A 70,347-nucleotide genomic window follows, 5' to 3' on the forward strand; every position below is an offset into this window, starting at 1 on the left:
CTTCCCTCCCGACCCGCTCCAGGCTGCAAGCCAGGCTGGCGCCCCACTTCACAAGGGTGCGGCCTCCGAAGTCTGAATGGGCGAGGCTGCTTCTGCCTGACCCCAGAGCAGAGCTGGTGACTCATGGTCGAGGCCTCCTGGGAGGGCTGACAGGAGGCGGGAAGGGCATCTGGCCACAAATAGTTGCGCACGTGCTAAGCTCGCAGCCCCTACAATGCAGAGGGAGGGGGAGGCCCCGGGGTGGGTGCCCCCACCCTGGAACCAGTGGGGGGCCCTGGCTGGACAGGGGGTACCCGGGCGGCTGTGGAAAGGCAGGCTGTGGCGCCCACTGCCCAGGAGGGGCCCCGACGTGGCCCTCTCTCCCTCCCTCCCCTAAGGCAATATGAGACATGAGCAGGACAGACAGGGCTGTCCTTGGGGACAGACGGACACACGCTCACCACAGGCCTCTGGGAGTCTGGGGAGCAGGTCTCAGCAAGAAGAGCCCCCAGGCTCCCCTAGGAGAGGCAGAGGGAAACCAGAGCAGAGACCTGAGTCTCCAGCGTGGAGAGGGGTAGCCCTTCCTCCCCCAAAGGCCACGTTTCTGATCACTGGTGGTGGTGGGGGGGTGACGTGGCCTCCTGGGCAGTGGTCTAGGGCTCAGCAGGTTGCCATGCAGGGAAGGGCCTGGTGGCCGCTGTGACCCCCAACACACTCTGACCTTGCCCGGACTCAGGGCTCCCAGTGGGACAGAAGTCCTTCTCTGCCTGTAGCTCTGGGACACGCGGGGCCGCGGGGCCCGGGTGGTTCGGTGGTGAGTGGTTCTGTGTCGTCTGCCTGCTGCTGGCTGAGTGCTAAGACGGCTTCTCCCCAGGAGAACCCCCAGGTTGGGGGCCCGGGGCCTACTCGGGCGGCAGGCTCTCTCAGGCTGAGAAGCGGCAGACTCGGCTTCGGCGGCTCCACCCCGGCCACAGGCCTCCTCTGCAGACTATCCCCAGGTCCCCCCACTCAGGACCCTGTCCCAGGGACAACTCCGGATGAAGCCCCAGCTCTCAGGGTCGCATTCCTCTGGTGGAAGGAGCCGGAGAAGCTCTGCACCCGTGGGGCTGGGTGGGGAGGCAGGTGGGGGCCGCAGAGGACAGGCCCGTCACTCATGGGAGTGGCAGGCAGGCCCGCTCCACAGCACAGAGGGCCCCGCAACCAGCGGCTCTGTGTGGGAGGGGTCCCCGCGGCCTCGGCAGCTCCCTCAGATGCTGCCCTTCGCCTGGAGCCTGCTCCTGCCTCACTTAGCCCGTGGGTACGCCGTCCAGCGCCACGGAGCGGGAGGCCCTCCCACAGGGACACCTGGTGACCAGGCCTCTGCCCCATGGCTGACCTGCCCTTTGCACTTTGCGAGGGCTTGGAAGTGGGGGAAGAGTAGGCCTCCAGACCAGTCCCAACCCCATGGCGTGAGGGTGGCCCCGAATCTGTCGTGGGGTTGTGAACTTCTCCGTAAGGACACACAGGTGCCCGCCCCTACCACGGGCTCTGCACTCCACCTGCCGTTCGACTCTGGGCATTTGTCCTTGTGTCCACCACCCTGTACTCCAGGTGAGGAGTACCCCACGCCCATGACAGTGGGACAAGTCCCCGTGCCCTGCCCCCCAGGCTCTCCTGTCTGCTAGCATGCAGGCCCTGTGCTCGCTGCCCTGAGGCTGAAGCTTGCGGGGGTTCATTTGTCAGCTTCCGTGGAGGCCAGCAAGACTCAGATCTTCCCTCCAGCGTAGGCTTGCCCAGGCCCAGGGAGGGGCGGCTGGGGCCCGCTCGTGGGTCTGGTCCCACCCTCTTGGCTAGGGTCAGAGAGCCTTGGGCTGGGAGCTGGCCCAACCCCAACAGTGGGAGGACAAGGAAGGCTTTCAGGGACACCTGGGTCCACTGCAGGGACGTCGGCTTGCAGACCTGGACCCTCCCAGTGTCCCTGTGTGTGGACCCCAGGCCTGGCTCTCAGCTATTGTGCTCCATTTTGGGGTGTGGATGATGTTGTGGGTTGAATTGTATCCCCCAAAGAGATAGGTCCACATCCTAACCCCCGCTGCTCTGAAAGGGACCTTATTTGGAAACAGGGTCTCTGCAGATGTCCTTGAGTTGAGATGAGTGCAGGCTGGAGCAGGGTGGGCCCTAAATCCATGGAGAGTGTCCTGAGCAGAGACAGAAGAGGACACACAGACACAGAGGAAGCCATGTGAGGATGGAGGCGGAGACTGGGAACCCCAAGAATGGCCAGCAGCACCAGGAGCTGGGAGAGGGCCGTGGGATGGTCCCTCCTGGAGATCCTCCAGGGGGAACACGGCCCTGCCAACGCCTTGGTTCTAGACGGCCAGGTTAGTGTTATTTACGCCTCGGTGTGTGGTGCTCTGGGTGGTGGCCCCAGGACACTGGTAGAGATGGGGAGATACCCAGAAGCAGCTGTCTCCACCTGGGGATCACCCCCTTCCTGGTCAGGGGGTGCCTGGTGGGGCTGAGGAGGGCCCCGCTCAGGGTCCAGCCGCACACCAACCACCAGCCCGGCCTGCTGGCCCTGACCACCCCTGGCACCGTCCCTCCACCCTCCCCTACTCCAGAGAGGCCCTCTCTGGTTTCCTTTCCTCTGCCCCTGTGGCCACCCCTCCACTCCAGCTGCCCCCAGTGACCCCCGCCCAGCACCCTGCCACCCTCCCTACTGTCCCTGCTTCCAAACCCTTCCACATCCTGCTCTTGAATGGATAAAGACAATGTGGGATGTAGAGACAATGGAATATCACGCAGCCATCAAAAACAAGGAAATCTCGTCATTCACAACGATGTGGATGGAACTGGAGGGTATTATGCTAAGTGAAATAAGTCAATCAGAGAAAGACAATTATCATATGATCTCACTCATATGTGGAATTTAAGAAACAGCACAGAGGCTCATAGGGGAAGGGAGGGAAAATAAAACAAGAAGAAATCAGAGAAGGAGACAAACCATGAGAGACTCTTAATCATAGGAAACAAACTGAGGGTTGCTGGGGGAGGGGGGTGGGGGGATGGTGTAACCGGGTGATGGGCGTGAAGGAGGGCACAGGATGTAATGAGCACTGGGTGTTACATAAGACTGATGAATCACTGACCTCTACCTCTGAAACTAATAAAAAAAATAAAAAAATAAGGAAATCAAAATTAAAAAAAAGAAAGAAAGAAAAAAGAAAACCCTCATCTTTGCAGGTTCCCCTGGCTACTCCTGGGCTCCTTGCAGAGGATCTGATCCGACCACCCCCCACGTGCAGCTCTGGGCCGGACAGGATCCAACCCATTTGAGCCCAGGTGCAGGTGGCCCTGGTTCAACCATACGCCACGCCCTCAGTCATCTTGGAGGGACACGCTCTCTTTTCCAGGCTCCCCAGCCCATCCCCTCTGCCTCCCCCCTGCCCATCCCCTCTGCCTCCCCCCTGCCCATCCCACAGGCTCCCCGTCCCCCCTTGCCCCAGCAACAAGCCCTACTCCACACGAGTGGACGAACCAGGGTGTGGGGCCCATGCCATGGGGAGGAAGGAGGTGGCCTGACCATGGGGACACCCTCCTACTGTGTGCAGCCGCGGCATTAAGTGTCCCGCGTGCACGGTCCCAGACCCTCCTGGAGGGGGGCTATTGTCCTTAAGATTCAGATGGGGAACCCCAGGCTCAGCCAGGGGGTAACTGCCTCATGGTGACTTGCCGCTGTGGAGGGCAGAATCCGATTCCCGCGTGGTTCCTGTCGCTGGGGTGACAAATGACCACTCACTCGGTGGCCTCGCACACACAGATTTCTCCTCTTACAGTCTCCTGGGTCCAAGGTCCTGCAGGGTCTCACAGGGCTAAAAGCAAGGTGTGGTGGGGCTGGTTGCTTCTGGAGGCTCCAGGGGAGAATCTGTTTTCCACCTTCTAAAGGCATCTGCACCCCTCGGCTCGTGGCCGTCCCCCCATTCACAGCCAGCATCTCTCTGACCTTGATGCTCCTTCCTGCCTCTTCCAGTTAAGGGACCCTGGCAGCCTGGGGCCCGCCCAGAGGATCTAGGACACCTTCCCACCTTCGGGTCGGGGAATCAGCGACCTGAAGTCCCCTTTGCCATGGAAGGTAACACATTCCCAGTTTCCAGAATGAGGATGTGGACAGTTTTGGGGCCCACTCTGCCCGCACTGTCTCAGCTGACCCATAGGCACGCACGAGCATCTGGCCTTGCCAAGGACACAAAGGTTCCTCCCTGCCCGTCCCCACCCCCCGCTTGCCTTGTCCACGGCGCCAGGCCCGGGGTGGCCCCAGGAGGATGGCTAGGGCACAAGCTGCCCATTGTGATTCCATGGGTGGATCCCACAGGGCCTGGCAGGCCTGCGGCTGGCGTCCTCCTGGCCGGGTAAACAGGCCTTTTTTCGGGCAGCCAGGTCCCCACCCTGCCCTGGGCTGGCCAAGACCAGACTCTGGGTCTGGCTCCCCTGCCTGCCTGCTGGGCGATGTGCTATCACTTGGTCACCGTGACACGGGTGCCCCGAGCCATCACCAGATGCGGCACGATGCTCGGGGCTGGAGGCTCTGGGGAGGGGTCAGCAGGGCCTCCGCGGGCATTCATTACAAAGCATCGATTGGCAAGGAGGAGCGTGCCATATGTGAATGAATTTTGTTTTAAATGAAAACACGAGATTCTGAAGACGTGATTTTGTCATGGGTACTTGAGACCTCTCCCAGATCCGTGGGGCCCAGCCCATGGCTTCCACGGTGAGGGGTGTGCTCAAGGAAAGGGAGCCGCCCTCAAATGCTGCATGGGTCTGGTGGCCAGCAGGTGCTGGGGCTTTCGGTTGTTGATGTCACTATTGTCACCCGAGTGGGGGGGGGGACAGAAGGAGGGAGAGAGGGAGGAGGGGGAGGGCAGGCTTGAGGGCAGGGGCCCTGTGGGGAATAACGTGACTATCACTGTGGTCACACTGAGGGTCGGATCTGGAAGGAAGCGAATGGTGCCAGGTGGGCTGCGGAAGAAGCCTGGAGCCCAGAGGAAGGGAAGCAGAGCCCTGACCCCTGGGCCAGCCCCCCTCCCAGCTGCATGGGCTCTGCAGCATCACCTGTCCACTGGGGCCAACTCTCAGCCTGTCCTGAGACTTCACCCCCTCCAGGAGCCAGAGGTCCCACTCTGATAAGTCCTTTGTCCCCAAGGCTCAGGAATAAGGACACTTTGCAAAGGAGCCAGGCTCAGATAGATGACAAAGTCCCACACGTGGAAATGGCATGTCCTGCTTCTGCAGATCCTCCAGATGGGCTGGGCTGGACAGGCCCCGCAGGGCTCCCATCCAGAGTCCAAGGGACAGGAGAGGCTGAGGACGGGCCTAGCGACCCTGTGCCAAGGGCTTGTTCTCTTTGGAAGGTCATGACCGGCTGACAGCAGAGCCCTGGTGGGGAAGGGGAAAGGGGAAAGCAGGGTGGGGGCAGGGGGAGCAAAGGGGGAAGCCAGGCAGGAAGGGAAGTCAGCAGAGAGAGCAGCTTTAGCGCAGAAGAAAGAGGAGAAGCTTTGTGCTTCCCCCCACCCCCGCAGTGCTGTTTGGAGAGCGCATGGTATTCCCCATGAAGAGGGGTCTGTCTTTCCCAGTCTCCCCCACCCAGCAGAGCCTCCCAGCACCCCGGGGGGAACCAGGGCAGGTTCCAGGGGCCCCTTTGGATCTCCCCTCCAGTCATGGGCAAATCCCCATTGCACCCAGGCCTGAGTCCAACAGGCTCCCTCCTACCTGCTCACCACCCCAGCTCCTGGAGCTGGACTCTTGTCAGGCTGGGGACCTTGCTGTCTTGTAGGCCCTCCAGGGCTCCTCGGGGCAGGCTGTGTCCCTGGCCTCAGCCCAGATGCCCCGGGCACAGGTGCTGCCAGCCGCTTTAATGGGGGTTTTGTGCAGGTGCTGCTGGGACTCTCCAGGATGTGCGTGCTGTGCCTGGCATGCCACGAGACTGGCATCTCTCAGAATAGGACAGGAAACAGATGGCCCACTTATGGGGGGGCAACGAGATTTGTTAATGAAAAGAGCATTTTCAGAGGTGTTGGCAGGATTGAGGGAACCACCAGAGCGGCTGAGGCATCAAGGGACCTGTGACCACCCCCAGGCCGAAGGAGTGTGGGAAGGCGGTGGTTACCAGAGCCAGGGCCAGGGCCTCAGGAAGGGCCACCTGGTGGGATCTGTGCTCCTACAGCCCGGTGAAGAAGAACGAGTGTCCCTCCCTTCTGCTCTCCTCCATCTGACGTCCTGCCGCACCCTTTAATCAGCAGGAAGCCCCTGCTGGAAGCCAGAGGGTGAGGGAGTCAGCTGGGCAGAGTCACCTAGCAGGTGGGCAGCCTCCCGGGGCACAGTGTAGGCAGGGCAGGGAGGGGTGGTAAAGTCTGGGATGAGAAAATTTATGGAGTGAACAAGTATCTGGTCATTACCCCCCAAATAGTAACAATTAGACAGTGATCATAATGGTGGTGGTGGTGGTGGTGGAGGTGATGATGTTGGAGGTGGTGGAGGTGGAGGTGGCGGAGGTGGAGGAGGTGATGGTGATGGTGGAGGTGATGGTGATAGTGGAGGAGATGGTGGAGGTTATGGTGAAGGTAGAGGTGATGGTGATGGTGGAGGCGGTGGTAGAAGTGGTGGTGGTTATGATGATAGAGGTGGTGGAGGTGGCAGAGGTGGAGGAGGTGATGGTGGAGGTGATGGTGATGGTGGAGGTGGTGGTGGAGGTGGTGGTGGAGGTGACGGTGAAGGTGAAGGTAGAGGTGGTGGTGGAGATGATGGTGGAGGTGATGGTGATGGTGGAGGTGGTGGTGGAGGTGGAGGTGGTGGTGGAAGTGATGGTGGAGGTGAAGGTAGAGGTGATGGTGATGGTGGAGGTGATGGTGGTGGAGGAGGTGATGGTGGTGGAGGTGATGGTAATGGTGGAGGTGATGATGGAGGTGGTGGAGGTGGAGGTGATGGTGGTGGAGGTGATGGTGATGGTGGAGGTGGAGGTGATGATGATGGAAGTGGTGGAGGTGGAGGTGGCAGAGGTGGAGGAGGTGATGGTGATGGTGGAGGTGATGGTGATAGTGGAGGAGATGGTGGAGGTTATGGTGAAGGTAGAGGTGATGGTGGTGGTGGAGGTGGTGGTAGAAGTGGTGATGGAGGTTATGATGATAGAGGTGGTGGAGGTGGCAGAGGTGGAGGAGGTGATGGTGGAGGTGATGGTGATGGTGGAAGTGCTGATGGAGGTGGAGGTGGTGGTGGAGGTGATGGTGAAGGTGAAGGTAGAGGTGGTGGTGGAGATGATGGTGGAGGTGATGGTGATGGTGGAGGTGGTGGTGGAGGTGGAGGTGGTGGTGGAAGTGATGGTGGAGGTGAAGGTAGAGGTGATTGTGATGGTGGAGGTGGTGGTGGTGGAGGAGGTGATGGTGGTGGAGGTGATGGTAATGGTGGAGGTGATGATGATGGAGGTGGTAGAGGTGGAAGTGATGGTGGTGGAGGTGATGGTGATGGTGGAGGTGGAGGTGATGATGATGGAGGTGGTGGAGGTGATGGTGGTGGAGGTGATGGTGAAGGTGATGGAGGTGGTGGAGGTGGAGGTGGCGGAGGTGATAGGGGAGGTGAAGATGGAGGTAGAGACGAAGTGGAGGTGGTGCTGATGGCAGTGATAATGAAGTTCCCAGCGCTGGAAATGAGGGAAGCCCTTCCCTGGAGCGTCTGGAGCTATCTGCCGGTGTGTTGCTACCTGCTGTCAGGTCAACATGCTATTAAGCTCTGATTTTCCTTTTGAAACTCTACACAAATGATCGGCCGTCCTCCCCGCCGCCGTCGGGCTGGCTGCCTACACAGAGCGAGGCTGCCTGACCACAGGAGATCGCTGCTGGCCAGGACAGTCCTGCTAGCTGGGAACCCGCCACCTAGCCACTGTTCCCACTGAGTGGCACTGCCCCCTTGAGCCACCCTCAACCACTGAGCACAGGTCACTCTCCTGGGGAGGCTCCAGTGCCCACAGCTCACCCCCTCTTATTTGGGTTACTTATTCTCCAGGGTCCCACCAGGCTGTTCAGAGGAAGTGGCCTCCCCACAGGGTCCCTCCTGCCCCCGATGCCCCCCCACCCAGACAACATGTACTTCCTCTTCTCGCCCTCCAACCCCTTCAGGTCTCCCTTCTCTGCCCTGGTCCCGGTCAGTGAGTAGCTTCTCTGCCCACTGCAGAGCCGTGGGGCCGGGAGCCCAGGGCGGGGGTGAGGGGACAGGCCAGCTCCCGCTGTGTGTCCATGCCCAGCCTGCTGCAGCCTGCACTCTGCTCCCTTCCTTCCGAGGACCTGGGTTCACACATTCCGAGTCCACACGGCAGAGCCCTTCCTGACCTTGGGTTCTTTCTGCATGAGTTCACTTGGTCACTTTTTAAACCAGTACAAACGTGCACACACACACAGATACACACAGACGCACACACACCTGCAACGCTCCCACGCGAATACGGAAGACGTGTGTAACACGCTCATGGCACATGCACCCACACACCCATATGACACGCTCACACACACACATTCACACATACTCGCACCGCACACTCTATGCACCTTCCTTTTGCCCCCTGAGGCGAGGGGCAGCCCCACTGGAGGGTGGTGGGAGAGTGGGGAGGGAGTGGGGGGGGAGTGGGGGGGAGCTCGCCCTGTCATTTCTTGCTGCATTACAAGATGTTGGTCACAACGCAACGTCACTTTCAGACCCTGTCCCCACGCGGCCGTCAGGGCTCTGGAAGGGGCTCTGAGGGGCCAGGCCCAGCCTCTAGAAGGTGCCGGGTGCCGCACACCCCCCGGCAGCTGGGGGCCGGTTCTCTAGGGGGCACGGTGGGGCTGCTCGGTGAACGTTGCGTCATTGTGGCACACGTCTCTGAACTAAATATATTTTTCACAAGAGCAAACTGTCCCCGTGACTCCCGATGCCTCCCTGCACCCCTCCAGGCTGGTAGACCGGCTTCCTCCACCGGGACCCGCTGCACCTGCTTCGTCAGTATCCGGTAGGCTGAGCCACGGCGCCCCCGCCTTCCAGCACCACAGCATCCCCCGCGGACATGGCGCAGACCTAATCCAAGTTCTCCTCGTTTCCGGGAAACCCCACCAGCTCCATCCTCAGAACACACCCGGATCTGCCCACTCCACCCCTGCATCACGCAGCGGACTCCCACCGGCTCCCCGGCCGCCTCGCCACCATCTGCGCTCCACGCCGCAGCTAAGGGGAGCCCGACCACACTCGCGGGCGACGTGGGCCCTCCGCTCACAGCCCCGCGCTGCCTCGATGGGCCCGCACAAGCAAAGCGTGACCGTCTGCTCCAGGCTGTCCCCCTTCTGCCTGCCCTGCTTTTCATGCAGCACTTAGCACCTCTCCATCGACTACTTTAATCCTTTGTCCTCCTTTTGCTTTTGTTCTGTCTTCCCACACTCGGGCACCAATTCCGTAAAGGCACGGGTTTGTCTGTTTTGCTCACTGACATACGATGAGGAGGAGGAGGAGGAAGCCGGGCCTGGCCCAGGCCTGGCCCATGGGAGGTGCTTAGTAAATATTTGCTAAGTGAATGAATGCACGGAATGCATTTCTATTTCCAGCCCCAGCCAGGCCCCTGGAAACCCAGAAACACAGGCAGATCTGCAAAGAAGAAAGCCCTCACTTTTGGGGTTTGGGAAGGGTTTCTGTTTGAGGTGCTGGCTAAGGCACTCTTTTTTCCCTCCTCGAATCTCCCCACACCTCCTGCACGCCTCCTGCCTGTGGGCTTCACAAGCAGCTGATCTGACAGGCTGGGTTAGGGGAAGGGGCTCCGGGGTGGGGGCAGAACGCTGAGGCCCCAGGCTGTCCCAGCAGCTGTTCCATTTGCAAATGCCTGGAATTCTGGAACTGTTCCCACCCAGCCGAGCCAGGGCCAGCTGAGGGCTGACCCCCTTTAAGCTGGCCGCTGGGTGGGCCCTTCTGCCACAACCTTCCCTGTCTGTCCTCGTCCTGGAGCCCAGAGGCCAACCTCGTGGGCGTGGCGGGCCCGAGTGTGCCCCCTCCCAGCACCCCCGGGGAGAGGCAGCTCAGCCTGGCCCCCCTCACTGTCACACGCCCGATGGCTCAGGCCACTCCACGAGTCACAAGGCAGATTTTCCATTAGCGTCAAACGCATGTGGGTCCTGACCTGCGGCTGATGCGAATGGAAGGGAGAAGAACTTAGGTAACTCGTGTATGGGGCGGGGGGCGGGGGGTCTCCAAGCCAGACCCCCGAAGGGCACTGCACCCCAGCATCAGGGGCGGGGACGGCGCTTTGAGGGTAGACCCTGGTGCACACCCCTCTACTTCTGTCCATCTGTCTCACGCGCAGACAAGGACCCTCCTCAAGGGTGAGCGCTACAGCCTGGGGGGTATAGGGTAGGGGATTCAATGATTTGCCAGGTTGCAAGAGCCCACTGGATGCCTCTACACCCCAAACATTCGTGGAGCACCTACTGCCTAGCACTCTGAGCTCTGTGGGACCCCCCCTGGGCCTGAGAGAGTAGGAGGCGCTCATGGGTGAGGTGTCAGGCCCCGAAATGCAAGATCTTCTAGGGACGACGGCAGCAACAGTTCACGTGCTGTCGGGCGCTGGTGGCTTTCACCTTCCCAGACACAATGTCCTCTTCATCTAGGAACAAAACCCCCCTTTGCTTCCCTTCAGGGAAACCTCATCACCCCCTCTTACCCTCACGATGGCTTCTGTTGTCGGTGGGACAGCCTCCCTGTCCCCAGAGCGGTCACAGGAGCTGGCTGGAGTCGCGCGACCCGAGGCCAGCCAACGAGAGAGCGGCGCTCCCCCACCCACAGGAATTAGCTCAGCAACGGCCATGTGACCCAAGTCCGCACAATCCAAACGCTGCCCAGGATTTTTCTGGAAGGGTGAAGGCAGAACGACCCCGATCCTCCAAGCTGGGAGTTCTGGGGACCCCCCAGGCCTCGAGCTCCCAGGCCATCATCTTTGCCTGGGAGCAAAGCCAACATTAGTGAAATCAAGTTTAGAGTCTGAGTTAAGGTGGTGCTCAGTGTGGCTTTCCAGATCCTGGATGCGGCTGTGCCTGAAGGTAGCTGCATCCTACACTTGCTAGTTAAATCAACCAGCAAACTCTCTTCTTCTCTGAACTGAGCTTGGCTTGGGGTCCCGTCACTTGCGACCGAAAGGAATCCTCAGTGCCACTGAGCAATGTTAATTCTCAATGTATTGAAACGGGGTTCTGTAGACGGTTACGGGGAGCAAACCAATGAGAGGGTACTGGTAAGATAAAGCCTTCCTGGCTCTGAAGAGTCGGGGAGGGGATCTCAGGTTTGGGCAGATACACGTGCAGACCCCCCTCACCCTTGCGCTGCTTCTGAAACTGCCCATCTAGGCTGGGCCAGCTGAGCTGTTTCCTAAAGAATCTTTGCAAGCAACTAGAATGGACCCTTATCAAAGAATTAATTCCCGCAACTAAGAACGGCATAAAATATTTCCAAACCATGAGTTCCTCCTCCTAAGAATTCCCATGAACATGGTGAAAACCTGGGCAGGTCTGTGAGCCCCTCCAGTGGGGGGGCTGCTCATCCTCTAGACGCGCACCCCCACCTGTCTCCCTCCCCCTCACCGCCCCCCCAGCCACGTGTCTCTGGGGACACCTGGGATGGAGCTAGCCAGCCACCTGGGATGGAGCAGATGGTGCCCATGTGGGCAAATGGCACAGGGGCCGCTCAGGGCCCTCCTGCCCAGGGGCAGGCTGCGGGGCCCCCGGCCTGCTGACAGGAGGGGGAGCTACCAGGTGTGGGCTCCTGGGGGAGCCCAGAGCAGGGCAGCGGATTCTGCGGTGTTCTAAGCCTCCCCTCGGCAGCCCGCCTCCCCCAGGCCCTCACAGGAGCCATAGGGCATGAGGCAGCGTCCAGCGAACGGAGAAGAGGCTTTCCTCTCTCCAGCCCCTCCATAGACAGCGGTCAGCTGGGCCGGGCGGGCGACTGACACCGGCTTGGTCCATCCTAATTCCGCGACTCTCCCTGGACAGATGGCCCCGCGCGGCTGGGTGACAGCGCCTGCCCTCGGCCTGGGGCTGACCGAGGTGCCAGAGGCAGCAGCTGCGAGCGCAGGTGCGTGACAGAGCCAGGGCTCGGGCCCGGCGGCAAGCGACCGGCCGGTGGCAATGGTGTGCTGGTCCCTCGAGCAGAAGGCGGGGCGTCCGAGGCGGCCCCAGGGCAGACGCAGAGGGACGCACAGATGGAGAGGACACGGGCGCGTCGGTGGGGAGAGCAAGGTGAGGTGGTGGGCACAAGGCGAGTCCCGCTTTGAACTGCCGGGTCTGGGGTGACAGGGCCCCCCCCGGAGGGAATGTCCCACCACCAGCGGAGAGGTGCCTGAGCTCGGGAGGGGCCGGGGCTGGCCCACGGGCCTGGTGTGCGGGCCGCCCCCCGCAGCCACGCGCTCCGAGGCGCTTCTGCGATGTTTATGGAAATGTAGCTTTGCCCGGGAGATGCATGTGTAATTGAGAATCTTTTAATGTCTGTTTCCAGTCGCTGTTCTCGCTTGAGTGATTCCGAGCATGGAGGGAGCTGATTGTGCCCGGGGCAGTCTCCGTGGGCGCGGGGCCCTGGGGGCCTGTTTCCGCCACCCCCGTGCCACTTCATCTGGAGTAGTCGTCTGGGTCCAGAGCAGAAAGTGACCTCACACATGAGCCCGTCTCTGTCATGTGCCACGTTCTGGGGGCTTAACCCACGCACCTCCCTCTCTGGACGCTAGAGCCTGAGCCCCAGGCATCGGCAGGGCTGTGCTCCCCGGAAGGTTCCAGGGCGGGTCCTGCCTGCCTGTCGTGGCTGTGGCCGGTTAGCCGGACTCCTCCGTGTTCCGTGGCTTGTGTCACGTCACCCCAGGCTCTGTCACATGGCCTTCTCCGTGTGTGTCTGTGGGTCCTCTGCTCACGAAGACACCAGCCGTTGGGGTGAGGGCCCCCTCTAATCCCTTATGACCACATCTTAACTTGGTTACATCTACAAAGACCTTATTTCCAAATAAAGTCACGATGTGCTGTTTCAGGTGCACATGAACTTTGGGGGAACCCTATTCAACCCAGTCCACTGTCCCACGATCCCACACGACGGATGAGGAACCTGATCTAAAGGGTGAGGTTTTTCAGCCCGGCTGGGATGGGGCTTGGACCACAGCCCGTCTCCCCCCCCACCCCGCCCCTCCAGTGCCCAGCTTCCCTAGACGCTCCGGGCCTCCCATGCTTGCCACTGAGCATGCAAAACTCTCGGGCCCCGCTTCCGGCTGGCCGGGGTCCCCCCTCCGGGGCCCATCCTCCCTCTCCCTCCAGTTTACAGATAGACTGTGAAGTGGATAAACTGGGATGCAGTAGGTGGTGTGTGCTGGCTCTTGTCTAATAAAAGGTAAAAGTATGAATATTGCGTGTTTGTTTATATTTGCAAAGAATCAAAGCCCTGGAATGATAAATCAGAAACTAATAAAAACAGTGATTTTCGGGGTGGGCAGAGTCAGGGAGGGCAGTGAAACCTCACTGCATCCACTTAGCTCTAGTGTTCGTATAGAAAAGCCACCTCACCCTTTTCCTGTCTTCCTGACCATGCACCCCAAACACTTTGCTTCTGACACTGTGTCACCAAACGTGGGGGCTCTGGTCCCCACGGCAAGCCATTGTCCACAACCCCAGCTGGGTGTCCTACAATTTAACTCCATTCTGGCACCATCTGCCCAGAGAAAGCGTCAGATCCCGCAGGTGGGGGCTCAGTCCCACAACACCCTACCCCTGTCCCCCCCCACACAGCCCTGACTTCAGATGCTAACATGAGCAGCAGGTCCCAGCAGACCCCCACTTCCGACCACAGGCTACAAATCAGGGTTCCCACGACCCCTCCTCGGGTCTGACGAATTTGCTAGAGCGACTCACAGATCTCAAGGAAACATGTTTACGGGTTCGTTATATAATAAAGGACGTGATAAAGGGTGCAGACAAACAGCCAGATGGAGAGGCATATGGGGCGGGCCCGGGAGGGTCCTGAGCACAGGAGCTTCTGTCCGTGGAGTTCGGGTGCATCACCCTCTCCATGTGGACGTGTGCACCCACTTGGGAGCTCTCCGGACCCCGTCCTGCTGGGATTTACGGGGGTTCCTCACGGAGGCCTGCGATGGCTCATTGACTCCATTCCCAGCCCCTCCCCCTCCCTGGAGAACTGGGGGGAGGGGCGGGGTGGCCTGAAAGTTCCGAGCTTCCAGTCACCGCTGCTCTTTCTGGGGACCAGGCCCACCCAGGAGCCCCCCCAAGTCACCTCATTAGGACAGAAGATGCTCCGAGTGCCCTTGTCACGTGGGGAATGAGGAGGGCCCCAGGAGCGCCGTGCCGGCCGCGGGGCCAGAGACCGGTACAGACGTTCCCTGTGATCTCACAGGGTTTGACTTCAGAACTATGTAAATGTTTTCATATTCAAAAAATAAACTTAAATTGAAAAAGAAAGTATCCTTACCAAAAATACCCCACGTATTTCTATAAATTTATATAAAGTTTGTAACACAACCAAAGGAAAAATTTATTTCCAAGGACTTTGGAGCACGGTATTTAGATTGTTTTTAATGTGATGCTTTTTAAGGACAAAAGACAATAAAGAAATTACAAATATCATTCAGTAAGTCTTACTGTTGGTATGAAATCTGACATTGTTATTCGGAATATTGTGTATTTTCTGAAATAATGCCAATAAGTAATTACACGAATGTTGTGGGGATCCAGTTATCTGTGTGAGAGGAAAGGCATACAAATCAGAATCAGATCCGTTACGTACAACCCCATGATCCTAAATTTGAACTGGAAATGTTAGTGTAATCTCGTGCTTTAAAAACAGAATGCACATTTCCTAGCTCTTTTTTTTTTTTTTAAAGATTTTATTTATTTATTTGACAGAGAGAGACATAGTGAGAGCAGGAACACAAGCAGGGGGAGTAGGAGAGGGAGAAGCAGGCTTCCCGCGGAGCAAGGAGCCCGATGTGGGACTCGAGCCCAGGATCCTGGGATCATGACCTGAGCTGAAGGCAGACGCTTAACGACTGAGCCACCCAGGCGCCCACATTTCCTAGCTCTTGTCACCACACCAGACAGACAGGAAGCAATGACCACAAAATCTGGCACCGAGTACCTGGATTTAGGTCTCTGAACACCTTGCCCCCCTTTTAAAAAGCTCATGTGTAAAATGGAGACACAGTGGGCCCAAGACCCATCTCCTGCCAGAACCAAGGAAAGCGTCATGGCCACTTGAGGTCCCGCCACCGGCCACTGGACAGGTCTCTCCCTGGCAGGAGCATTGGGAGAGCCAGGGCCACACCTGACCAAATGCATTTAATACATGCAATCCATCTGCTCCCCATGATTCTAAACAAGAAATTTAAAAAAAAATTTTTTAACCTCACTTGTTCCTTTCGGGGAAATTTTCTTCCGATCCCTTCCTCCGGAAACTGGTAACTGAAGAGCAAAAGGAAATGAATTCTGCATTGACCTCATCTTCCTATACACTCTCTTTTCGGGGGGGGTAACCGAAGAGCCCGAGGTGATAACATGGAAGGCTCTTCTTCACAAAAAAAGTTCCAGTGAATGAATCTAGAATGAACCACGGGACATGGAGGCCCACCATCTTTCCAGCCCTCACGACGTGATGATTCAGGCCACCATCAAGGGCAGGCTCTCAAGCTCCGAGGTGAGCGGACCAGGACAGAGGCTCCAGGCGCCCACAGTCCTGCGTGGGTCGCAGGGGAGGGACGGGGCTCCACCACCCACACCCCTGCTCGGGGCTGGCAGCCATGCCTGGGCCGGTGAGCCTGCATGTAATAGAGCCTCCAGATCTAGATCCTCATTTGCAGGGAATCACAGAGAAAAGGGGATGGAGGGGTTAAAGGTCATTGCTGACACCAAGAGATATCCTGAATGAGGGATTCTGGACCTGGTTTCTTAAATTCACCTTGGCACGGAAGAAGCAAAGGGAGGGCAGTTCCAGACGACAAGAACTGGAAGAGACCCAACACGCCGATGCCGAGGGGGTTTGTGTCCTCGCTCCGACAAACCAACCGTGGAGTCGCTGGTCCTGGAACCCGCCACGGAGAAGCCCGACTGTGGTCAGCGTGGCGGCCCACGGCCCAGAGGCTGCAGGAGAGCCCGTGCGTGTGCGTGAGCACCGGATACAGAGAGGAGAGAGGCCGTGCGTGTGCGCGTGTTCCAGATACTGAGAAGAGAGAGGCCGTGAGTGTGTGTGCACCCGATACCGAGAGGAGAGAGGCTGTCCTGCTTTGTGTACGTTTGGACCTTTTCCAGTGGAAAGATGTCAAGCGCTGGGCGCAGGTCGGGCCCGGCCTCTCTGGCTGCTGGTGGCCCTGGGTCGTTTTGGTGAGCGCAGAAGGGAGCGCTTCTGGTCCCCAGGGCTCTCCTGGGTTTATCTACACACAGTCACCCGCCACTGTGTGCATCCCTGCTCGAAGCTCCAGGTACAACTTCCTGACCCAGAAGAAGCCGGGTGAACCCAGGGCAGAGGCCAGGAGCTGGAGACTTCACACAGAGACAGGGTGGCCGGGGAGGGGTTAGGACTGGGGCTTCGGGGTGTCTGGGCCACACACATCTGCCTTTCATCCCCACCCAGGTTGCAGGGCCAAGGACCAGGCTGCGCCCAGGACCGCCAGACTCTGCCCTCCCGGCTCCGGCGCCCTCCCTGCCGGCTCGTGCCCGGGGCTCCAGGCTCGTGCGTTCCTCTGTGGCTCCCTCCGTGTCCCCCGTGCCTCTCCCAGCAAGGACAGCACTGCTGGCTCAGTGACCCAGCAAACTGGTGTGTGGGGCAGACGGCAACTCCCAAAGAATTCCCCGAGCTCGAGCTCGACCCTTCCTGGCTCAGCGTCCCACTCTCCGGTGACCGCGATGCCACACGCTGGGCCTGGGAGGGGGGACAGACCGGCATTTGAAAGCAGCAAGGGGACATGAAGGCATCTGTGGATCTCAGCTGGAAATTTAGCCTTAGGAAATTGCAAACGCACAGGTTCTTTTATAACATATTAACTACAATTGTTATAAATCTATGATAGGAAAAATTTGAGAAGAATCCAAATTTCCTAAAGGACAGTTACAAAGGACAGTAGTATGATTCCAGTTTGTAATTACGTATTATATGAGGCAAGCTGGAAGAAAATACACTAGAATTTTTCAGAACTTACATCTGATAGATGGTAAAACTGAAAGTAATTTTTGCTTTTGTTCTGTGTGGTTTCCCATATTTACTGTATGGCTGGTGGTATTATTGGTTTGATAGCTGCCATATTCTGAGCATTCTACCTAGAGCTTTATGCTCAGTGTGGGTGTAACTGACGCTTTGCAGAAAAGGAAACTGAAGCTGCACATTGAGCTCATCAGCTGGTGAGCAGCCAGGCCGCCGGGACCCAGGCCCCAGACACACTACAAAACCTGGGGACCTTGCTAGCAAAGCAGCTGCCTGAGCCCTGCCCCAGCACTTCCCCTGAGGTCTGCCCCCAGGGTGATGGGGTTCTGCTGAGCATCAAGGTCAGAGGGAACCAGAGTGCCCATCCATGTGGTTACAGGGAGGCGGCCACCAAGAGCCAGAAAATCCAGGACCTGAACCCACTCCACTGAGTGCCTGCTCCCTCCCCTCGGGGTCTCTCCTTACAAACTGCCCTGGGAAGGACATTCACACCCACAGTCTCCCTGATCCTCAAAGCGGGGACTTCCCAAGAGAACAGGGTGGGATCTGAACACAGGTCTGTGCACAGCAAAATCCTCTGAGTCCCCGTGAGCAATGGAGCGGTGCATGGATACAGGCCACACACCCAGGTGTTGGTTCCAGAAGGTTCCTCAGGGACCAGGATCTTAGTTGAGTGCCTACTTGAAGCCTGACTCAAAATTGGGGGATGGGTGGGGTTGCTCCCTGCCCTGCATGGCCTGATGCTGAGCCGACCTTGGTCCCTGGGGAGAGGGAGGGGCCGGTTCGTCCCAGGTCACCCCAGCTCTGCCCTGTTGGGGGTAGTCCCTCTGGCTGAACCAGAATGTTTGCTGCCCATCGGGGGAGGGGAGGGGAGGAAGGGGGCTTCTCTTGAGTGTTTCGTGGGGCAGAGGGAGCAATCTCAGCCCTTGTCCAGAGATGCAGTGTTCCTAGTACAGCAGTGGCCGGGCCTGTGGACAGACTCTCCGGATGCCGGCTCCGGGTTTCCTGTCCGGAAGGCCAGGCTGACGTCAGGGTGTGTGGGGACTCACCCTCTCCCGGCCTGTGCGGAGGCAGGGGCGAGTCCAGAACCAGCGGCGCTGGGTCCCTCGAGGGCCCTTTGGTACAGAAGCCCCAGCTGGGCAGGACTGAGAGGGGCTCTCAGGGCCCCAGCTCCCGGGGCTCAGTGCACACTGCGATACTCCACACTGCAAGGTGCGAGCACAGGGTGTGGGGACCCCAAGTGGGTGCTGAGACCTCCTGACACTTTGTGGGGCCCCACACATACATGTCACGGTGACATGCCCAGAGCAGCCCGCGGCGTGGATGGCAGGACCACTGTCTGAGAGTGGGACCCTGGTCAAGGAGAGCTGTTTGCTCGAACCACCCGGCCGTGTGTGTGTGTGTGATGCGTGTGTCCGTGTGTGTGTGTGTGTGCACGCCTGTGGATCTGTGCGTGTGCCCCTCCCCCCAGGGTGTATGGGGCTGGTTTGGGAGCCTCACAACACTGCCCGGGCGGAGAGGGCATGTCCACGTGGAGATCGCTGGGTTTGGGCAGTCACACCTTGCACACACACATGCATGCAGAAACACGTGTGCACACACGAACGCATGCACACACGGCTGTGCCAAGAGGGAGGGGAGGCACTGAGGTGAAGTGGGGCCCGGTGCACAAGCTGGAAGCACAGGGACCATGGAGACCATGAAAATGACCTGAAGCCTTGCCGAGCCGTGGACATGGGGACATTTCAGTCCCCCTCTGCTCCCACCCTACTGAAGCGTGACATGTCCGTGTGCGGAGGGAGTGACCCCGAAGCCCTACCGAGCGCCTGGGAGGCTGCAGTCAGACGGGGATGCCGGGTCCTGCGGGGGACGCTGCTGGGGACACACCACGGGGTCTCCAGCTGGCCTCGTCTCTGCGGAGTGGGGAGATCGGGGGAGCCTGCGCCCTTCCCTGGTGGATAGAGGAGGCCAGAGTCCCGGCACCCCATGCTACCGTGACGTGACTGCTGGGGCTCCCGGGCAATGCCCCTTCAAACCTGCCTCCCAGGAAGGCAGAGGGAGGTTTAGCAGCCCTCAGGGAGGGGCCTCGGTGTGACCCCCCGCGGGGGACGCTGATGGCCACCAGGCACGGGACGAGGCAGAGAGGACCCTGCCCCAGAGCCTCAGGAGGGAGCGCAGCTTTGCTCTCAGACTTCCTGCCTCCAGGTGGTCTGAGAATAGATTTTGATTGTTTTAAGCCCCCCATTGGTGGCCCTTGGTCGTGGCCACCTCAGCGCACACACACGAACTCGTAGCTGGAAATCAGTGGCTTGAATGGCTCACGTACACGCACAGTGGACGCTGGTCACTCCGGGCAGGAGAAGCGGGAAGCCAGAGTTTGTTCTGTTCTGCCTGTGCGGGCGGCTTAGCGGGACCACCTGCTCTCTCCGTGTGCAGAGGGCTTCGGAGGAAGGCAGATCTTTTGTTGGGGGTCGGCCTGGGAGGGGGCATCCGCTCCATGGGCTCCAGCTCCTGCACGCGGGGCAGAGCAGCATGGCCCAGCAAGAGCCAGGCCCACGGATGGCCAACTATGGATGTGGCCCACTTATCTTTGGGAAGAGGATGTTCAGGAGAGCCCCAGGCTGAACTCGTGTCCCGGGGCTTATCCAGGGCAGCCTCCCAGATCCCCCCTCGACTCCCCGTGGGGCTGCCGCCTCGGGAGCAGGATGTCTCCATGCTCTCCCTGCTCAGACAAGCTGGGGGCCTTCCATGGACCCGACCCCTGTTGAGCAGCGCGGGTCCAGGCTCTCTCGCTGGAGAGGAGCTTAGAGGCTGCAGACCTCTCTGCTCTGTCACCACCTCCAAGCAGTCCTCCCTGACCTTCCCATCTAAAGCTGCACCGGTCACTGCCTATCCTATCACAGTGCTTGTCGGGCGGGCAGTGCTGGGCCTCCATCCAGCTCCTGTGTGACCTTGGACAAGTTGCCTAACGTCCCTGTGCCTCTGGATTGCAGTGCTCCCTGCTCCACGAAGTGGCTCAGACAGCTAAGGAGCTCAGAACAGCACCAGCAGCAGGAAGTGCGGCGAGCACTGCCCCCGTCCTTGGGGGCCGGCCTCTGCACCAGACCGCAGACCCCGCACCCCCTGCTTGAAGCCGCCCTACTCCCAGCCCTGCTGTAGGTCAGTCCCCGGGAGTTACAGAAACAGCTTGGAAGGTGCAGCCCCTCCAGGCCCCCGCAGGGTCTTGGGATGTGGCCCAGGAATCCGAGTGACTCTGCCTGGCTCTGATGTGTGGTCAGACCCACCACCAACCCCAAGTGGGCCGGCGTTTCAGGGTCACTCTCCCAGGGCTGTGCCAGGGGACGCAGGGGGCGGGCCTCCCCGTGACATCGCTGGGGGTGACGGTCGGGAAGGCTGCGGAAAGGGAGCAGGCACCCCTCAGACAGACGGGCAGGGAAGCCATCCAGCCCCTCTCCCCACCTCGGGGGACCCGGGCCCACCTGGGCAGTGGCACAGTTGGTTTGAATTTGTGGCTAAGGAGACATTGAGGGAAGCCACTGAAAATGCAGCCCACATGACTCCTGTGTCCCCAGCAGCAGCTCCTCTCGGAACCGGGCAGGCATCTGTCTCAGGCTGGCTCCCCAGGGCAACAGGAAGCCGTCCAGCTCCACGGGCGACCTGCTACCTTAATGACCGACATGCGGCCGCCCGGCAGCCCCGTTGGCTGGCTGCAAGTGCAAAGCCAGGCGAGCAAAGCAGACCATTAAAAAGCGACACAGAGGCTTTTGCCAGCGGCCCAGGGCAGGTAAGCCAGGCGGGAGGCGAGGCAGGGCACACACTCTTGGCAGGACACCCAGCTCTTTTGTCCTTGTTAGTAGGTCACAGCACAGGACTGGACTTTTAGGGCCTGGGGGGCAGGGAGCAGATGGGACTGAGTCACAGCAGATGAGAGGTCACAATCCCAGGGGAAAGTAGGTGACCCACATTGTCTTCAGGGTTTGTCCATCCATCCATCCATCCCCTCATCCATCCTTCCTTCCTTCCATCCTTCTATCCTCCCATCCATCCATACATATATCCTTCCATCTGTCCTTCCATCCATCCATCCATCCTTTCATCCATCCTTCCTTCCATCCATCCATCATCCATCCATCCATCCTTCCATCCATCCTTCCTTCCATCCATCATCCATCTATCTTCCTTCCTTCCTTCCTTCTATCCATGCATCTTTCTATCCATCCATCCATCATCCATCCATCCATCCTTCCTTCCATCCTTCTACCCTTCCATCCATCCATACTTACATCCTTCCATCCATCCTTCCTTCCATCCATCCTTCCATCCATCCATCAATCCATCCATCTATCCATCCATCCATAATCCTTCCTTCCTTCCTCACTTCCTTCCTTCCTTCCTTCCTTTCTTCTATTCATGCATCCTTCCATCCATCCTTCCATCCATCCATCAATCCATCCATGTATCCATCCATCCTTCCATCCATCATCCATCCTTCCATCCATCTATCCTTCCTTCTTTCCATCCATCCTTCCATCCATCCATCATATATTCAGTGAGCATGTACTGTGTGCCAGGTGCTGTCCAAAGCTCTAGAGACCCAGCAGAGAACCAGCCTACAGTCCAGAGCAGGGGCCCAGATGACCTCGGGGGCCAGGCAGTGATGCAAGCCAGCCGAGGGCACGGCATGAGTGCCAGCCAGGTGACAATGACAATGACACAACAGGCCTGGCTGTGCCCCTCAAGGGCTATGGCTCTTGCACGTGGCAAGGCAGTGAAACGACTTGGTGTGTGCGTCTACTCTGTAGACGTAGCTATGTTCGTACACGGCGTTACCAAGGCCACTGAACCACAAACCTGGGGGCAGGGCCACAACGGTGGATTTTTAAGGCACTGCCTGAGGCTGCGATGGAAGCCTCCATCTCCAGGGAGCTAAGGGACCACAGGTCCTGGTGGCCTTGCTGAGTCCCTGTGCCGAAAACCCACTTCCTGAGGGCGGCTCATGGATGGAGCTTGGAGGTGACATCCCTGGGAGACCCAGCACTCCCAAGTCAGCCAAGCAAGCCTGGAAGCTTTCCTGGGGCCTGGCTGGACCTTCCCTTGCCCTCCCACCTCCCCTTCACCTCCAGCCAGACGCTGCCACCCATGTCTCCCGGCTTCCCCTGGCTCCTGCCCCATTCCTGCTCTCAGGGGGGCTTCCCCAAACAAACTAGGGGATGGCCCAGACTAACACACCCCTGCATTACAGGCAGGGCCTGTCTCAGACCAGTCTGCTGGTTCCCTGCGGGCTCCATGGGGTGGGTTGAGAAGGTCACAGCCCTTCTATACACTGGCCTTGTGTCTCTGGACAACCCTGGACCCTTCTCTGGGCCTTGCTTTCTAGAGAAAAGGGAGACGCTGGGCCAGATGTTCTCCAAGAACCTTCCAGCTCTTGGCCCTGCACCACCTCCACTCTGGTTTCCGGCCTGGGGCTCGGGCTGTGTGTGCAGATACCTGGTCCTGCTTTCAGGGGCACGGGCTGTCACCCTCTCCCCACTGTGAACCAGGGCCTCCGCCATCCAGCCCACTCCATTCCAAAAGCCCACTCAACCCCCCACCTGGACCTTTTGTGGACACGGTCACCCCAATATGTACTAACGTTCTCTGGCTCTGAACCCCCAGAACCCATAGCACATCCTTCCAGCAAACACCACCTAAAATCTGAGGGCCATGGGCCTCGGCGCTTTCCCTCATACCCACCTGCAGGCCGTCAAGAGACCCGCTGCCCCACCTTCTAGTGCACAGGGCCACTGTCCCCTCTGCCACAGCCCTGCTCCGAGCACCTGTGGCCCCCCACCCCGGGCTGTCACAGGGGCTCCGGGAAGGTATCCTCCTACCCTTGCTTCGCCAGGCACAGTAAAGATGTCCTGATCTCTCCCCGTCTGGATGCCCAGGCTCCTGCGTCTAGAAGGGCAAAGGGCCGGGAGGTCTGCCTGTCACCCCACTGGCCTCCTCACCGCCCGCTCACACCATCAGGTGCCCCATTAGTGACCTTGCCCGAGAAGTTTCTCCTGGAATCTGCTGGCTCACGGCCCCCCTCACATGAGTCCCCTTCTCGAGTGCCAGCCGGCCATCAGACCAGGCTCTGCTGACCACGCGGCCCGCGCCTCTCCCCGAAACGTGCTGGGAATAACCTGCCCACTGTGTCGTGTGTCTGCAGGGAACCACGGTCTGAATGCGGAGTTCAGGGCAGTCCCGCTGGGCAAGGCAGGGAACAGGCCCCTGGGCCCCAGCTTCCATAACCCACTGCTGTGGCTGAGGGATCAGGGGGCCCTGGGGGTACTCGCCAAAGCAGCCCTGGCCTCCCGAAAAACAAGCCAGCAGGCTCCTGGCCTCTATCCCTGCCCCCCAGGATAAGCACATGTGGAAAGGAGCCAGGATGGGCGCAGCAGGGAGCAGAGTGGGAGAGGTGGGGGGCTTGGCTGGGACTGGGGTGTTAGGAGCTCCGGAGGACCTGAGCACCCTCACCAAGGGTGGTCTCCAAGGTTGGCGACAACAGTATAGCAGTGGGGGGCAGGTGGAGGGACCCTAAGGAGCTCTGAATTGTGCCCCCGCCACAGGGTGGGGCTGAGGAAGTGACTTCATCCCACAGCTGTGGCCCAGGAGGCTTGGGCATGAGCAGGACCCTGGGGTGGGCTCTCTTGGGGCCGGGGAGCTGGGGCACAGAGAAGGTAACTAGTAACACCGTGTTCCATCAGCTGGGGTAGGTGAGGGTCCAGGGTCCGCTGTGACAAAGCGCCACAGGCTGGGCGGCCTGAATACTGACATTTCTGTCTCACGGTGCTAGAGGCCGGAAGTCCTCCCCAGGGCCCTGCTCCAGGCTCTCCCAGTTTCTGGGAGCCCCAGGGGTTCCTTGCAGGTGGCCATATTCTCCCTGTCTTCACATCATCGTCCCTCTGTGTGTGTGTCTCTGTGTCCAGATGTCCCCTTTTTATAAGGACATCGAATTGGATTAGGGCCACCCTAATGGGCTCATCTTAACCCAGCCATCTGCAAAGATCTTATTTCCAATTAAGATTCCATTCACAGGTACCAGGGGTTAGGACGTCAACATCTAGTGGGGGGGGGGGACACAATTCAGCCCATCCCCTGGGGGCAGGCGGGGTGAGGCTGCAACCCCATCTGTGGATGGGGAGAGGGGTAGGCTGTGCTGGGGCCGCCCCTCCCCACAGCCCCGTGCAAGCATCAACCTGCATCTCATTTTACGAGCTGGAAATGTAATAGCAAACCCTCCTGCTACTTAAATTTCTACATCAGGACCTGGAAAGGACGAGCTCATTTCCCCCCCGCCCCCCTGTGTTATGCTGAGCTGATTCAAGTGGGCACGTTGCCAGGGTGAGCACTAACAGCGAGGCTCTTTCCCCGCCTTTGGGAAGATGCATAATAATTTTACATCTTCTCCATCTGGCCAAACACAGCCTCGAACGTCCTGATGATGAGCCAAGGGGCAGATTCTCCTTGGTTTCCTCTGGTGGTAGAGCTTTCTAGAACTGGAGAGAGGAGCCACTGAAAACACTGTGGGGCTAGCAATCCCTTGGACATATTTTATTGTTTTAATATATAAATCGGTTCCTTTAAAAAGGGGGCCACAAATCTCACGGCATGCCCCTTTTATGTGCATAAGCTCTAATTACTGGATATTTTGTAAGCGCCTGAAAAATTATATTTCTAATTCCTCCCAAGGCCCGTCATGAGAAAGCTTATTATAACGGTGGGGCTTTCCCGCAGGGTTTGGTCACTACACCCTGAGGGCCCCAGCGATGTGCACGGCTCCTTTCAAGGCTGGGCCTTGCAGCCCCAGCACTGACAGCTCAAATGTAATGTGCCCGCTCGTGATGCCCATCCCTATGCGCACGGTGAATGCACCTCTCCTCTCCGGAGGCCGTGGAGAGCAAGGACCATCTTGCCACCCCGCGTGCTCGGGACAGGTTCCGCAGTGCACAGTTGAATCACGTTGTCCAGCACACAGCAAATAAAGGAGGGGAGAGCCCACAGGGCAGGCTGAGCCATCGGGAAACCCCTGGCTGCAGAGAGATGGCTGAGGGCAATGGTCCCTCCCTGCTCCCTGTTGGTCACCTCCTGAGACCGGGTGTCTGTCCTTTATGGCCTTCTCCCAGCTCTGGACAATCCTTGGCTGTTAAATGTCCCAAGAATGCCAGGGAAAGATCTTGCTGCCGGGCAAAACGTTCCCTCCATCTGGGGTTTATTAGAAATAGCTCTGAAACTTTACGGAGGGGTACGGAGTGGAAAGTCTCTGCTAAGGGGAGCCGGGCTCATAAACTCTGAAATTGGAGGAGACACAGGGCCGGGGGTGAGGGCGGCAGGCGTAGCATGGGTGGTAGGCGAACTTGAGGTCAGAAAGCAACCACCAGCCTCTGCTTCCCGAATCCACACCTGGTACAACTCAACCTCAGTGCAGCAAACAAATGCTAGGCTAATGATTGCCTGTTGGTTGCTAGCTGGCAAATTCTAGGAGGAAAAACGGGAAGGAAAGCTAAGCCCATGCACTTGGGGAGCATGTGGTGTAGACTTAGCAGGTTATGGCAGAACAGGAGAGTGCCATTGTACATCAGGCTCTAAGATCCTTGAGGCAACTAGAGGGTGGAGGTGGAAAAGACTGCTAGTTACCCCAACACCCTTTCCATCCTTTTCCATTAGTAATTAGGAGCCCAGCTTTTGGCTGGATACACTGTATGCAGTTAAAAGGCTACATCCCCACACTACACTCTGACTAAGTAAGGAATGTCTTCTTGGCTGGAATGCAGAGGTGATGACTGTCTCTCAAGCAGCCATTTTGGACCAAGAGGTGTCATGATCAAGACAAAGCAATGTGGAAAAAGTCTGAATCCCAACTCTTATCTGAGCACATTGTAATAGAAACCCCTCAATGTTGCTGGGTATATTCCCCAACCTGTCTTACAGTTAGGTGTGGCTATGTGCCTAAAGTTTGGCCAACAAATCTGAAGCAGATGTGTTATAGGCAACTTTCAGAAAGCATCCTTAAACAGCAGGGCCATGCCCTCTGCTATGGACTGAACTTTGTTGCCCTCCTCAAATTCACATGTCAAAGCCCTGAGGTTGGTATTTGGAGGTGGGAACTTTGGGAAGAATCTGGGTTTAGATGAGGTCATGAGTGTGGATCCCAGGATGGGATTAGTGTCCTTACAAGAAGAAGAGACTGGTTCTCTCTGTACCACGTGAAGACACAGCGAGAAGGCAGCTGTCTGCAAGCCAGGGAGAGAGGCCCCACCACGACCCGCCCGTGAGGCACCCTGATCTTGGACTTGCCACTTCCAGAAGTGTGAAAAATAAATGTGTTTTTATGGCCCCCGAGCTGACTGAGGCATCCTCCTTCATTTCATCCGTCCCGCTGGCTGGGACACCCAAGCAGCTGGTGCAGAAGGGAGCTTGCTGACGATGGAGCAGCTAAAGAGCCAGATGCTGGTCTGTCTGGGCCAGATCGCTCCCTGCGATTATCTCGGATTTGTGATGTACTCTGAGACAGAACATATATATAAACCCTGAACGTGAACACGGCTTTCGCTTTGGTTTTCTAATGAAAAAAAAAAACAAAAAACCGAGTAATTATTTTGCCTGAAAATTCTCACTCCATGGGCTAATATGCATTTTCCTTGTTCTCACTTTCCCAGATTAGGCGGGTGTCCCTGAGGTTCCCTAACAAATTCCCATATACATGGTGGCTTCAAGCGGCAGTGTGCGCTCTCTCTGCCTGCGATCACGTGTCCCCATGGCTGCACTCCCTCCAGAGGCTCGGGGTGGGGGGGGGGAGCCTCCTGCCTTGTCCGGTGTCCGGCGCCTCCAGCCGTCCCTTGGCTGTGGGGCATGGCCCCTCCTCTGCCTCTGTGTCTCTCCCTGTGTGTCCCTCGTAGGGACACTTATTGGATTGAAGGCCCACCCAGATAATCCAGGATGGTCTCATGTCAAGATCCTCCCATTAATTATACCTGCAAAGACCCTTTTCCCACATAAGTTCCCATTGAAAGGTTCCAGGGCTGTGACGTGCCCAGACCTTCGGGGGGACCACTCCTGGGCCTGTCACCGTGGATGATTGCAAACAAACATGAACGGGCTTGCAGAAGGCCATCAAGAATAAATAAGATGAAAACTGAGAGGGAGGCAAACGATAAGAGACGTTAACTCTAGGGAACCCACTGAGGGTTGATGGGGGGGTGGGGTAACCGGGTGACGGGCATGAAGGAGGGCACGGGATGGAATGAGCACTGGGTGTTATATGCAACTGATGAATCACTGACATCTACCTCTGAAACTAATAAAAAATAAATAAAAAAGAAAAGAACAGAACCACTCGATAGAGTTCTATAAATATGCAGGTGATCATGTAAGTACTTATATTAGCATAGGGCCCGAGTTAGTGTTAAGCTTCTAAAGGACAATATTCATAAATAAAATACCTAATTCTGAATTGACCAAAATTAAAAAAAAAAAAAGAACCTGCAAAGTGTCAGCCGGCCTGTGGCAGCCTCAGGAGGCTCCCAGGCTCCTGCCCTCGGCTCTGAGGCCTCTTGGCCTGGTGGGCCAGGTGTCACCTGGGGCCACTCACCTGGGCCCTGCTGTCAGCCTGGCCGCCTGGGGTCAGCCATGGACCCGAGCTACCTGCCTGCACTGAAATGTGACCTTGTAGTCTTTCCCAGCCGCTTCAGCCATTCTCCCACCTCCCCCTGCCACCTCTGCTGGTCTCGGAGTCCCGAGCTCCCCTTTGCTGGGGAGGGACTTCTGACACCCCCGCTGGCCCCCGGCCCCCTCCCAGCGTCTGGAGCCCCGCGTCCCCCGCCGGTGGGCGCCCTGGGGAAACTGGTTTGCCACGGCCCCCTACTCAGGGCGCCTCTCCCTCTGCTGTGTGCACCAGCTCACGCCTCCCTCTCCTCGGTCCCCGGAGCCCTTGCCCGGGGCAGCCCTGGTTCCTGCCCCACAGTGGGCAGTGCGAGCTCAGAGAGGTCTCCTAGAGCTCGAGTCCTGCTTCCTCACCCGCCAAGAGGAGACAGCAAGTCCTCTGTCGCGTGGTGGTGCAGATGGACGAAATGACCGCGCGCCAGGCGCTTGGCCAGCGTGCAGTTGGCGGCCCCTGGCCGAGGCCACCCAGCAGCTCCCCAGCCCTCCAAACTCACTGTCGGTCCCCCATATTCCAGGCCTTGGTGAATGGCCTAATGGCACCAACCAGAACTAACCAGTCACCTGCAGAGAAACACTGGGAGCGTCCTCAGCATCCCTCACTGTCACCCGCCCCGGCAATCCCGCCACGTTCCCCCGTCCCCTCCGCCTCCCTGCCGCAGCCTCACGCCCTTTGCCAGCACTGCCCCCTTGCTGTGGCACACGGGGGGGGGGGGGCATCTCAAAAGGCCACCGCAGAGCCCCTCCCTCTCTTGCTGGCCCTGGGCTCCCTGCCCCCACCCTCCTCCTGCCGCCGGCGGGAGGTGCCTTCTGCCCCTGGGGAGCACGGGGAGCCCCGAGCGCGTCCGGCCCTCGGGTGGGTCCTCTCCAGCCCTGGGCTCACTCTGCCTGCCTCGCTCCGCCTGCCTCGCTCCCACGCTGCCCTCTTTCTATGACAAGGTCACTCCCATCTGAGCTCAGAATCTCAGCTGATCTTACAAACACCAAAGAGAATTTGTACATATTTCATAAACAACTCAGCTTAAGGCTCCCCTCTCCCCAGAAGCCTCTCCCAGGCGCGGAACCCCGTGCACCCGGCCACCCTGCACGCCTCCGGCCTCCACTTCCTGCCCCTCCCCTCCCCACCCCCAGCTCCCGGGGCGTGACCCCCCACTCTGCAGGGCCCCCTTCCTTCCCTACCACCGGCAAGCAGAATTCCACCCAGACGTCCAACGGAGGAGCTCTAAGGGGAACCCCCAGAGGCGGCAGCTGCAGGAAGCGAAACCACACCAGGGTCACAGGGCCCCCCAAGCCCAGGGAAGCTGGGGACCGGCACTGCGGCAGCCCTCCCCACCTCCCACCTCCTGCAGGTCCACCCTCGGGGAATCACCCTGCAAGGGGGCCCGAGCGATGGGGTCTCAGAAGTGACACTGGGGAGACCCAGAGCAGGTGGAATGAAGAAGAACCAAGAATACCCACCCAGTTTCCCTCAGAGGAAGACGGGTGGGGAGGAAGCAGCCCTCCATCCATGAGGTCACACTGCAACCAGAGGACAGCGTGATGGGGTCCTTTGTAGGCTGTTACCGTGTGAGCGATGTGCCCGGGACAGAGACACGCTCGGCCTCAGCCGTGGCCCAGAGCAGAGCCGCCCCCACACTGAGGAAAGCCCGGGGTGGCGGGCTGCAGGCTCCCACCCCTGTGCTCTCCGGAAGGTGCTGGTCCTCTGATGGCCCACTGACCCACCCGGCCCCCCTTGGCCGGTGCACCACTGGGGGAGGCTGAGGGAAGCGTCTACGGCCTTGGTCCACACACCAAGACCTCAGGTACCCTGATGGGGCCTGTGCGGCACCCCCCGTCCCCAACCAGACCCCAGCACCCAGACCCCTTGGCAGCCAGAGTCCCGCGTGGATTAGCCCAGGGCTTCCACACACCCCATGGATCCCGCCGCCGTCGGATCGCCCTGTTCCTGTTGCTATTAGCGCTTGGCCCTGCTGGTTGGTGCCGCACTGCTGGTTGGTCCGCAAATCCCTGGGCAGCAAAGGGTGCCTGCGCATTGCCGAGCAGGGCCCCGGCTGGCAGGAGAACTAGGGGCACAGTGACATGTCACCTCCTCTGTGTTAGCCTCCCCCCCAGGTAAAAGCCCCCGCCACTCACCATCTGTCCTTCCCAGGCAAAAGGAGACCCCTCCCCACAGCAGGTGGAAGGACAGCTCAGAAATGGGCCTCTGGCTTCAGAGGAGGATGAAGCGAAGGGGGAGAGACAAACCACAGTGGGGGAGGGGACCCGAGCTCCCACGGGGCAGCCACCTTCCCCACCCCCCCCCCACAAGCAGCGGGTCAGACCCAGAAGGGGGACACGCTCCTCACAAAGTCAGAGGAGCCCAGGGATTCCTCCGGAAGGGCTTGTCTTTTCACAGGTTTTGCAGCCCCTCCCCAACACCTTTGACACCAGCCCTGATGCCCACGGGTCAGGTTGGTTTAGATCATGGCTGCCCGTCCAACACTATGAACATCTGGGGCCAGAGAATTCTTTGTTGGGGGCCATGCTGTGCGTTGGAGGATGCTGAGCACCCTCCCTGCCTCTACCTACCAGATGCTAACGGCAGCCCCCCAGAGTTGTGACAACCACGGTGTCTGCAGACTTTGCTGAGCGTCCCTCTGCATCCAGACCGCCCGTTGAAAGGCCCTGCTGCATGGGCGTCCCGGCTGAGAAACTGGTATAAGCCCTCCCTGTGCTCTTTCAGACCGGAGCCTGCAGATTCTGGGATGTGGGGAGGGGCTTGTGCACAAAAGCAGCTGGAGAGACCAGGAGGGAGAAGCCGGGTGAAGGGTGGAGGCAGCAGGGTCGGAACAGAAGACTGCAGCAAACCCACCCCCCAACAATGGAGAAGTGACCTACATAGCTCCCAAAACATTTGCATACAGCAGTTTGCATTTGACTGACCCAAGCTTTTGGAACATGCAAATTCTTTTGGTCTCATGGGTAAAAGAAACCCTTTGTGAGGTCAAGCTGGGGTGGGGGCTGTTGAGTCCAGGGCCAGAAAAGGACTCAGCTGTTCCTGGAGCCACCTGGGGGGGTGAAGGGGGTGCCGCCCCGCCTGCTCATCCCAGTCCTCCCACCTGCCGCTTCCTACCTGGCAGCATCGGTGTGCGTGCGCGGGTGCGTGTGCGTGCGCGGATACATGCATGTGTTTATAGTGGCTGGAGGTCTGCTAAAATAAGAGGTGAGTGAGTTAACATAAAATGGGGAAGTTTTTGAATTAGTGAAGAATATTTGCATTATTAAAAATAAGAGATTTAATGCAAGTAGATATCTACTTGGAAAGAGATGGCCTCCCTCCCCAGCGAGGGACTCGTTGTTCCCGGCCACTCTGCTGTCACTTCCCCGTCCTGACCGCATGCCCCTCCTCCATCAGGAAGCAGCCAGTGATGGCCCGCCTGGAGGATTGTGCTCAGACCTCCCCAGTACCAGGCACTATTGCTGACTACTTATTTTGATAATGGGTAATTCTAAGACACAGTCTGAAATCCCAAAAGGCAGGCCAAGACACCTTTCTTACCTCAGTTCCCAGCTGCAGTGGGTTGAATGGTGGCCCCCAAAAGATAGGACCACTCAGAACCTATAAATGTGACCTCATTTAGCAAAAGGGTCTTTGCAGATGTCTAGATGAGGTTGTCCTGGGATTAGGGTGGGCCCTAAATCTCATGAAAGCATCCTTACCAAAGAGCGGGGAGAAGACAGACATGGGGGGAAGGCTACGAGAAGATGGAGGCAGAGGGGAGCCAGGCAGCATGAGCCCCGGGGCCGCCCAGAGCCCCCGCAGCTGGATGAGCATAAAAGGGTCCTCACCTCGAGCCCCAGAGGGAGGGTGGTGCTGCTCAGACTTTGGTTTTAGACTTCCAGCCCCCAGAATCATGACAGAATATACCATCCTGCTGTTTGTGGTGTTCTGTTATGGCTGCCCTAGGAAACTAACACACTGACTCTCTGCAGGGCTGCTACCACTGCGGGGTTCCCCATGTCCCCAGGCAGCACGGTGCATGGTCCCAGGGTTCCCCGTGACCCCAGGCAGCACGGTGCATGGTCCCAGGGTTCCCAGGTAACATGGTGCATGGCCCTGGGGTTCCCTGTGACCCCAGGCAGCACGGTGCATGGTCCCAGGGTTCCCAGGTAACATGATGCATGGCCCTGGGGTTCCCCGTGTCCCCAGGTAGCGCGGTGCATGCCCTGTTCTGCACCTCGCTTTGGCACTTGGCAATTACTTGGATGTAGGTAAAGCTGTCTTGTGCTTTTTAGCAGCTGCCTGATACTAATCCCACCGTCTGCGTGTGTGCGATTTAGTTGACCAGCTCCTGTTGGCAAACACAGAGCTGTTTCCAGCGTTTGACTATTGCACATAAAACTGCAATCAATATCCTTCAATATCCTTGTGCAAATGTTCTTTAGCACTTACGTGCATATATCTGCAGGGAAAATCCCTAGAAGTGGAGCTGTTGAGTGTAAATATTATAAATGTTGCAAAGGTGTCCCCGCAGAAGGTGTGCCAAGTTGCCCCCCACCAGTAATCTGTAAGAGCACCTTTCTCCTACAGTCTGTCCCACTGTGGGCTTTCACACAGCTTTGTCTATCCAATCTCACAGATTTCAGCGGTACTACTCTCCATTTCCAACTTGTACCCCCTTCTCTCTCTCCCTCCCTCTCTCTCCTTCTTCCCTCTCTCCCTCCCCATTCTGTTGTTGTTCAGTGCAGCTAGCTATCTTTCCTATGTTTAAGAGCCTTGGTATTTCCCTTTTTTTGTGAGCTGTTTTGTTCTTGCCCATTTTCCATTACTTTGTTGATTTATAGATTGACTTATAGAACCTCTTTATATATGAATAAAATTAGAGCTTTTCCTGTGACGCTGCAGATTCCGTGTTTCCTTTCTCACTAGTCTCTTGTCTCTGTTTATGGTGCTTTCATTTGGGCCAGGCTTTTATTATTGTTGATCTTTATCAACGTTTCACATGGCTTCTGAGTTTGGGTTGACTTCAGGAGACGTTCCCCATCCTAAAACTATTCTGTTTTCTCCTCGTATGTTGATGGTTTCGAATTCGACAACTAAACCTTTGTTATATTTGTAACATATGGGAGTTTAGGGAATGAGGTAGGGATGTAGTTTAATTTTTTCCAGAGAACTATGGAGTTGTCTCAGCAGGACCTACTGAAAATCAGACTTCACCAAGTTGGTAATCGGTGTCCCAAGTATTTGAATCTGCATTTGAGTCTGCTTCTGGGTCCTGGACTCTGTCCCACAGCCCCATCTATTTTGTTGGCCCACGTTCCAAGTGTTACAATGGTCTAAGCATTTCGAGTGTCTGGTAGGGCCACTGGCCTGTGTTAAAGAACAAAATCCAATGGGGTAAATTTTGAAAGTCTGATTGACTTTCTCTGGTGACCCCTGAACCCGGCCACCTGCAGTGTAGCGGGCAGAAAGGAGCTCTGAGGAGCCACACAGATGAGAGACGTTCATGGGCAGAAGGGAGAGGGATGAGGACGTGATCCCAGGAAAACGTGGGTTAGTTGGACAAGGTCACTCTCCTTCAGGGGACTGTGGGGTCTGCCAGACAGAGGACCTCGCTCATGCCGACCAGGTGACTCTTGACAGATGCTGAGCTCCCATTTCTGGGAGAGGCCATAGAAGTAATTAGGTTAAGTCTCAGTTTGGTGACCTAGGGCTCAGCACAAGTGACTCCATTTTGGACCTGTTGTCTTATTTTTGACATCTGACATAACCTTCTCTTCCAGAATTGCCCTAGCTACTCACCTGCTTATTTTTCCATGTGAACTTTAAGATCAGCTTGGCGAGTTCTTTTTTTTTTTTTTTTTTTAAGTTTATTTATTTATTTGGGGGGCGGGGTGGAGAAGGGTAGAGGGAGAGGAAGAAAGAGTCTTAAGCAGACACCCCACTGAGCACGGAGCCTGATGCTGGGCTTGATCTCACTACCCTGAGATCACGACCTGAGCCCAAACCAAGAGTCGAACCCTCAACTGACTGCTCCACCCAGGTGCCCCAGCTTGGCTAGTTCTAAGGGAAAAAACCTGTTGGTATTTCATTGGTATCACAGTAAATTCAGAAAACTTGTCCCCTTTACCTTACTGACTCTTTCTAGTCAAGAACAGCTTCCCTTTTCATTTCTCTTCATTCATTCATTGGAGAAATTGTAGGGTTTGCTGTCCACTTCTCTTTCATTTGTTTCCAGGTGTCCTGTAGACAGGAGATTTTCCATTACACAATCTCTCCCACTGCTGTCTGCACCAGAAGGCTCTTGGTCCTCGTCCGTGCCACCCGGGCATCTCAGCTGAGTTCCCACTCAGGGTGGCTGTCCCCAGTGGGTTCTCTGGGGTCCAGGCATGAACCCTTCACCTGCACACAGCCCTCTCATCCTCACATCCTCCAGAACCAGGTTAAACAACAGGGGCGATTCTAGCTTTCATCCGAATGCTTCTGGGTGTTCTGTTCATTCAGCACAACTCAGGCACTTTGGTTGAGATCTGTTGAATAAGCTTTTTCCATCATTTGAATAATCCATATCCTGGCCTTTTTTTTTTTTAACATGTGTAGGTGCTGAGTCTACAAATGTCCGCCTCTGTGGAGGTAACCTCATGAGTTTTCTCTTCTGCTCTATGAACATGGAGATCTATTTTCAGAGGTTTCCTAATCTCAGACCATCTTTACATCCCCAGATCACAGCTTATTGGATTTTACACACTTTTGTGTTGACATTCGTTCATGACACAGGGCTGTGGTTATCTCTCTGTGCTTACCTCACTGGGTTTGGTGTTGCTCCTTTATAAAAAGAATTTGGAAATGTCCTTCCTTATCTATGCCTCACAGCCACTGAGGCAGCACTGGTGGTGTCCGCTGCTCACGGGTGTGGTAGCGTCACCCGTGAAGCCGTCTGGGCCTGGAGCCATCTGTAGGCTTGTCATTGTTCCAGCATTACAATCCTAGGGGTCCACAGCTAAGGTCGGTGCAATATTGGTTGGTAATTTGCCAGGAGCACATCTGCATGGAGAATTTTTAAATGATGGTAAAGGTAACCATTATTATCATGCACTGTCAATTCTAAATTCTTCAGCGGAAGAATACACTCATCTTGAGAGGACACCCCCTTGGGACAGCCTCACTGGGATTTCATGAGCGCACGCTGTCCTCAGCAAAGCCAACATGAACCCTGAGCCTCTGCCAGTGCCTGGGGCCTGGTCTGACAGCTGGGTTCATGGGCATTTACATCATATTCAAATTATGCTAATTTATTCCCCCCGGGAATGAGAAGACAGAGAACAAGAATTTTCTGCCCTATTATTTGTGAGACATTATTATAACAATATTAAGGGAGGGGCGCCTGGGTGGCTCTGTCAGTTGGGTGTCCAAATCTTGATTTCAGCTCAGGTCATGATGGGATCGAGTCCCATGTCAGGCTTTACGCTCAGTGGGGAGTCTGCTTGAGATTCTCTCTCTCTCTCCCCCTCTGCCCCTCCCCCATCTCTCTCTCTCTCCTTCTCTAAGTATATATATATATATATATATATATATTAAAGGAACTTTGAAAGAAACCCTTTAAAACCTTTGAAAAATTAAGCATAGAAATTCCTCAAAAAATTAAACATAGAATTACCATATGATCTAGCAATTCCACTGCTGGGCGTATCCCTGAAAGAACTGAAAGCAAGGACTCAGATAGCTGCACACACATGTTCATAGCAGCATCATTCACAATAGCCAAGGGGTGGAAGCCACCCAAATGTCCCTCCGTGGATGAATGGATAAACAAAATGCGGTCTACACATATCGTGGAATATTTTTCAGGCTTAAAAACGAAGGGGATTTTGGCACCTGCTACGACACGGATGGACACGGAGGACATTGTGCTCCGTGACATATGCCAGACACAAAGGGACGGACACTGTGTGATTGCGCTCACAGGAGGGACCTGGAGAGGTCACGTTCAGAGACAGAAAGTAGAACCGAGACTGCCAGGAGCTAGGGGAGGGGAACCAGGTGTCGCCTCTTAACGGGAAGAGAGTTTCAGTTTTCCGAGTCGAGAAGAACCCCAGAGGTGGACGCTGGGGATTGTGGCACGACAGTGTGAGTGTGCTCAATGTCTCTGAGCCGTGCACTTAGAAATGGTTACGAAGGTAAACTTTACGTTATGTGTATTTTGCCACAATCGATCAAACGTGTAAGTAAAACAAAACGTTCTTTAACTTACTAAAGTAAACAAAAAAGTTATTGTTAGAAAAAACAATTTTTTAAAGGAGACAAGAAATCGCACACGCCCTCCGTCGGGATCCAACCAGAGAAGGTTCCTGGGAGCCCTCCAGCTTCACGCCCGCCGCTCTGTGTGGCACTTCCCAGTAAGCTCATTTTCCACCGAAAGCCGCTGAGCTGACCTCTTCTTTCCAGACATTTCCACCAGCACAGTCTTACCAGAAGCTTCATCCTTGGCTCTTATTTCATCAACTCATGAGTTTCATTCCCGGATCTCCAGGGCCACTCTGTCATGAGAAGACGGGGTGCTTTCTGCTCAGGGAGAAGGATCCAACACGGGAAGAGGCGTGGCCATCCTAGGGAGTGTCCTCCTGAGCGGGGGAGTCGCCCCCGGAGAGTCCCTGGAAGGGCCCACAAGCCCAGCAGGAAGAGGCCTGGCTCACTTCCCAGGGAGGGGGGTGCATAGACGGGCCGGAGTCAGCAGGGCCCCCTCCCACCCTCAGGGGTGAGTGCCATGGCCTGTCTCCCCAGGGTGGTCCCCCCCGCTGTCTGAGGAGTTCAGATACTCCAGAAAAAGCAGAACTTCCGTTTCCTGCTTAGTGTTATTCTTCAGGTCATGAACAGAGTCGACTCCCCGAAACAGCTCGGGGATGGGGTGATGAGGGCCGGGGGCAGAGGCTGGGAGGCCATTCTATGGCGCCAACACAGTGTGGAAGAACCCAGCATGTGAGGTGGGGAAATCCTGAATACGGGATGTCCTCCGTCGAGCTGTCTCCCAGCCAGCAGGTGACTCGGCTGGCCTGCCGCACTTCCGCGCATCACACTGTGATGGTTTCCTATTTCAGCAGCTTCGTTCCAAAGCACATCGTAAAAGGCCGGTCGAACTATTGCAGACAGTACATCAGTGGTGGAAATAAAGATGCGTGGGCATTTCAAAATCTGTGCCAGTTTCATCTCATCTCCCGACTCGAACGTGCCCCACGATGCCAACAACCGTCATTGAGGCAGGGACGCAAGACGACTGCGCACGGGGCGGGGCGGGGAGGAGAGCTCTGTTAAAGGACTTACCACTCAGATGACTACTCCAGACTTGAAGGCAAATTCTGAACACACATGCGTGTTTCATGGCCGCCTTGCCTCCCCGGGGTCAAGATATATTTATTGGCCAGTGTAGGGATGCTCGAGGCCCCTGGGCCTATGTCAGCTACCACTGTGCGTCATCAGCACTGTCAGCGGTCACCGGCCCCAGCGGGAGAGGCCCAGTCCCACGCCAGTATCGGCCCCTGTGAGGTGGGTGTCAGGCTTGGCAGGCTCCAGCCACGGCTGCGCCATGCAAGGGCGGCTTCCTGCCAGGGCCTCTCCCACAGCTACCCAGTGGCCCGTGGCTGCTGAGAGACTCACACAGGGCAGGGGCCTCTGGGTCTCGAGGCCCAGGAGCAGGAAGGAGCTCAGGTGACCCCAGGCTGGTCCCAGGACTCCCCCCTCAGTTGGACCGAAGACCCTTCCTGCCCCGGAAACAGCACGGGCCTCCCCTTCCTGCCTTGAGCAACAGTCCTTCCCGGGCCAGCTGCCCACTGCTTCCTCTGGAGGAGGATCCGTTGTCCTGGGGCCACGGAGAGCATGAGCAGTGCTTCTGGAAGCTCCTCTCTCCCACTGTCTCCACTGCCTCCCCCAGCCCTGCCCCCAGCAGCCACAGGCCCCCCGTGTCCATGTGGACCCTGCTGGAGTGGCCAGGATTGCCCCTCTGTGATCTGGCTTGTCCAACTCTGAGGACAGAGGGTGGAAACGGGGTCCCCGTGGCCGGGGCTCCCTAGTTTGCCAGGGCTGGATGGGCAAGAGAGGTCCACAGCGTTCGGGGTGGACGGAACAGCTCGGGCCTGGTTCGACCACAGGTCTTACGAATCAGGGTCCCCTCTCCCTACGCCCCTCCAAAACTAAGACAGGAAGCGGCTGACCTGGGGCAGGGGAGTTTTCCTTGCCAGCCGTGTCGATACACAGGGGCTGCCAGGACTGGGCTGCAGCTGGACGTCCTTCCCTTTTCTCAGGCAGGGTCATTTGCATTCCTGAGTACAGCCTGTTCGGTTTCTGTCCCGCCCTGTACTCAGGAGTCCCAGTTCTGGAGGGTGCGGCTCTGGCCTGGGAGCCCCAGGGAAGTCGCCCTCTTGGGAGAACACCAGGGTGCCAGGGTCCCCCCAGACGCATGGTGATGCCAGCGTACCCCCTCCAGGCCCGGAGAGTACGCAGCAGATGGTTTCCTACGGAGCCAGGGCTCAAGGTCAACTTGGATGTGACCCCGGGCCTGCATGCCCAACGGCCACAGAGCTTTTACTGATGATAATAACAATATGCGTGTTCCAGGTTCCTCTGCGCCGGGTGCTCACTCACTGGTTCATCCTGCAAGCTCACGCCTCAGTGGGAGGTGGGTGTCCCTGTGCTGTTTGAGGGAGCATTTTCCACGTACCCCAGCTGGGGGCATCTCCTACCTGCCTTTAGCTTCCCAGGGGCACGTTTCCATGGGGGGGATGCTGGGGCTGGCCTCTGGGCTGGGAGCGTGGGGGCCCAGGACCCTGCCTGGAGATCCTTCTGGAAGATCAAGCTACTACCAGCGGACACAGGTGGGCGTCCAAGCTTGTCCTCGGGTGCCTGCCTGCGAGGAGCTTCACGGTGGGCTAAGCGGAAGGAAGGAGGGAGGGCCCTCGCCCCCCACTGTGGGGTGACGCGGCGCTCCCGGAGAGCAGGCCGGCTTTCCTTCCCCGTGTGTGTCCGTCAGGCTGCCCCTGACCGCCCAGGCCAACAGAAATGCAATCAGGAGACATGGCCAGCCTCGCCTGTTGGAGGCCAGGATGGGGTCTCTTGGTGAATAGACACTGTGCCCGGCGAGGCCCCCACAGAAGACAGTGCCCAACCCTGTCCACACGTGGGCAGTACTCGTCCTGCCGTCGGTGAGAGACGGCAGTGAATGTGTGGCCCCTGGGCTCGGTCTGCCCCCATGCACCCCTTCCAGAGTCTCCCCCTCCTCCTCTTCTGCAAGAAAAATCTGAATTCTGTTCAGCCAGGCCAGGCCACTGGCCTCAGAAGTTTCAGTTGGCATTCTCCGGAGGAGATGGTCTGGTGCCCGGTGTCTGCCCCTGCATTAGATGGCTTGGCTGGACCCTCCCCACCGCCCCCACCTCGATGGGACAGGGCCCAGGCGTGAGCCTCAGGGTCTCTCCTTGCCGTGGCTGCACACAACAGGGCCATGGTCTGCCCACTCATCCCGCAGGTCCCTGTGGAGCCTGGAGCAGCCTGTGCGGCAGACATTTCCTCAGAAAGGCACAGGGATGGGCAGCCCAGGGGTGCTGGGACTCCTGGGGGTGCTCACATTCCCCTGGGGTGCTGGTGAAAAACAGCCAGCACAGGCCACATCTGGGTGACCACCAGGGAGGACTGAACCACGGCCACATCCACAGCCCACCTTCAGTGGCTCCTAAAGGGAGGGAAACGCTTTACCGTCCGTTGTAGGTTGAATTGTGTGCGCCCCCCCAAAAAAAGATATGTCCATGTCTTAACCTCTGGTACCTGTGACTGTGACCTTATTTGGAAATAGGGTCTCTGCAGATGTGATTAGTTGAGGTGAGGTCAGACTGGCGTAGAGTGGACCCTAAATCCAATGACTGGTATCTCTCTAAGAGAGGAGAGGACACCCAGAGACACAGGGAGAATTAGCCATGGGTGGTGGAGGCCAAGGTCAGAGGGACCCACCTACAAACCAACACCAGCAGCTGGGAGAGAGACAAGGAACACACTGTCCCCCAGAACTTTCAGAGGAAGCATGCCCTGCTGACATCTTGATGTAGAACCTCTGGCCCCCAGAACTGTGGGAGAATCAATTTCAGTGTTTTAGGGCACCTGGGTGGCTCAGATGGTTGGGTATCTGCCTTCGGCTCAGGTCATGATCCCAGGGTCCTGGGATTGAGTCCCACATAGGGCTCCCTGCTTGGTGGGGAGCCTGCTTCTCCCTCTCCCTCTGCTGTTCCCACTGCTTGTGCTCTTTCACTCTCTCTCTCTCTCAAATAAATAAATAAAATCTTGTAAAAAAATGTTTTTTTCGATGTTTTAAGCTGCTCAGTTGGCAGTACTTTGCTACAGCAGCTCTAGGAAACTTCTAAGGCATCATCCATGCCCAGCACATGAATGGATATAACTTACGGCTTTGGGAGGAGGCCCCAGGAAGGACTAGCACCCCTGCTCTTCCTCCCTGATAGACTCTCCCAAACTTTCTGACAGACACAGGTCTTCAAGCACGCATCAGCTCACGTGTGGACACTTGACTGAGTGCCCACCCTCCTGGGGCCAGGGGCGCAGACCTGAACCTCCCTCCCCAGGCTGCCCTGGGGACTCGGGACTCGGGAGGGCTGGGGCTGGGGCTGGAGCATCCTCCGTCCTCCTGCCGGTCTGCCACAAGAATTCACCACACAGACCCTTTTAGGGGTCACTGCCCAGTGTGGCCTTCCCTGACCCACCCCAGCACTTCCCCTCCCTCACCCCGACCAGGTGCCCAGGGCATTCATGGGGCCAGGAGTGACTCTCAGGCATGGGTCTGGATGTGCTGTAGGGTAGTCCAAGCGGGCAGCAGGAGGGGGCAGCCGGCTCATGGACACAGCGGGAGGGCCACCTCCCCTCTCCCTCGGCCACCCCCACCCCTACCTGGAGTGCCCCTCACGCTGGGCCACAGCATCCTCTGGACTTAAAGAAGCTGGGGAAGCATCTCCTGCATGCCCATGCTTGTGAGGAGCTGCTTTCCTTTCCTGCCAGCTCTGGGATCCCAGCGGAAGTCACAGACGTTGACACTGTCACTTGTCACTTGGGACTTGGAGTAAAATTGGGCATGTCAGGATCAGAGGAGGCGCCTGGAGGCTCGGACTCTCAGCAAGGACCCGCAAAGCCACTGAGCCCCTTGGTGACCCCTGCAGGACCCCAGGGGAGGGAAGGGGAGGGGAAGGGAGGGGAGGGGAGGACGTGTGCAGTCCCCTGGGCACCAGAGCCCCAAAGGTCTCCCCCTGGGGCTGCCTGATTTGCCCCCAGATGGACAGTGAGGGAGGTGGGGGCTGGGCTTTGCGAGCATCTCCCGACCCCCCACCCCCGGCCCCGCACTCCCTGGGAGGGAAAGGAGCTGGGGAGAAGCGGAATAGCGGGCGGAGCCCAGGGCCTCGGCAGGAGCTCCATAGCCCACAATGACAACGGATGTGAGTGGAGAGTTATGACGGCTGCTGGTGCCTGTGTGTGCGTCACTGAGAACAGGCAGGCGGGCGGAGGGAGGGGAGTAAGAATATCCACTCGGGAGGTGGGAGGGAGAGGCCAGGAGGGACGCACTCTCTTCCTCTTGCCACCAGCGGGCACAGAACGTTCTTGGGGCTGGAGGAAGGGGGTGGAAGACCTCACAGGACCCCCACCGGAGCTTCCTGCCCGGGGCAGGTCCTTCCTACATATATGCCAGGACCCCCACCCATATTTCATGCTTGCAAATGGGAGTCACGTCCACTCACTGGAGCTGAGTGCCCCCCAGCAGAGGCCGGATCCTCTCCACGCAACTTCTGGGCCATATATAGGAGCTGCCCCCCCCGCTGGGATCCGTCTCTTGGCCTCCCTCTCGCTCACGCCCCTGCAGCCTCGCTGACACGACCCATGCCCCACTGGGCACCTGCTCTGCCCTCTGCTCGCAGGGAGTCCCAGAGCACCACATCAGTCTGTCTCTCCGAGATGTCCCCTCCCAGGGAAGTGCCACCACCCCACCTCCATCTCCTGCCATCCTCCACCCTGCACCCGTCTGCCCTTCTCACGTGGCTGGTGGTCTCCCTCGCTGGGACCTGAGTCCCATGAGGTCGGAGACGGTGGAGGTCCCGGGGGCAGCCCCAGTGCTGGGCACATGGTAGCGTCAGTCAAAGCTCACGGAAGGGACAAGTGAACGAACAGATGAATGAGTGAGCCTCCACTGAAATACTTCCAGGCCCAGGAAGTCTACCGCCTGCTCCTGTGAGCCCCCCTCCCCACTGGCCCAGCACAGAACTGTCTCTGTCGCTCCAGGGGGCCCCTCCATGCCTAGAAAGGGGTGGGAAGCCGACAGCTTTTGCCCAATTTGACCCATCCTGGAACACCCCCAGCTTTGTTCTGTGAGAACTGCGTCCAGCAGCACAGGTGGGGCCGGAGGGACCCACAGGTGACCACAGCCCAAAGGCCACGCAAGGACGTGGTGCCCTGTGGCCACCAGGACCGCAGAGGGCGATCCCTCACGGAAGAGGTCTAGACAACAGCACAGGGGCAGGTGGTGGCCACAGGGCTGCAGAGGAGAGATGCAGGTGAGGTCCCAGAAGAGCCGCGCGAGGCTCTGAGGCGCTCACCCCTGCCACGCCTCCCGTTCACACCCATCCGCCACACTAGGAGCCCAGACGGCCAGACAACGCGAGGAGCAACATTCCGAGAACGCGTGTTGCGCCGCTCCTTGGAAACAGGCGCTTGCGGGCGGCTGATGCGCATCCCGGATGCCAGGACCTGAGGCGGAGAAGCCGCTGAGCCCTGTGACCCCGCGGATCCCAGAGGTCCCTGATTCGGACTTTTACTAATGCTAACTGGCCTCGTCCCCCTCTTAGCCGGGACCCACAGCCCTCGCTCATCTGGGCGCACACGCCTCCCCAACGGGCCCCTTGCCAGAATTTATACAAATGACCCTGTTTTACGTCATCCCTTCATTGTTCATTGCTTATCTTTCCTGATTCTTCTGAAAGCCTGCCAGCAGCAACGCCATCCGAGGAGAGTTGTTCTTAGCCACTTTTTCAGTGTCCTCTGGCTTTTTATTTGCTGAAGGGAGAGCAGCCCCTGCTTCCGGATCCAGCAGTGGTGTGGGCTAGGCCATTTCTCCCACTGCGCTTTCCTTTCCCCCTCTTAGCTACAGATCTGCCCCCCCCCATGTGGCCACACTGCGCGCACGGGTGACAGGCGACTGGCAAAGCGCTGGGCTCAGCCTCCCCTCCTCGGGCAGCAGAGGGGGCGTGGCTCCGCGGAGGGGGCGTGGCTTCTTGCAGAGGGCAGGGCTCGCCAGAGGGGGCGGGGTTCGGCACAGGGGGTGGGGCCCTGTGGAGCGGGCGGGGCTCGGTACAGAGGGCGGAGCCTGGAGAGGGGGTGAGGCTCAGCACAGGGGACCAGACCCCACGCAGGGGGCGGGGCTCGGCACAGGGAATGAGACCCCACGCAGGGGGCGGGACTCTGTGGAGTGGGCGGGACCCCACTCAGGGGGCGGGGGTCTGCAGAGGGGGATGAGGGTCCGCGTAGAAGGGGGGGCCCCACTCAGAGGATGAAGGTAGCTGGGCTCCCAAGTACTGTGATGCCTATTGCAGACTCTCCTCAACAGCTGATGGAAAAGGCACACGGTTTCTCCTGGGGTTTCAGGGCCAGGGGACCTAAGTGACCAGGCCATGTGGACATCACAGGCTTGCAGACAAAGACAGCAGCCACTGGGCCCCACAGAGTGGCAGCAAAGAACAAGCCCCTTTGTCTGCCCTTGTTATTACAGCCCCCAAACGTATGTCACCCATGCTAGCACTTAGGAACTGACTTTTAGACAAAGCAAGTAAAATCCACTAACAAAGGCACTGGGTTAATTCTGCCACCAAAACAAGCTAGGCAGTGCACACGGGGGCAACTGGAGGCAGGACCCTGTGGCATCACCTGGCACTGAATCTCTGACCATCGGAGCTCACCTGGGGTCTGCTGCGCCCACTCCCCCCGGGGCACCAGCGTGGACCAGTGATGCCCAGGGCTCCAGGGAACAGAGCCACACAAGTATTTTTAACAGAGTATTGTATTTCTCAATAGCGGCAAAATGTGCTAATATTTATCTTCCTAAAATACCTTTTTAAATATGCACGAGTGACGTTCTAAGCAGGTAAAAATGTGTCTCAGATGTCCTTAAGAAATGGAGTGCCATCCTTCAAAACAGCAGAAAGCCCCTCGAGAAAGCCCACTGGTAGCAACTCGCGCTTGAGCTGCTGCGTCAGTGTCCTGGGGCTGCCCCTAAAGCAGCACCACAGGCCGGGCGTTTAAGGTTCTCTTAAACAGGAGAAACTATTCCCTCCCAGGGCTGGAGGCTGGAGATCCAGGTGCGTGCAGGGCTGGCTCCTCCTGAGGCTTCCCCGGGGCGTGTGGATGCTGTCTTCTCCCTGTGTCTTCACATGACCTCCCCCTGTGTGTGTCTGTGTCCCAGTCTCTCCTTATAAGGACACCGGCCAGATTGGATTAAGGCCCTCCCCAGTGACCTCATTTTACCTTAATCATCTCTGTCAAGGAGATAGAGCCACATTCTGAGGGACTGGGGGTCAGGGCTTCAGCGTATGAATTTGGAGGGGGCACAGTTCAGCCTATGAACCCTTCTTGGCTCTACCGTGTCAAAGCTCTGCACGTGTCAGTCCGTGTGATCCTCCCATGCCCTCTGGGGTAGGAAATACCAGAGTCCCCATTTACAGAGGCAGGAAGTGAAGGGATGGGCACTGATGCGGTTTTCCAACTGCAGGTCGGGTTACTGCAATCTGTTCAGGAGCAATTGCCCATGACACGAATCCCACCTTGTAACTGACGCATCTCTACGACACTGTTGAGGACAGATGGCCCGTGAGGTGCTGACCGTGGTCAGGCTCACTCCCCAGGAGTCGGGGGAAGCGCTGACGTTTGCAAAGCGTACGCGGGACCTGCCCGTGCCTCTGAGCGCAACACACAGAAGAAGGAGCCAAGGGTGCGCAGAGGGGCCCCAGACAGACAGGCCGCTCTGGGGTTCACTCCCGTGCCGCTCACACCGCTCCAGGGTCTTCCGGCCTGGTTTCTGGGGCCACCACCCCAACGGTGTTGAGAGAAACCTCAAGAAGAGTTTCAGAATTCTCCATATAAAATGTTCTCATGTTTGGGGGCATGTGGGCGTCAGGAACGACGGGTAGACTGACAAAATCATATTTTGAGCTCCTCGAAGTTTGGTCTATGCCAGTGTTTCCTAAACTCACCAGCCAGGGAACACCAGCCCAGGAAATGTCATATATGTGCAGATTGTCACTGACAGCCCGAAACAATGGTCTCAACAAAATATTGCCGCAAAAAATGATCAAAATTGGGTCAAATACAATAATGTGTATTGGGGGTTAATAAGAAACACACATGTGCACATTCCCGTGCCTGCGCACAGCACGTACATATACACACGCATGCGCGCACACATGTATGCCCATGCCCATACACACACGCACACGCATGCGCACACATGTACGCCCATGCCCATACACATGTGTGCGCACATGTATGCCCATACAGGCATGCGCACACACATGTATGCCCATGCACATACGCACACGCATTCACACACATGTATGCCCATGCACATACACACGCACACGCATGTGCGCACACATGTATGCCCATACGCACACGCATGTGCGTGCATATGTGTGCCCACACACATGCATGCGCACACATGTATGCCCATATGCACACGCACACGCAGGCAGGCGCACACACTGCCTGCCCCGTTCCTCCAGGGTCTGGTATGAGAGGGAGCTGCACATGTTGGGCAGATCCTGTCACCACGGTGGGGATGGTAGGTTTGGGGGAACCCCACAACCAGCAAGCTAAGGGCAGTAAGGCTCAGGCAGGCTATAGCGCATCTGCCGAGGAGAAGTTCCCAACTCCCCGAGCAGGGCTGGCTGGGCTCCGAGGAGGGACCCGACGGGCCCAGTGGCCCTGGTGGGGCTGGCAGGCACGCCAGGACAGAGGCCACGCTCCAGCCACTGCGCAGGGTCGGTCTGCAGGGGCCCTGGCAGCTGGCCTCAGGGGGAAAGGGATGACATCAAGGGGCATTCACTTCCGCTGACCCACAGGAGCCGCCAGGGGGGTGCTGCCCTCCCCAGCCTTCATCGGGGCCAGGGGCTGATCTGTGTTTGCATAGGCAAGACTCCAGGAGGCGGAGGCTGCTGGGGCACGGGCATTTCTGGCGGAATGAGAAGTTTGGGTGTGGTCAAATCCCCAAATCCACCCCACAAATGACTCACCCCATTAACTGTTCAGAAATCAAACCAGGGGCACCTGGGTGACTCAGTCAGTGAAGCGTCTGCCGTCGGCTCAGGTCATGATCCCGGGGTCCTGGGATCCGGCCCTGCTTCGGGCTCCCTGCTCGGCGGGAAGCCGCTTCTCCCTCTCCCTCTGCCCCTCCCCCTGCTGGTGCGTTCTCTCTCATGCGCTCTCTGTCTCTCTCTCTCTCAAATAAATAAAATCTTTTTTAAAAATAAATAAAGAAAAGAAAAGAAAGAAATTAAATCAGAACCGGGTCAGGAGCACCCCCAAAGCAGGCATCTTCCTGCCAATACAGCATCCATCAGCCTGGGAAGGGCCTACGGGAGCTGGGCCAAGCCAGGAGCCGGACCTCTGCCCCTCGCAGCACCGGTCCCAGCACCTCCCGGGAGGAGCCTGTCCCTGAGTCTAATTCCAGCATATACTGCGATGCAGCATTATCGTGACGACAGCTGACCGAAGGGCCTGGGTCCGCGTCACCCTCCCTCATCCGCCAGGAGTGTGAGAAGGCTCTGACGGAGTCCCAGCCCTGGGGTTTGTTCCCTATGGGCTGTCTTGGGCTGAGGACCGCCTGCATTATAAGAAGAAATGTCCCAGCTGAAGTCCAGCGCATTCTACACTTCTCCCTGTTTGTATTTTCCCAGAGACAGAGCCCTATTCACTTCGTAACGAGAGAAAATGCAGGCATATTCACCCTGCTGTATTCATTTGCTGCAACCTGCCTGAGTCCTGAAGCTCTGCGCTGCAACCCCAAGTCTGAAAACAATCCCAGCCGCTGAAAATCAGAGGGCTGAGGGACAGGCTTTCCTGGGGGGTGGCGCCCCTCCCCCCCACCCGGAGCCGCGGGGCTCCCAGGGAGGGTGGCCTGCTGCCGGGCGACAGTGGGCTTGTCTGACGCAGGGGGATGGCACCTTCATCGCCCCTGTGGGCTCCTGCACGTCCAGGTTGTCAGGCTAAAAGCAGCAGCTTTGTGCAGCCCACACTGGGCAGGCCCGCGGCAGGCTCGGCTGCTGCGTTTCAGATGACAAGTCTGCACGGCGCTGCTGCGGCCCCCCGGCCCCCCACCCCTGCACACGCCCACACGCGGCCAGGCACGTAGCCGGAGAGGGCCGCCGAGCCCTGTGCGAAGGCAGACGGGCCTGGGAGATCCAAGGCAGGTCTCCAAGGGGCCCCTGGAATGCACGTCCGCAGGGCAATGACGGGGACCGGCTTCCTCCTCCCCTTGGGGACAGACAGGCCTCTGCACGGGAAGGCTGGTGTTACTCCCGTTGAAACTATTCTGCAGGAGCACGGTTGCAGCCCCCGGATACGTGAGGAGGCTCAGGCAGGCTCGGCCGGGAAGGCAGCCCGTCCTGGGCACCCTCGGGGGGCCGGCGTGCCCTCTGTGTTTCCCCTCCTGTCACCCGCACCCTGCCAGTCATGGAGCTCTCCTGGCCCTTTCCCTTCTTGGCCAGCCACGAGATGCCACAGGCTCTGGAACGGTTTCTGCACCTGCGGAATGGGATGATCTTGGCAGCCCTCCAAGATGTGAGGAAATCGTGCAAAGCTCCGGGGAGGTGAGAGGGTGTCCATAAACGCCTCCCTCGGGGGCGGATGGGGTCACATGCAAGTCCGCTTCTCATCCTAGCACCAAACGCTTCCTCTCTGCTCACCCAGGCCCGGAGTCCACACGCCTGGCGGCCGGGGGCATGCGGAACCAGAGAAGCGGGAGGTAAAGGACAGAGGACCACCGTCCGAAGAGGGCGCCCCGGCGGCCCGCTCCAGGCAGCCAGACGCCCAGCCACACGCACCTAGACTTTGAATCCCTGGTGCCTCAAAGCCATTCTGGACCGGAAGGTGACATCCAAGTCGTGAACTAGGACGGGGGCACGGCAAGATCACTCAAGCCAGGCCCCCAGCCTCCCGAGTTCTTTGATATGAGAGAACAATCAACTCCTGCCTCATCTCTGTAAGAATGTGTTTCTGGGCTGTCAGCTCCGTGACGGTTTGGTCTGAACACCCCGTCACCACGAGCCCGGGGCCCCGCGTGCAGGCGTGCCTATCGGCTCCCAGACGCTTCTGAGCAGATGGGCCGTGGGCTGGGCTCAGGCCTCGCGGCCGCCTCCCCATGAGCTGTCACCGCCTGCCACGCCCGGAGGTGTGTGTGTCAGCGTCCCCAAAAGGCCGGATTCCCACACTGATGACTCAGGATCCTCCTTGCCTTGTGAAACCGTCAGCCACCTGACCTTGGGCCAAAAGTAAATATATTTCAAGAGTTTAAGTAAAAAGTCCTTCCAGTGTGGGAGAATTGTGGGAAAGAAGTACTTTTGAAAACAATAATAAAGAGAGGTGAAGTGGGTGCAGCGTCAGGGTCCCAAGGAGGCGAGCCTGAGGAGGAGGGAAAGGGGCCCGGCCAGAGTGGCTCTGTTCCCCGGCCACCTCTGGAAAGTGGCCAGGCTTCTGGGGCGTGCCAGCCCAGGGGTCCTGTCGCCAGGCTCCGGCTGGGGAGGCACGGAGCCTGGGGAGGAAGCTGCGGTCTCCCTGACGGAGCCCGGCACCTGGGAATGGGCCGAGGCCCGAGCAGAAGGAGCGGTCACCCACCGCAGGCAGCCTGAGCCCCAAGTGCTGCAGAACGTGGGAGCCACGGGTGAGCCTGGGCACCGCACCCGAACCCCTGGCGGGCACGACACCCACCCCTCCTCACCTCCCAGCTCTGAGGACACCAGGAGAGGCCGGAGGCCGCGGCCAGAGCAGGGACGAGGCAAGGCCCACTTGTTCTGGTTCCCCTCCCAGCCTTGGTGCTGGGTGCCCGCCTCGGTGCGTGGTCGTCAGGTTGGAAGGAGGAAGCCCCCTCCCCACAGGGCAACTTCTGAGAGCCCACAGGTCCGCTTTACCAGCGCTGTGGGCTACAGCCGAGCAGGCCTGGGAGCAGTCTGAAACGGGGGTGTGCACGGTGGTTATGGGTGAGCGTGTGTGCTTGGGGGCATGTGAACGTGTGCATCAGAGTGTGTGTGAGGGAGGGTGTGTGTGTCTGTGCAGAAGCGTGGCCCTCGGCGGCCGGCTGACCTGTGCCCAGCTGTAGGCAACAGCCTAGCTCCCCACCAGCCCCAGGGCTTCGGGCAGTGGCCCCTGGTGTCTGAGGTCCACCAAGCAGATGTGGCCCTTGAACCAAACTTCTTCCGCTCCATCTCTGCCCATGGGCATTTCTTGTGCTTTGCCAAAAAGAATTGCCAGTTTTCCCAAAACTCCCCGTGGGAGAATTGCTGCCCCCTCGGTGGCTGGCGAAGCACAGGTTCCTAAGGAGCAGTAGGGTCAGCGTGGAGCTCACGGTGAGAACCCCAGGCCCTGCGTAGAGGGGTCCCCCTGCCTCCTCCCTACTCCCAGGTCCTTCCTCCCCCAGGTCTGAGGACTGTGCACTGTCCTCGCCAGAGAGTAAGGTTGGGGTCACTGAGTAGGCACGTGGCGAAGCTGGGCTGGCTTCTCCCGGGTGCCCCTGGGTCCCTCAGTCCTGTCCCCTCAGCCCATGCCTAGCCCCCAGCTTCAGCCTGGGAGCCTTGCCCATGTCCAGGGAGGGGGTCACTGCAGGGAAGATCCTCTGAGAAGCACCTGCCCCTCCTTACAGGCCTGGGACCTCAGGACCAGCAGGTCGAGTGACCCCGGTTGATGGCAGGGTCCCCACACTCACTCCTAACACCAGGGCCTCTGGGCCCCATAAGCAAGCCCAGGTGAGGGTCCGGGGGGCTCTGCGGGCACATTCACAACATCTCCCGGGGCCACACCATCTCACTCCTCTGTCCACTTCCGGGGGGGCAGGGGTTCACTGAAGAACAGTGCTCCCTGGGTGGGAGGACTAGGGAGATGGTGCCAGGGAAATGGGGGTGCGGCCCACACCACCGGCGCAGGTGAATTCACCCCCTCTTGGCAGAGGCCCTGGCTGTCTCAGCAGTCCCCAGCCACCCGGACGCTCACACCGCCCTGTGGGGAGGTCCAAAGTCCCCACTGCAGGGTGAGGAGGCTGGACGGTCTGCCCCCCCCACAGCCAAGCCAGGCCCACACACCACACTGCCACGGTGTGGCTATTGTGCCTCTGGGCCACGGCCACGGCCATCCAGGCAGAGGGTGGCCGGGAAGGTCAGCCTCGGCGTCCGGGGGACGAGCGTCATTAGCATCAGCAAGCTGCCCACCTGCACCCCAGAAGCTTCCAGGGACGGGGCCGGACGGGGCACAGCACCGAGAGCTACTCCAGGCTCCGGCAGCCCTTGGCCACCTTCTGGTCGTGTGGCCTTGTGCTGGGACACATTTTGCAACTTCCCTGCATGTCTCCTACAACCTGGGAGCAGTGGCTGCAGCCCTTGGCCTAAGTGGCACGGTCAGGGTCCCCGGGGAAGATGAACACAGGAGTGCACCGAAGACCCCGGACTGGTCCCTGGGACACTGCGGTCACCATGCCCGTCTTGTTACGTCCTCCTGAGCAGGAGCGAGGTGGACAGGAGGCAGGCCCCTGCTGCTCGCATGGGAGAGGCCCGACTGCAGTGAGGACCCCGGGCAGAAGGGGCGGCTGGGGTCTGGCTCGGAGAGGACGGATGGGTAGCAGGTGAGCCGGAAAAGTCAATCGTGCCAGGAAGCAACCAGACGGAAGCCAGATGGTTCTCTCATTGCACCCGGCATGTGGCAGCCGCCTGCCTCCCGTGGTTCTGCTTCCTCCTCGGCCTTGGAGATCAAAGAGAGGCACGGCTGGCCCACTCTACTGCTGGGGAGCGGGCAGGGTGCTGCAGGACAAGGGACCGCCTTTGCAAAGTGTCTTCCACGGACAGGCAAGTCCACAATTGTGAAGCGCCTTCTGCAGAAAAGAGAGCCTCTGAGTTTGATACTCAGAAGCACGAGATGAGAGTCTTTGTGTGTGAACGCCGTGGCTCCCAGCCAGGGTGTCCACCCTCCCTGTGCGGTCCCTGCACCAGAGGACAGCGGGAAACGGCAACGGGGACCGGACACACCAGGAGGACATTGCCCGCCTCCAGACCTGGGCCAGCGAGGAAGTCCCAGCTTCCGGCCGCCCCATCGCTGGTGCGGCTGCTTCAGCGGGAAAGGGGGGACAACCCTCACCTGCAACATGCAGGGCAGCACCGGAAACCGTGCCCACCCTTGTCCTGCCTGAGGTTGGGAAGGTCGTCCCAGGGGACCCGGAAGCACATTCCTCTGGCAGAAATCGGCCACGCTCAAGGAGAGGCCACCAGGACCCCTGCGTCCTTTCCATATAGGATTTCTATGAAGGTGGTTCAGGCTCAGCAAACGAATCATTGGCTTAATAGCAAGGGGAAGCTAGCCTGTCAGCACCTGAAGCTTCAGACCCTGGTTGGGCCATTTCGGGAAACTGGGCAAATGCCTCGTATACATGGGCCTAATGAGCAAATCCTGAAATCCTACATTAAGTTGCATTTTTTAAGAGCCTTGCCATATCAATTTCTGTTTCATTATCTATTGCTCAATAATGAATGACCCCAAAACTCAGTGACTTAGAATAAAAACCCACCATGTATGCATGTCACATCTCTGTGCTTGATTTGGGGGCTCTTCTGCTCTCCCTGGTATTCTGGGGTGCAGGGGTGGTGGAAAGGTCAAAAAGCGCTTCATTCACATTGTCACAAGTTTGGGCTGGCTGGGGGCCCTGGATCTCCCCTGATGGGGCTCCCCGCATGCCCCCAGCCCTGGATCTCCTCTGATGGGGCTCCCCATGTGCCCCCAACCCTGGTTTTCCTCTGGCGGGGCTCCCCATGGCTTCGTGGCTGGCCTCACAGTATGGCAGCTGGGTTTCAACAAGTAGGAAGTAGAAGCTCCAGTTTAAGGCCTGGGTTTGGCACCTCAGAACATCCTTGCTGCTGCATTCCTTAGGTCAAAGCCAGTCACAAGGAACGCAGGAGTTCAAGGCAGGGGGATTAGGGGACATTAGGCTCCGCCTCCTGACCTAGGGCGCAGTGTGGGTGCAGGAAGGGAGGAAGCGTGGGCCCCCTTTGATGACCAGCTGCTATAGTCACGTCAGCCTGTGTCCGTGCATATGACCTCTCCCGCTGTCCAGCGCGTTTCCACAGGCAAAGGAGAGCGTGTGGCCAGAGTCTAGGACACGGTCCCGAGCGCACACCTGCCTCTTGGCGCCCTGGTAGTTGGGCCTGTGCCGGCGAGATGGCATGCCCTCGGGATTCTTCCAAGAGCACCAAGGCCTTTCCTGTACTCTGCAGCTGTTCTTGACGGGCCAGGTGGTCTGGGACCTACAGAGTCCTGTCCTTCTCAGTCACCAATTCCCGAGGGCCCCCTCCCCCCGACAGCCTTCCCCAGAAAGCCCTGGCAAAGCCATCGGTCAGTGGGCAGCTACCTGGTGGGGGTGGGGGGGGAAGCCAAAGGTGAGCCCCACTTACCTCCGCCTCAACCTCGGGACCCAGCCCTCTCCACCCCACCGTGGGCAACCTGTTCCCCGCCCCCACCTGCCTTCACACCTCGAACTAGGGCAGGGGCGTGCATCCTTTGGTAGCAGGCTTGAGCTCGGTGCTGCTCCGGAGAGCTGTCCTCCCCCCACCTGTGTGCGGTCACATGTGCCAGCTTCAGGGTTCGGAGCTCCGCTCAGGAGGGAGGGTGTGGGCTGCTCCCAGTGCCTGTGGTCTAGAGAGGGTCCTCGCAAACGTCTGGAGCCCAGAATGTGAACGAACGCTCACCAAGTTGGAGAACGGGATCGAGACCTTACAAATGCATGCGTTTGGCAAGAGTCACTTCCCAGTCCCAGGGATTTCATCTAAGTAGACTATCAGCTGGGTGCCAAGACCTCTCACCTACGAAGATATTCCACGTGGCATCCCACACTCCGTGTGCGGCGGGGAATGGGGACAGGGGCTCAGTGTTACTGGAATAAGCCAATGACTAGACGCAAACGTGCCCAGACAGCGCGGCGCACAGCCAGCCCCCCCCCCCGCCCCGGCTCACTGATGCGTGCTAGGCCTCCGCCAGACCGGCCTCGAGCGAGCGGGCACCTTCCCTGAATCAAGAGCCAGGTCCTGCCGGGGACCCAAGTGCAGTCAGACATGATACAGCTCCCCCGGCGCCCGTCAGCTGGTGACGGACAGGCGCATCTGGCGTTTTGCTTTTTGTCGGTGACCCAGCACCCGGCCAACCACATGCCATGCAGCTGACACACGGACGTAGCCGTTGAATGAATCCACACCCGAGGACACTGTGTACCCTGGTTGCCTAAGTGAGCTGTTGGTCCACCTGCTGGAATATTCTTCAGCAATTTATAGGAGTGGCACACACACACTGTGAGGAAATGCTCATCAGATTGTATCACGGGAAGTAAGCCCACTGTCAGACCATATGTGCGATTCGATCCCGAGGAAGGTGATAGTGATGCCCAAGCATTAAAAACTGGGCTCTTGGGGGGCGGTGGTGGCTAAGCAGGCCTCCCTGGCACCCTGGGCCCAAGAAGCAGGCAGAGGCCCCTCCTGGGCTGACTCACTGTCTCCTGGCAGGTGACGGCATGCTGGTGTCAGCGTCCTGGTTTCTGTCTGGAGTGGGGGGCTCTGGAGGGGCAGACAGGACCCCTGCCTAGGGAAGCCCAGAGTTGGCACCTTCTTCTATACTTCTATGTCTTCTGGGGAGCTCCCGGAGAAGGGGGTTCTTTCTGATCTCCATCTGGGTCTAGGCTCCAGATTCGGCAAAACTTCTCTCCCAGAAGCCCCTGCACCACACCTGCTCGGAGCTCGAGCCCAGGACGAGGTGTGTCCTTCCCTGGGGACCGGCACGCGCACAGCCTGGGCCCTCCCCTACGTGCCCACCTGTAAATGCGGGTGAGTGGTGGTCTGCCTCCTGTCTGCAATGTCCTGGGACACTTGCCATAGCAGGGCTGGGTCCTCTGCTCCTTTGAAATAGCCCCCCGGAGCAGGCTTTGTCTGGAGATGCTGTGCTAGGAGCCTGAGCCCGGGGCCGGTTTGCATACCTGCTTCTGCTGCCCACAGCTCAGTGACCCTTAGAAACTGTTCTCTTCTGTATGTTTTTAATTGAGGTATAATTTGTATACAATAAACTACACCCATTGAAACTATAAATCTGTGTGTCTGACAGATGTCTAAACCCACACAACCACCCCCACAATCAAGATGTGGGACACCTCCATCACCCCAAAGTTTCTTTACGCTACTTAGCAACCTATTTCCTCCCACCCCTCCCTGCCTCGGGAAATTTTCGTTGGTAGGGGTATGCGCGGGTGTGAACTTCCTGGAGGCAATGAGACAAATACTGTCAGAACCTTCTATGGCCACCTCTCCTCTCCAGCCTCACTGGCCTGCCCCTCCCGGAACACCGAAGCATGCCTGCTCCAGGGCCTTTGCATGTGCTATTCCCTTCACCTGGATGGCTCTTCCCCCAGCTGGCTGCCTCCTCACTTCCCCCGGGTCTGTGTTCAAATATCACACTGTCAGGGAGGCCTTCCCCATCCCGTGGCACATGGTCACCCCGCCCTCTGCATGCTATCTTCCCTGTGCTTTGCCTTATTTCCCGGCATACCGACTTCGCACATTTGCTTGCCCTTGTTGGTCAGCTCTGAGCTTACTGCTCTGAAACAGCATTTCGGCTCCCTGCCTCCTTCACGCAGGCTGGTGGGAGGCTTGTGAGTGCCCCAGGCAGCCGGTGTGCGTGCGATCCCCAGTGCCTGCCATGGTGCATTAAAACAGACACACCATGGAAGGAGCAGCACAGAGCGCCATGGGGGCTGGGCGGGGGGGAGTTTGGTTTTCCAGCCCACAGTGTCACAGCCAGTCCAGGTCCCAGGGCACATACCGCCTTCCCCAGGTAAGGGGTGCTTGTCTGCCTGGGCAGAGCCAGACCCTGGAGCCCATCCGCTGGGGCTCAGATCCCGGCTCGGGGTGACCCACAGTGACATACCTAACCTCTCTGTGCCTCAGTGTCCCCCTCAGTAAAATGGATATAGTAATGATGGCTCCCTCATGGGGTTGCGTGAGGATCCAGTGGTCCCAGCTGTGAAGGTCAAAAAGCACCCGATGTGTTCAGTGTTAGATAAGCCAGGTGGGGAGGGGGCGCGAGACAGTGAGCGGGTGGCAGGAGGCTCAGGAGTCACCCAAGAGGGGTGGATGGGAGGCAGGAGCCCCACAACCTCACCCCACAGGACCAGAGTTGATCACTCACACCCCTGCTCAGCCTGCTCACCCTCCACCTCCCTGCCCTGCATCCCCGGAAGGGGGTGGACGGACAGGCGCACGGAGGGGATCTAGATCTACAGACACCGTGAAAGACCCCGTAGGGCAGAGAGCGGTCACCAACACAGACAGTGAAGCCGTCTCCGAGCCACCGGATCGTGAAAGCAGATTTCCTTCCGCCCGGGAAGGAAAGGGTTAGCCGGCAGCCTACTCACTGGTGCCCTCCGCCGACTGCCAGCGCCGTCTTCTCGGACCAGAGTGAAACCAGCTGAATCGTCCTTCTCCTGCATGGCCCCGAAGATCTCGGTTGACAGAAGCCAATCTATTTCATAAGGAGCTTAAATGGAGATTTCCCCTCCAGCCCTTTGAACACATTTAAACGTCGGTCTATTTTTACAGTAGTTATATAACTGTTCTCTCTCATTCATTGATGGTACATGCTTCCCTATGAATGGTATTTCTATTTAGGGCAGAGTTTACTCCCGTCCTGTCAGGGACGAGGGCTCGGCTCCCCTTTCAAGGGCTGAAGCCATGGACGAGGACCTCGGGATCTCCGGGGAAGAAAGCCGCACGGACGTGAAATGGGCTCGGGCGGAAAGGGCCGGCCTGGCGGTCACTTCCCCAGGCCCGCAGCTCCATCTCGGCCGTGGACCTGCCGCCGGCTGGACAGCGGTGTGGACGGAGGCAGGCCGTCAGGCGCTCCGAGCCCGGCCCGGGGGCCAGCATCACCGGCCACAGCACTGGTCAGGGAGGGCTGCCCGGGCCCGCCTGGGCCTGATGAGACATTTTGATTAACGACCTTTATTTGTATCAGCCTGAATGTGAACACGAGGCTCTGGGTCGGGCAAGACACAGACATCCATACGCTCGGACCTGACAGACATCACCACTTTAACTCACGCTCGCACGTGCGTGTGCGGCTTTGTTCCGAGGCAATTCCGACACGCGTGTAGCTTCACGTGATGACCACTGTCCAACCCCAAGGGTCCCTCGTGCTGCCTCTCTGTAGCCCCCCACTCCAAAACCCTGGTATCCACCACCCTGACCCATCCCTGGGGTTGCCGCGCTTCCAGAATGGCTGGAAACCGAGTTGCACCAACCGTCGGCGATGGAGACAGGTCTCGTCAGGCAGGACGGTTCTCTGAGGACCCAGCCAGCCGTCGCGGGAGGGGCGGCCTGCGCTGCCCCCTTGAGGAGTACGCCAGGTGTCCACGGGCTGTGGTCAGCTCAGCCACTCCCCTGCAGAAGGACATCTGGGAGATCACGGGTCACGCTGCGATCAGTCGTCGTGGGCACATTTTGAGTGAACATAGCCTGTGATCCTCTGGGAGAAAGGCAGAGGCTTGTTTTGTAAGGAACTCTGGAACCCTGGTCCGGACGGGCTGTACCACGTCCGTTCCTACCGGCCGCGTCTCCATGCCCGTGTGTCCATGCCCTGCCACGGCTGGAGTGCTCGCGGTCACGGGCCCGCCACTCTGACCGCGCGTGGCTGTCCCCCCCTGTGTTACCCACTGTCGCAGGCCCGTCTGCCCTCCTCAGACCCTCTGCGGCAACATCCGTTCGTGTCTTCCGCCCACGTCCTAACTGGTTTGCGGTCTCGGTGGCGTGAGTCCTCTGTGTGGTCTCGGCACTAGTCCTCTGTAGGATGCGCCGCTCGCAAATACGGTCCCGCTGTGTGTACCTTGCCTTTCCATCCTCCCCACAAGACCCTTCTCGGAGCACAAGTGTTTGGGTTTAATGACGTCTGGCATATCAGTTTTCCCTTTGATGGATGTGCTTTTCTGGTGTCAAGTCTAAAAACGCCTCACCTTAGATCCTGAAGATTCTCTATTTTTTCCTAAAAGTTTTAGTATGATGTTTGACATTTGACCTGTGATCCATTTGGAATTAATTTTCGTATCGGGGTGAGACTCTGGTCAAGGCCCATGTTTTGGTCAAGGTCCATGAATGATCCGCTGTTCCCACACCGTCTGCCGAAAAGGCCGTCCTCGCTCGGTCGGACGGCTTGGCCCCTTGTCACCGGTCAGCAGGGCGGACGGTGGGTCTGCCTGGGTTGTCGTGCCGAGGGGCACGTCTATCCCTCTGCCAACAAACACCACGCCGTTTTGATGACTAACAAGGGGCAGGGTGCCTTCTGGATTTTGAGCCTGTGAATGTATTACTCATTCAAATGTGAGAAGATAAACAATTTTAATCAATAAAATCAGCGGCACAGGGGAATGTTCTCTTCTTTTCCTTGAATGGCTGCCAGGTGGGACAGTGTTCTCATGGAGACCAGCATTCGAAGATGATTCAAGCACAATCGCAAATGCGGTTCTCGTTTTTAGCTAAGGCAGATCGCCGAAGGGAGAAGGGGCGAGGGCGTTTTCCACGGGCAGTGGCCTGACCACGCGGACGGGGGCCTGGGACCCAGAAGCTGCTTGGAGACGCTGCCCCTTCCGACCAAGACACGTCTGGGGACAGGAGCCGCTTGGTCCCGAGTGCCGGCACCGCTGGTTTCCCTGCTGGGACAGGGCACATCAGGGCACAGGGGCTCATGGCCTGACTGGCTACGCGGTTCACAGCCGAGTGGCCATGCCAGGCAGGCTCCCGGGGGAGGCTGAATCCTGTGGCTGAGCCACTCCTAAGTCAAAATGAAGGAACAGCCGGTTTCTGAGCCGCAGCTTTGTTCCTGGCTCCCTTCAATGCTATCAGGACCTTGGCCGTTATCTGTCTTCTGGGTCAAGTAATGAAGCAAACAAGCATCATTAAGTAATGGCACTCCCTGAGCTTCTTTGGGTGGATTTACCACGTTTGTAGTTCAAACAGAGGGAAGAAAGGGACGGTCTTTGCTCTCTCTGCGTGTTCAACGTGGCTCAGCCATGTTTTAGAAAGTCCAGAAAAATTAAAATACAGGTGTTAGCAGCCACCAAAAGCCTCGCTCGGTCTAGCCCAATGGACGCTCGCTGTCTGCAGAGTGACGCTGTGCTCAGCGTGGGCCGAGCCGGCTCGGTGCTTCTGCTCCCAGCTAAGGGGCCGCCCACCAGGACGCACCACCCCTCATCCAGAGTGGGACCAGCCTGGGCTGGAACCACTGAGCTGGTATCTGCTGGACGATTTCTAAAGCCCGGGCCAGGCTTGTGCCCCAATCAACCAGATCTGCAGGTGCTCCGAGTACAGCCGGGTGCTGGCGTCCCAGGGAGACTGAGGTCACGGAGGATGCGTGAAGACGCTCTGCTCGGTGCAGAGAATGCGCCCAGCCCAGCGGGAGGAAATCAGGGTGAACCAAGGCTGAAAATGACAACAAAGGCACAACATGAAAATGCCTGTGTTCGTGTCCTGGGGCTTCCAGGACAAATTACTACAAACTAGGTGGCTTAAAACAAAAGGAATTTCTTCTCTCTCAGTTCTGGAGGCCAGAAGTCTGAAATCAAGGTGGTAGCCACAGCCGTGCTCCCTCCAGAGTCCTGCGGATGACCCTTCCTGCCTCTTCCAGCTCCTGGGCCCCCCACCCTGGCGTCCCTGGCTGGGACCCCATCTCTCTCTGCTCCATCTTCTCTGTGTGTCCATCGGTCTCCCCACCTCCCTCTCTAAGGACACACGTGACAGTACTTAGGGCCACCCGCTAATCCCCATACACTCCTCCTCCTCTCAAGATCCTTAATGTGATCCCGTCTTTCTGTATAAGGTAATAGTTCTGGGCGATAGGATGTGCACATTACCCGGCCCCCTACAGAACCCACCTTGCTCCTCGGGGAGACGGAGCAGACCACTTTGCTGGTGCAGATGAATCCAGCCGGCCAACTCACGGCGGACAGGAGCCGCAGGCCGAGGAACTAGGCTGCCTGGTCAGCCGTGGGAAGACAGAAGTGATGGGTCACCCCTGGGGCTGGGCAGGGGCTCCCCTCCCCCAGGAAGCCTCGGAGCTTCCCATCAGGACTGAAGGGAGACAAGAGTCTCCTGGAGCCTTCAAACTGGACCCCATTAGCCACACGCATCATGAAGTAATGTTTTTAATAAGCCCTGTAACTCTGCTTTGAATAGCACAATTACGTGGCATTTAATTCTTATGTGCTAAAAGCTAATTCATTAAGTATAAACATGATGTGCCACTGTTTCTGAAACCCCATTTTGCTCTTTATGTACATATGCAGAGACTGGAGGCCCCTGGAATGGGTGCGTCCCCTCTGAGAAGCCCCGCCAGACCCCACCCTAGAGATCCATCACTGATGGACTAAAAGGCCCGGAGGAGGACGGCCCCATCGGGAAGATGACGAAGCCAGAGCTTCCCATGTCCCAGCAGCGAGAGGGCCTGACACCTCTGCTCTGCGGGCGCTCACCTCACCTTCCTCCCCCGCATGCAGCATCTACGCAGTGCAGTATTCACGCGGATGGCTTGGGGAGTGCGCATGACTTCCAGAGTCGGGGCCCAGGCGGCTCCGGGCATGGAGCCCCCCACCTGTCTCATAGCCACACCTTCTCTTCAGAACACACATTCCATCCCAAAGCTGTCCCCTTACGTGACCCTCACTCCTGGAGAGCTCTTTCGAAAACATGACCCCATTTTGGCCACACGACGACCCCGGGGGCGATCTGAGTGCACGGATCTCTCCCTCCCTCCAGACGCTGGGTGTGGGAACAGACCTTGAACAGGACACGGGGTCTCTTCCCTGGCTCCTGCCTCACTAGCTGAGTTCCTCGGAGTCCCTCAGCCACTAAATAGCGCTTTTTGGGCATGTGTCTGAGACGTTCCCCGAATGTCAGGAGGACGCTTGTTTAAGGGTTTCAGGGCGTGTTTACGGGGCCAGGCGTGATAGCCAGCCTCTCTACGAACTTCCATTCACAACAAAAAATTGAGCCCCTACCCGTCCTGGCAGTGGCCCCAGGCTCCTATGGGAGCCACCGCAAAGCCAGGTGGGCTTCCGGGGGCAGGTGAGGGATGGAGGTGTGGGAAAGGACTTCCCTCACCCACGGTGCAGACAGATGGAGGAGGGCGGCTACCTGCCTCCCAGGTAAGGGGCCTCCACCAGCCACGGCGGCCGCTGCCGCTCCCATCCCGTGATGCGCAGAGGAAGAGCGGGGCCGGGGCCGGGGCCAGCACGGCAGAGGCGGCTGCTTCTGGCCCCCGGAACTTGAGGAGGCAGGACTGCCCCGGAGAACGTTGCTCTCCTTCCTTTCCCCTCCTCTGTGCCGGCGCATCCCACTGCCTGCTGGCTCTGCCGTCCCAGCCCTTCCCCTCGCCCCCATTTCCGCCCCCCACCCTGGGCTCCAGCATCTCTTGTCCTGTCCCCAGGGACCCAAATCCCCCTTTCCCTCCCGGCTCCCGATCCCAGGGCTGAGGCTCTCAACCTGCTGGTGCGAAGGGCATGGACCCTTCCCGTACCTGACCCGGGACAGCACCCACTTTGAGGCCCTCACGGGGAGATTCTTTAAAAAGGGCCCCACTTAATCAGGAAGACACTGGCAGAGTCCCGCTCCCCCTCTCCCATCCGCTCCCTGTCAGGCCTGCCCCCAGCTAACCCCGCTCCTGCCAGGAGGGCCGAGCTGTAAGGCCCAAGCTCGGGCCACCCTGGGGGCTGTGGCCTGAATCTGGCAGCCTGGAGCCCCCAGAACACAGGGCTGAGAGGGACGGCGTCGGCAGCCAAGGGCCTCCAAGAGACCCGCAACACGGCTGCTTACCCCCACCAGCTACGTGCAGGCGTCTTCACTCTGGGCCGACGCTCCATTGGCTCGGCCTCAGCCTGTGGCCCACACAGCCCTCACCTGCTCCAAATGCCCCAAACTGGAAGAAACCCCCGAGGTTTCAGAAGCTCAAAGGGAAAGCCCCCTCCCTCCCTGCCTCCCTCCCTCTGGCCCTCATTTCCTCCCCTTGCATTTCCAGCTGTGGGAAGAAGGGGAGCCCAGGAGAGGGGGAGGCAGGGGAGGCCCGGAGCAAGACCCAACACTCCACAGTTACCGGCCAGGCCCCAGACCCGCCTGCCGAGGCCTGAACCACCCGGACTTTGCGTTTCCCACTCAGGGACAGCGAAAGTGACTTCTTCCAGCTCAAAGCACGCGGCTCACCAGGACTGAGAGAAAGCTTTGCGGGCGGGCAGGGGAGAGGTGAGCAAGCCAGGCCGGGGAGGAAGTTGGTGCAGCAGCCAAACCTAGCCGGCATCTCAAGCCACCACGGGCCCACCGGTCCGCAGACCCCGGCTCCGGCCCCCACTGGACTGTGACAGCCGGCACCGATCGGGCATTGACCGCCAGCCAGCTCGGCCCTAAGCCTTTTCCTGGGTGCTGCCACTCCGCACGGCGAGCTTTGACTCTCCAAATATTTACTGAGCTCCAAGCTTGTGTCAAACACCATTCGCGGTGTGAGGGCTTCGGCGCCAATCACAGCTTCCCGAAGCTTCCGTGCTAGCACAGCCAGGAGGCACGTGCAGCCCAGACCGGACCCCAGAATTCCCCTGCTCGGCTCGCAAACGACTCCAGTGGGCGGGTTGCACGAGGGGCAGCTCCTTTGCAGACCCGTCAGGATCTCAGAGATCCGTTACACGTGAGGAACCGGGGCTGTTTGCATCCCGTGGCCGGAACAGACCAGCGGGGCCCGAGCCGCGCCCGGCCTGCGCCACCCACCTCGCTTTACCTCCACCGCGTGGGCACCTTCTCAACTCACGTGGGCACAAGGGGCAGAAAGGTGGGCGCAGCACCATACGGTATTTTGAGAGAGAGAGAGACCACATTGGCATAACTTTCATTACAGTGTCTTGTTGTAATTGTTCTAGTTTATGATTAGCTACTGTTGCTAATTCTTACTGTGCCTGACTTATAAAGTAAACTCTATCACAGGTCCGTATGGTAAGGAAAAACCCGTATATCCAGGGCTTGGTAATATCAGCGGTTCCAGGCACCACTCTCAGGGTCTTGGAGCAAATCAGGGGGGGAAGCACTGTAAAGAAAAACTCTTCGCAAAGTGAAAAACAAAGCAGCCCTCAGCTCCACCCTGGGCCGGAAAAGGAGGTGGGGCCAGGCCGGAGACCCCGCATTAGGAGCCATAGCGTCTCCCCGGGGCCCCACTGCCAGGAGACCGGCTCACAGCTCCTGGGCCAAGACAGGTCTCAGGAGCCCCATGAGCAGCAAGGGAGATGGAGAAGCAAGTAATTGGCTTCAGCTTCTGCAGCTGGTGTTGGCAAGGCAGGAGGCTGAAATGGCTTTGGGAACCAACCCACAAAATCCACCCACAGAAACGCCCCAAATGCAAAACGGTCTCTGCCGGCAGCTTAGCTGGGGAGACCCCAAGGCCCCGACGCGCAAGCCAGGCTCAGCGGCCGGACCACAGCTCGGCCTTACTGCTCTCCTTTCTAGTATTCTCTGAAGGAGGATCGATCCTCGAAATTGTAAAGTCGCTGCCAACACTGAATTCGAGAATACTGAACCATCGCTCCCAGGGGAAGAGTGGTTCGGTTCCCGAAAGTCTCTGGTCACACTGTCATCAACCGATCCATACGTGACCTTGTCTGATGCGAGCTTCGGTGTAAAGACACCTTATTTCATACGCACCGTTGACGCGTTAGCACCGACCTCCCGGCCGAAGGCACCATCACTCACCCCTGAAGGAGGCTCATCTACACCCGCGTTTTCTCCGTGAGGTGCATCCTAGCCAGACTGGGGACCATTTTAAACAGCGGGATCACCAGCAAAAAGCACAAAAATGCTAGAAGGCAGAGCATCCTCTGGCTCAAGCCCGGCATGCATACATCAAATGTGTCACCTCTCTTCGAATGCCCGAGAACATCCGGGAAAGCTCCAAGTGTTGATGATGAGGGGGCAAGTGCATTTTAGTGAATAAGAGAATTCACAAATATGGAATCCGCAAATAATGAGAATCGACCCCCTGATCTTCTCCCTGGAGTCAGCCTCCACCTTCGGATGCCCTCACGGAGGATGGCGGGGCGGGGGGGTGGGGGGGGCACACACACAGGCCCTCCCCGTTCCAGGATGAAGTGGCCTGAGGACAGGGTTGTCTCTCCTGTTTGATCTCTGCTGTCGCTAAATCTTTTTCCCTCCTCATGCTTCTCTTCGGCAACCGCCTGGCAGCTGGAGCTCCCCTCCGGATTCCTGGGGAGGTTGCACTGGGCCGGGGTCGTCTATGTACTCAGCTCTGTGCAGGAAGGGGATGAGGATGGGTCCTGAGGCTCACCTGGGGGGCTGCTTCCCTCCACCCAGCCCCACAGGGTGCAGAGGCCTGGCACGAAGCTGGGGGGGCGTCTCGGATTTGCAGCCCTGCTGTGAGAGCGAGCACTGTCTCGATCCGTGTGGGAATGAGGACAGAACCAGCTTCTGAGATCTGTCTCTCCCAGACTGCAAACCAACTTTTGGGGAAATGTTCCACTTCCTAGGGAGAAAATCAGGCGGTGAAGGGGCTGTCCTACCTCTGAATTTAACAAAACAATGGAATCAGCCCACCGCACCTGACTTGGCCTGGCCCTTGGACAATGCACAGCCTCCCGTCCCTGGACGGGTCTGTTTCTCGGACGGTGCACTGAAGGAACCAGCAGGATTGGACCCTTGGAAATCCCGGGAATGCATTTGGAGGACATCTCCGGACAGCCACACAGCCACCAGCAGGACCCTGCTTGGGCGGTCCCACACTGTGGTGGACGCTGGGGACAGCCCCAGGTGTCCGAGAGGTGGCTGGACCCTGGATCGGGCACACAGGGCAGGATCTGCCTGAGACAGCAGAGCGTCTAGAAAAACCGGGAAGGGCACGGGGAGAAGTGAAGGACGGAGGGCTCACACTCACACCAGCACCACAAGGGCAGCCGTGATGACCACGGAGAAAAGCTGTGGCTGAGTCCAGTGGCAGAGGGCGCTGGGGTCATTTTTAAAACTGAAATTGTTGGACCTTCGTGGTTGTTTTGGGTTGAGGGCCTCTGTGGCCCCCGTTCTGAGGGATGCTGCCTCACGACATGCTCCGGCGCTGAGGACCCACGTCCTTCAGGCCGTCTCCCGAATGATGGCGCGTTCGGCAGCCCCGAGGGTCAAGGCAAGCAGCTGGTGGACGGAGGCTCCCGCCCTCCCGACTCAGTCAGACGGACACCCTTGGATTTTGCTTGCACTGTTTCTTTGCTTTGCAGCCCCTTTTCATTCCGTCTGCCACACATTCCAAACCGCGTGCATCCGTCTGGACAGGGCGGGTTCCAGCCAGGCCACGGGCTCCTCTCCCCATGACGGCGGCGGACGGCGGGGGCGGAGGGGGCGGAGGGGGCGGAGGGGGCTTCCAGGAAGCCAGGGCGTGCTCAGCTGCCTGCTCGGCCGGCAGGCCCAGGGGAGGCCAAGTGGCCACCAGTTGGAGGGTAATTACAAGGCCATCTGCCTGAGGGGAGACTTACTGGAGTTTCCAGGAAATCTCTGCACAAATAACAACTTCGGAGAAGAAGAGGGAAATTGCCCATTTTCCTTCCAGTGAATCCAAACTGTGAGTCTTCAGGCCCAGACAGCTGCTTTCGCCAAACAGATCTGGAATGACTTTCTAGGCTGCATCCCTGCCCGCTGACTTCAAAGTGACATGCAGGATTAGGGCACCTGCCCTTGGGGAGGGGGCAGGCCATGGGTCAGAGCGGGGTCCCAGGACCATGGACGGCGTTTGTCCTTCCACCAGCCTCCGGGAGCCGCGCCCCAGCCTCCCTGGCTGTCCCCTCCAGTCTGACAGTGTTATGGGGGGCACTGGCCTGGGTCAGGGGAGACTGAGAGGCCAGTGGCCCTGGGGTGGGGGGGGAACGTGCCATCTTGTGTCTGGAGACAGCTGCCTCTACATTTCAGCTTTCTGTCATGATGCTGACCCAGACAAACCCCACAGGGAGCACCTGGGGAGCAGAGATGCTTTTGGGGTCCTGTTCCTGGGGTCCGGCTGCGTGTAACTCACATCAACACTGCACCATTCAGAAAATGGGACGTGACTCCTTGCAGCTCACCAGGGACCCCGGCCTTGCAGCCCCACCTGCTGGATTCTCCCCACAGTCCCTCCTCCTCCTCCCCAGCTCCCCGCAGGGCTCACCCCTCCCTGCCAGGTCCTGGTCCGAATCCTCTCCTTTCCCAGGGGGACGACGCCCTCATGGAAGAAGGGGAACTGGGAACAGAACCCAAAGGACAGGGCCCCAGGGCACGGGAGGAACCCAGGGGAAGAGAGAGGACCAGGCCCAAGTGGATAACAGGAGAAAACCACTCCAGTGAGGATGGGCAGTGACAGGGGGGCCCTGCAAGTTTATCCTGGTCGCTTCCAGGTGAGGGCACCCCTCCCCCACCACTGGCCCCCAACAGCCTCCAAAAGCCCCTGGTCCCGCTTCTGGCGTCTCTCTCCCAGCCCTGCCTCCCTCCAGGGCCAAGAGACGTGGAGGCAAGCGGGGTGCCCTCTGCTGTCACACAGCTCCTGCCAGACGGCGCGGACCTCCGTCCTGCACACTCCCGTAAGGCCGGTTTCTCCTCCGGTCCTTCTGGTCTTCTGCTTCCAAAAGCAAATGCACACAACATTTTTGAGCAAGAAATAGCAGAGATTTCTGCCTGCCTAAGAGCATCTCCCTCCGTGCGGCCCCATCGGCCGTCCCACCATTCAGGAGGCACAGAAGGGGTGCTTGAGGGACCAGACCTCAAGGCCCCTGCCTCCCCTGGGTGCACCTCTGCCCACGGGCACCACCGTCAGGGGCTCAGCCTCCTGGGCAGCGGGTGGAGGGGTCACGGGACTCATGCTTTATTCATGCATGTCTTGGAAGTCCCACTGGTGGTCTCAGGGGCCTGCTGACATTTTCGGGCCAGCAGTGTTGTCCATGATAGCTCTTGGGCCCCTGGGGCCCAGAGGGGACCCTGGACAGCACCCACTCTTCCAGTACCCACAGAGGAGGCCCTGAGGGCCTGAGGCCCACTGAAGCTGACATTTGCCTCACTGTCCAAATACTTTCACCAACTCCCCCAGGGAGACCAAAAGGGACGGCCACACCTGCCCAGGGGTCTGTGGCCTTTCAAAACCCCTCGGCTGTCTCTCAAGTTTCAGGGCCCAGAGCAAGCTGGGAGAAAGCCGGCCACCACTCCACCAGCCTCAGGCCTGCCCCGAGACAGAGCCCACCTGCTGCACAGGACCCCCAGCCCGAGACTTTGCCCCCAGCCGTGGAGTTGTCCACGGAGCCCCCCAGCCCCCCCTCCTCGTTAGCAGGTGGCCCAGGTGAAGGCTGTCACAGTGGGAGGCCCCAGAGGGCAGAGTCCACTTCCAGCTGCAGGAAGGGGGACCCCGTCTGAGTGAACGGACATGTCACACTGGCTAAGTCCGGGACGAGGAAAGAACGAGGTCTCTGAGAGGCCTGGGGCTGCACGAAGGATCACCCACAAACGGTCAGCTGGTGAAGCCAGGAGGGACGTGCGGAACGGCCAGGGTCATCGAGCCAGCCTCCAGACTGCTTACTTAGCAGGAAACGGTTCTGATGAGCAGAAACGTCCCTGAGACAGGAACAGAGGTGGAAGATGAGTTTACAATCTGGAATACCCATTGAACTCAGAAGTGGGTTTGGCTAAACGAAGCCTGGAGCCAAAATGATCAGAGGTGAAGGAAAACAGCAGATCTCAGGCCTGTAATGTTTGAAAAACAAAAGTGCACAAGATAAAGGCCATGGCCCTTGAGATTGCTGGTTCATTCTCTGGACTCCAGGCCAACCCTGGTTTCCTCAACAAGGCGTGGAGCTCGCCAGGCCGAGGTGTCTGCAGCCCAAGCACCAAGCTCCCTCCTCCAGATGCCCTCCTCCAGAACGTGCTCCCCCGGGGGCCTTGGACTCACGGGGCAGGGGCTCCTCACGCAGGCCCTGCTGTCAGGGCCAGACAGCAGAGGGAAATAAGAGAGGGAGACTTGTTAGAAGAGTCCAGTCCTGGCACCCTCCAACGTCATTGCTCAGGAAATGAGTCTGATCAATTGGACTTAGAAAACAGAGTCCTAAGGGAAGTTTTGAAAGTAATGTTTGCCTTAGGGTGAGGTCAGGGGTCATACGACTGAAGTTGGGTGCCCGAAGGCACAGGTCATGTAGCAAAGGGACCCCAAACCCAGGAGCACGAGTGGGACAGAGCCTCCTCCTTCAGTCACACGCCCCGGTGTTTGCTCCAGGGCACGTGGCACCCAACTCCTCTGTCTGCGCTCTGCCACCCTCACAGCCCAGGATGGCTGCTTCAGCTCCTGTCTTCTCATCTCATTTCCAGGCGACCTGAAGGGGCAAAGCGGTGGGGGGAGGCACGGAACTTACCTCTCCTGGCCCATCCGGGCCTTGAACTCATACCTGCTGTTCACAGTCCATGTGGCCTCGCCAGGCTTCAGGGAAGACTGGAAGGTATATCCAGAAAGGGAGGACAGACACTGGGTCCATTAGAAATCCCCACCATTCGTGCCACGGTCCCTGTGCCACTGTGGCCAGCGTGTGGGGCAGTGGAACGGCTGCTCACTGAGGCTCACTCACACCCAAGCTGCCGGTATGTGCCAAGAAGTAACTAATTCCTTTCTCCTGCTGAATTGATCAAACCGTGAGAAACAGTCATCACAGAGACGATTAAACTCTGCTAGAAGCAAAGAAACATAACATGCTGGCTCCAGAGGCTTGCTGGCCAGGGAGGGGTCACACTCTGACTTTGCCTGCAGACCACAGCCCCACGGCTTCCTCCTGCTGCGCCCCCAGACACGACCACAGGCCGTCAAATGGCACAGTGCGCAAGGCACCTGGGGAGCCCTCCGGGAACCTACAGGCTCAAGCCCTCTGCCGAGTCCGGGCCCCTGTGGACAGATAATGAGAGGCCAGCTGCCTGGGAGTGTTGCCCCCCCTAAGGCACCTAACTGGCCACCACTGCAAGAAAATCTGTGACGGTCCCTGAAAAGCCTTCAATGACCCTCACCTGGCGCATTGCGGGAACCTGTGATTTTCTTTCACTCACAAGTTGAAGTAGAAACTACAGCCAACCTGGGGTGCTTGGGCGGCTCAGTCGGTGAAGCATCTGCCTTCGGCTCAGGTCATGATCTCAGGGTCCTGGGATCGAGCCCCGCATCGGGCTCCCTCTGCCTCCACCCCTCCCCCACTTGCGTGCTCTCTCGCCCTCTCTCGTATTCAAATAAATAAATAAAATCTTCAAAAAAAAAAAAATACCTTTAAAAGAAACCTCACCATGGAATCGCTGAGAGGCGCCTCCCCTTTGAGAAACCTCCTCCACCTGGTCCCCAGGGGTCAGCGTCACCATCCTGGCCACGGCCCCCACGTGGCCCTTTGCTGCAGCAAATTGGATCGTCTGCAAATAGCCAGTGAGGCCTCGCAGCAGGGACACCTGCCCCAGAATCTCCTCCCATCACAGGGGTCCAGGGCTTCCTATCAGGGGCAGCCAGGACCTCAGGAGCCAGGGGGCGGGCCTTGGATGCCAGAAATGGGGAGGGGGCACTCTGGTCCTGATGGCCACCGAGAAGCAAGTCGGAGCGCCCGGGGGAGGAGGCTGGAGGCCAGAGCTGCAACTGGGTCTCCCAGGGGGTTCTGCCCAGAGAAGACTGGCCGGGCGCCCACCTTGCAGGACATCTCATCGTTTGCAGAACCAAGTGCAATAGATCAGTCTCCCAAGCAGCCCCCCAACACCCCCCCCCCCCCACATTAAGCTCATGGGCCTGTCTCATCTAAGCAGAGTTACTGGTCGAATCTACAGGGAGATGAATGAGGCCATGACAAGTAACACACCCAGGGCAAGGACAAAACTTCCTGAATCTTCCAAAGTCAACCAAAGTAGCCCCAGTCCTAGAGGTCCAAGGAGGTGTCTTCCTCATCAACGGAGACCGGAGAACCTCCCTGGTCAGCAGGAGGGGGGAGCAGTTAGCTGAAGGAGCAGTACAGTAGGTTCTAGAAGACGGGGATCCCTGCCCACCCAGCATCCCTTGCCGACCCTGCCCTTCCCGATCGCGGCTCCGTCATGGGGCAGCAGAGCGTCAGGGACACTAGGTGGTTCCTGCCACAGAACACAGCCTAAGGTGACCGGCAGGGCTGATCACCTGCTCGGAGCTGGGCTCTGGGGCATTAGCTCAGTCATCCCCGCAGCTGGTACGGCAGCAAACGCCCTCCCTACTTGGAGATGACGCGGCAGGTGCAGAAGCGGGGCCGTGGGGCCTGGTGGGGAGTGTGAGCAATTGCACAAGAGTCAGGAAAAGAGAAACACAGCCAGGTTTCCAAAATGGGCACCTAATTTCTTCCCCTCCATTCACCCGAACTGTCTTTTCCTAAATCTTCTAAACAGCAGGGCTGCTTTTCCCCCAGTGGCCATGCCCACCCCACCAAGGGCATAGAGCACTTGGCGCTGCCCTGTAGCTTCCCTTCATCTTGATGCCACACGATGGGGGTGCTGGGTACTGTTTTCCGCCACCGGCCCACAGAAGCCTTGTTAGCTTCTCCCTGCCTACTCCACCCCCGTGGGCATGACACAAAGTGAGGCAAAGGGCACCTGATGTCCCAGCAAGCGCCCTCGTGGGACAGATGAAAACACCTGTGTGTGGCAAGCCCATCAGCGAGTGAGAGGGACGCACGTGGAAAGCAGCCCCCATGTGACGATGAGCTCCAGCACCCTGGGAGGAGGTCTCCAGGGGCAGGGGGCCAGCAGAGCCTGGCAGACAAGGCCCTCAGCATGGCTGTGGATGCCGGTCAACTGGGTGCTTATGCACAAGCCACCTGAGCCCACCTTGTCTGCCCTGGGGAGCCCCCGGACCACAGCAGAGGCACACACTGGGTGAGACCTCTAATGTGCTCCGCACCCTGGCAGGCCCTGCACTGGTCTGTGAGGGCGATAGAGCAGCCAGGGTGAGACTCCCCATGGTGGCCAACGTGTGGCCTTTGTCAAATAGCTCTCCACTCACACGGTTTGATCAAATGCCTTCCATTTGTCGGTGGTGTGATTTCATCTGAGCAAGGAAAGACACCCCACCCCCCAGCATTGGAAATTCTCTTGGGTGCAATTGGCATCACCCTGTAGCGTAATATCCTT

General features: G+C 58.4%; 1 long non-coding RNA gene across 3 annotated transcripts; it reads right to left on the reverse strand.

Annotated features, from left to right (window-relative positions):
- Window positions 1-4,164: 4,164 nt before the first annotated feature.
- Window positions 4,165-10,856, reverse strand: LOC118520982 (uncharacterized). 3 transcript variants are annotated; one of them, XR_004909912.2, is made up of 4 exons: window positions 10,682-10,850; window positions 6,122-6,264; window positions 5,725-5,977; window positions 4,165-5,391 (listed from the first exon to the last, which is right to left on the reverse strand). It is a non-coding gene; the product is annotated as an uncharacterized LOC118520982 (long non-coding RNA). The 3 variants fall into 3 exon arrangements; XR_004909911.2 differs by having other exon boundaries at window positions 5,725-6,261; window positions 10,682-10,856; XR_004909910.2 differs by having other exon boundaries at window positions 5,725-6,264; window positions 10,682-10,856.
- Between the last annotated feature and the right edge of the window lie 59,491 nt (window positions 10,857-70,347).

This window comes from Halichoerus grypus, chromosome 1 (genome assembly GCF_964656455.1).
Source record: "Halichoerus grypus chromosome 1, mHalGry1.hap1.1, whole genome shotgun sequence".
NCBI classification, from domain to species: Eukaryota; Metazoa; Chordata; class Mammalia; order Carnivora; family Phocidae; genus Halichoerus; species Halichoerus grypus.